Source organism: Erythrolamprus reginae, chromosome 8 (assembly GCF_031021105.1).
Source record: "Erythrolamprus reginae isolate rEryReg1 chromosome 8, rEryReg1.hap1, whole genome shotgun sequence".
In the NCBI taxonomy this organism is placed as follows: domain Eukaryota; kingdom Metazoa; phylum Chordata; class Lepidosauria; order Squamata; family Dipsadidae; genus Erythrolamprus; species Erythrolamprus reginae.
The window spans coordinates 26,363,633-26,434,578 of NC_091957.1; the positions used below are offsets into that span (position 1 = coordinate 26,363,633).

The 70,946-nt window shown below is 41.8% G+C and overlaps 4 protein-coding genes across 9 annotated transcripts in view; 2 read left to right on the forward strand and 2 right to left on the reverse strand.

The window, feature by feature from the left end:
- Positions 1-2,199: 2,199 nt before the first annotated feature.
- On the forward strand, positions 2,200-23,442 carry LOC139171298 (protein-arginine deiminase type-3-like). The gene is made up of 16 exons (XM_070759393.1): positions 2,200-2,349; positions 4,982-5,165; positions 6,013-6,085; positions 6,330-6,391; positions 6,784-6,901; positions 7,279-7,404; positions 8,736-8,908; positions 11,246-11,349; positions 11,481-11,592; positions 13,040-13,147; positions 13,409-13,569; positions 14,882-15,020; positions 18,543-18,636; positions 18,939-19,030; positions 21,217-21,378; positions 22,217-23,442. The coding sequence occupies exons 1-16, from the start codon at positions 2,201-2,203 to the stop codon at positions 22,448-22,450; spliced, it is 2,091 nt and encodes a 696-aa protein (XP_070615494.1). The 5' UTR covers position 2,200; the 3' UTR covers positions 22,451-23,442.
- A 1,476-nt stretch (positions 23,443-24,918) lies between these two features.
- RCC2 (regulator of chromosome condensation 2) lies at positions 24,919-51,706 on the reverse strand. 5 transcript variants are annotated; one of them, XM_070759396.1, is made up of 13 exons: positions 51,404-51,706; positions 46,821-47,160; positions 44,595-44,688; positions 40,264-40,407; positions 39,629-39,760; positions 38,595-38,683; positions 37,497-37,611; positions 37,244-37,410; positions 36,490-36,670; positions 32,902-33,007; positions 31,758-31,830; positions 29,748-29,825; positions 24,919-26,902 (listed from the first exon to the last, which is right to left on the reverse strand). In XM_070759396.1, exons 2-13 carry the CDS (start codon positions 47,139-47,141, stop codon positions 26,798-26,800), a joined length of 1,605 nt encoding a protein of 534 aa, XP_070615497.1. In that variant the 5' UTR covers positions 47,142-47,160; positions 51,404-51,706; the 3' UTR covers positions 24,919-26,797. The 5 variants fall into 5 exon arrangements, with proteins under 5 accessions (XP_070615497.1, XP_070615496.1, XP_070615495.1 ...); XM_070759395.1 differs by having other exon boundaries at positions 46,821-47,157; positions 51,152-51,625; XM_070759394.1 differs by having other exon boundaries at positions 51,152-51,596.
- A 13,426-nt stretch (positions 51,707-65,132) lies between these two features.
- Positions 65,133-70,946, forward strand: part of ARHGEF10L (Rho guanine nucleotide exchange factor 10 like) — a 109,357-nt gene continuing 103,543 nt past the window's right edge. Inside the window, exon 1 of one of the 2 annotated variants that reach the window (XM_070759455.1) lies at positions 65,133-65,315. The gene's annotated coding sequence lies outside the window, so the exon portion shown is untranslated. The remainder of the gene's footprint in view (positions 65,316-70,946) is intronic. The other variant, XM_070759456.1, reaches the window with a different exon arrangement.
- The window catches only part of LOC139171472 (uncharacterized), a 2,204-nt gene continuing 2,078 nt past the window's right edge, over positions 70,821-70,946 (reverse strand). The window contains exon 3 of the mRNA XM_070759720.1: positions 70,821-70,946. This exon is cut by the window's right edge and continues 219 nt beyond it. The gene's annotated coding sequence lies outside the window, so the exon portion shown is untranslated.

Sequence of the window (70,946 nt, forward strand, 5' to 3'; positions counted from 1 at the left end):
CAAAAGTTATGGTATTTATGTAGTTATTTAGCAAACACATCTAAATTATATTAAATTAAGCAAAATAGTTTTACAAATCCCAAGATATGTCACAACCTTTGAGCACCTCTAATGTTTGGAAATTCAAAGTTGCAAAATTCGACACAACCTCTAAACTTCTCCCATCGGTCCAACCTCAACAGGGTTCGCTTATCCACTTCTCTATTTCTTACGTAATAATAAATAAATATAAATCTAAAAACTTCAAAGCAAAGGCAGTCTCTTAAAATGGCCACTTCTGGAGATATTGGGAGATGATTTTTGTTTTATCTCACAGAAGGTGCTAATTGGCTTAACAGAAGCTGTCAAATTTCATCATCACTCATTAAAGCTATTGGAAAGGGATCTTGGGTGTACACTCAACACCTTCCAGCATTAGTGTCATTGTCACAAAAATGTGAGTGTTTGTGTACGTATTACAGGTAACCCTCAACTTACAATCACAGTTGAGCTATGCAGAAACCACACTTTCTGCTCCCAAGTGAGACATTTGCTCTTATGACCTTCCTTGCCAGAGTTGTTAAGTGAATCACTGCAGTTGTTAAATTAATCACAAAGTTGTTTGGTGAAATTGGCTCCACCACTCAGTTTGCTGGTTAGAAAATCGCAAAACTGGATCATGTGACTCCAGGACACTGCGACCGTCATTATTATTATTGTTGTTATTGTTGTTATTGTTATTATTATTGTTATATTAAATTTGTATGCTGCCCTTCTCCAAAGACTGAGCCATTTGCTAACAATATGAATCTTGATCATGTCACCAAAATAACTGTGCAAAATGATCCTAAGTGACTTTTTTCAGAGCTGGACTTTTTCCAAATATGGACTGAACCAGAGCTGGGTTCAGACTGGTTTTGACCAGTTCGCCCGAACTGATAGCAAATTGTTGGTGACATCACGGAGCTGGTTTGCCATTTTAGGGAAGGTGCATTATTTTGGGGGGGGAAATTTGAGAGGGAGAATTTTTTATTATTTTTTCTTCTTCTGAGAATGCGCAGGAGCAGAGTTTCTGGCACTGCACATGTGCCGTCATCTTGTTTTCAGATTTGTAAAATTATTTTTTGGGGGGATTTTCAGTACTGCACCTGCGCGAGAGGAAGCGAACTGGTGGCAAGGTAACTTAGAACTCATCCCTGGACTGAAGAGGCATACAAAGATACAGGTTACAGCAAGTCCTTATTTGCAGACCTCCTCAAACCTCTTTATTTATTGCAGAGTAGGGAGATGGTTGACTGTTTTCAAACACATCTTCTGTGGATCTCAAGTCCTCCAGATATACCACTGCCCTGAACGGTTTGGATCTACGCTAAGTTAGTGTCTTACTTGTTTCCAATTACAAAAGTCAAACATTAGATGCTTTAATGTTTGGGGAGTTTTTTTGTAGAGGTTCTTTTTGGCTTTTATTGTCTTTATTGTTTAAAATGTTTTAAAGATTTTATTTCTAATCTACTCTTCTAAATTGTGAGCCTTGAGTTGTTTGCCGGATTGGGCTGCTATAGCAATAGCACACATATTCAGTGGTACCTCTACCTATGAACGCTTCTACTTATGAACTTTTCTAGATAAGAACCGGGTGTTGAAGATTTTTTTGCCTCTTCTCAAGAATCATTTTCTACTTACAAACCCAAGCCTCCGAAACTGTAACCGGAAAAGGCAGGGAGAAGCCTCTGTGGGGCCTCTCTAGGAAAATCTTGGGAGGAAACAGGGCTGGAAAAGGTGGGGAAAATCGTCTGTGGGGCCTTTCTAGGAATCTCCTGGGAGGAAATAGGGCCAGAAAAGGTGGGGAGAAGCCTGGTGAGATTTGAACTGCCAAATTGCAGTCAGCAGAAGCAGCCTGCAGGTACTGCATTCTAACCACTGTGCCATCTCGGCTGGATAGAAATCAAATCTAAATAAAGAAATATATTATACTGTGTCAGTCACGAGTTGAGTTACTTTCTAGGAAGTCTCCACACCGTGCAGCTACTTCCTCCTCCTCCTCCCTGGCGTGGAAGCTGATAACACTGTTTGGCTGAGAACATCTCCTAAACCTGCCACCTGAACCCAGAAAAGGCGGGGTTAGAGTGTGCACTAGCCTATCAGCTGGCAAGATGGAGAGAGGCTGAGCAGGTACCCACCCCATCCTTTCCCCTTTTATATCTCTCCCTCCAGCTCAGGGATGTTTATTCCAGAGCCAGCAAACCCTCCTGGAAGACAGAAAAAAAAATACCCCAGCATGGCTAATCGGAAATGCGTCCAGCTTTCAACGGAGAAGGTTACCAGCACTTTCTACATTCTGGGCACTGAACTCTGCCTGGACATCCATGGGTAAGCATCTAGACATTCCTCTTATGTAACATTTTTATTTTTGATTTACAGAACAAAAGAAGAACTTAAAATATTATTTCAGTTTCACAGAAGGCAGCTGAAATTTAGCAGAGAAATAAATTACGGTGTGCATATGTATTTTCATTTCACATCTATTAACTGCCAGGGGACGTAAGGGGGAGAACCTGTTCACTAAAAAAGCCCGAATAGAAGTGAGTAAGGTATCTCAAAAAACGATGCCCAGATTTCTGTATAGCCCTCGGGGTTTGAAAGAAAGTCCTCGACCAGGTCATCTGCAAGGGTAATGGGCGATGCTATCATTTGTTTTGCTTTCTGAAGGAGCTGCCTGAACTTTTGACAAGCAGCAGGAAAAGTGCTTGGTTCTCAGAGAGAAGGGAAGGGCCCCTGTTGAATTTCCATTCAGAATTGACGGCAACACAATCCATCTTGTAGGACAGGATAAGATAGGGTAGAACACGATAGGAATTGGAGATGAAAGGGATCTTGGAGGTCTTCTAGTCCAACCCCCTGCGCAAGCAGAAGACCCTATACCAGTGATGGCAAACCTTTTTTGGTTCGCGTGCCAAGAGTAAGTACTCACACCCATGCCCTCCTCCCTCCATGCGCACAGACTTCACTGAAGCCAGGAACGGTGGAAAATATGGCCCAACCGAAGGCTTGTGAAAATGGACCTCCGGTTTGCCCATTATGCTGTTTTTCACACTCCGGAGGCTTCAGAGAAACTTCCTGAAGCCCCGTAGTTCAAAAAAATAGCCCAACAGGGAAACCTGAAGTCCATTTTTCCATACTTCTGGTTTGCACGTTCGGACGTTTTTCACACTACGGGGCTTCAGGAAGTTTTTGGAGTGCAAAAAACAGCACAATGGGCAAACTGGAAGTCTGATTCGCTGAACTTCTGGTTTGCCTGTTGGGCCATTTTTCACACTCTGGGGCTTCAGGGAAGCCTCCCAAGGGCAAAATGACCTTCCCTAAGGCCAAAAACCAGCTGGCCACTGCGGGCATGCACACTGGAACTGGCATAGGGCAATGCCTTGCATGCCTTCCAATATGGCTCCGTGTGCCACCTGTGGCATGCATGCCCTAGGTTCACCATCAGTTGCCATAGGACTGCTCTATACTATTTCAAACAAGAGGCTGGTCCAGTCTTTTGTTAAAAGCCTCCAGCAATGAAGCACCTACATCTTCCGAAGGCAAGATGTTGCATTGGTTAAATACTTCTCCTCACTGTTAGGAAAGTTCTCCTTAATCCCTGGTTATTTCTCGCCTTGATTAATTTCCATCCATCATTTCTTGCCTTACCTTTGGGTATTTTGGAAAATAAATTGGCCTCCTCTTCAAGGCAAACCTGCAAACCTGTCACCCCTAGTACTTCTTTTTTTTTCCAGGCTAGTTAAACAGTTTCTGCAACCATTCTTCACATTTTTAAAAAAGAAATCTAGCACACTTCTTTTGGTCTCTCTACACAGTCTTTTTCTGCCTTCAAAACACAAGGCAAAGAGCCATCCCTTCTGTTAAAACTTTTTTTAAAAAACAAAGCTTTATAGAAACTTAGCACCAACTTTTTCCAACCCAAAAAGGAGAAGAAATTAGATTTGCAGTGATGGCTTGGAGGTTATTTTACAAAGGTACTGATGGTTTCTGAATTTCTGAGAAGAATGGTAAAACCCACACACTTTGTCCTAAGATATCCCTAGGTCATTTGTTTACTTAACTTGGATATGAATCATGGCAAAAGTAATGAATATTTAAGTTCTTTCTATTTTGTGATTTTTAAAAAGGCTATCTATGGTTACTGTAATTGTCAGGATTTATTAAAATAACACCTGTCAGGCTTAGACTGGGCAGTTTAAGGGAGAGTTGTGATTGTCATATGTGTGTGTGTGTGTGTGTGTGTGTGTGTGTGTGCTGAATAAACATTAGCTCTGATCAGAAGACTCACTTATGCCGCCAAGCCTGGGGCCCTTAGATCTTGCCCCCTGGCCAATAAATGTGTTGAGAGAATGTGGAGTGAACGAATGATTGTTTTTATGTGTTTTTGGTGTGTGTGTGTTAGATTTTTAATTAGTTAATTCAATTCAAGATATTGTATACTGTGTATTTTATATGTTGTGAGATGCCCTAAGTCCTCAAAGAGGGGCAGAATCTAAATCCAATTAATAAATAAAGAGAGATAGACGGACAGACAGACAGACAAACCACAAAACTCTAGGACTGTGATAATCTTAAGATTTGAAGGGAGCAACAGGCTGAAAAAAGAGGGGAGCACCACATTCTGTCAGTCAAAAAGTAACTTGGACATTAGGAGTCAGATCTCACCCATATTTATGTGGAGATTTGGCAATGAACAAACAGAATTATTCCTGTGACAGGAGGCATTAAAGCAGTGTTTCCCAACCTTGGCAACTTGAAGATATCTGGACTTCAACTCTCAGAATTCCCCAGCCAGCATTTGCTGGCTGGAGATTTCTGGGAATTGAAGTCCAAATATCTTCAAGTTGCCAAGGTTGGGAAACACTGCATTAAAGGGAGGCAGGGAGGAAACTGTATATCTTAACTCCCTTTTATGACTTAAATGGGAACAGTTTTGCAATGAACAGCGTCTTTCCTTTAGGGCAGCCCCGAAGGGTGCGACTTCCTTCGAGATCTGGGCCACCCCTGGCCTGAACATCTACAAAATCGAAGGTGACGTGACAAAATCAAAGGTCTGCTGCCATGATTCAAAATGGCTGCTGGACCAGACCATCAAGTTCAGGGCCACCATGGATGCACCAAGCGACCATGTCAATGACGAAAAGGTGAGGAAAGAAACTTGCTTGCATAAGATGTTTTGGCAGTGGTAGCTTCAAATAGCTGTCTACTTGAAAAGTATGTTTGTATTTACTCAGCCATTTCAAGTTACACACCATACTAAGAATCGCTGTATCTATATACTTAATTCTTTGGGCACCTCTTTTTTTCTAATTGTTCTGTTACGCAAGGGACAAGAAGGCCACAGCTTTTTCCATTTGTTAGTTTGTTGATCCAGGAGATTTGTGATTATAATTTTATTTGCTCTAGTAGACATAAGTTGGGGAATGTCTCCGTCTCCATTTCATTGGCTTTGCACCAGTAGTTATATGCTCCAATAGTGCATGAATTGTATGAATTAGCTTGGTAGGTTCCCAAACTCCCCTCCTTTGGAGGACCCTTGTCAAGATGCAGCACAAGAATTGTTTTAAAAACTGAGTGTAATAAAAATGCAGAGCAAAGTTTAATGGCGCAGTGGTTAGAATGAAGTACTGCAGGCTAATCTGCTGACTGCCGATTGCGGGCAGTTTGATCCTCACTGGCTCAAGTTTGACTGAGACTTCCATTCTTCCGGGGTGGTAAAATGAAAACCCAGATTGTAGGGGGCAATAGGCTGACTCTGCAAACCGCTTAGAGAGGGCTGTGGAGCACTTTGAAACGGTTTATGTCTAAGCGCTAGTGCTATTTAAGGATCTTGAAGCAAATTGAAAATTTCCCAATACAATATTCCTTTGGGCATAGGCACCTTGATAGATTATAAAGTTGTAAACACACTGTATTACAAAGGGAGGATTTTAATGGGTGACAGCCCCAATATTCTTTGACTTAAGTTTACTGTTTGATGCTATATTGCAGATCAGAGTTTCCTACTATGACGATATCAGCAATATCCCCATCGCCAAAGCAGTTTTGCATATTACCTGCATAGGTAAGCTGGCAGAGATGCAGAGGTGTGGCACAGCCAAAAGTTGGATGGGGGAGGGCTGTATCTCAGCACATGTGGATCGGTGAACCCTGCCCTGATCAGACTGGGATCAAGCAGGGAAAAAGCAAAAGCAGACAACTAACCAACATGGCCTGAAATACATTTTTCAAGCAGAGGCTTTGGATGGGAATAAATGAAAAGTTTCTTTGTTTTAAACACAGACACCCTCTTTGTTTTCCTGCTGCAGAAATGTCCTTGGATGCTGATATAAACCGTTCGGGGACAGTGACCAAAGGAGGGAAGCAAAAGGTTAAAATTATTTCTTTGGTTGGAACAGAATAACGGGAATGAAAATATTTTTAACGTTAATGCGAACAGAGGTTGGGGAGCTGATGGCTTTGCTGGCAGGGGATTTGCTAACTGATCAGTGGCACACCTGGCTGGGGTGGTGCTGTAATGAACTCACTCGGCTAATTACAATCATCTAAACCTAATGAATAAATACATAATAAACAAAATTGTAGCTGGATCTCTTGGGAAGCAGACACTGCTTTTCACAAGAGCAGCTGAGACCAGAGTTTGGCCTTCTGGCAGCTTCTGGAGAGGAAGGTGGCTATTTTTCATGGCCCCCACAAAGAGGAGGAGGAACAGAACCCCCATTTTGCTGATGTCCATCCTGACACAGCTTCCTGTCCGTGCAGGGCCAGTGGAAGTGGGGTCCAGATGGAAAAGGGGCCATTCTCTTGGTGAACTGTGACCGAGACAAGCCTTCAGCCAAAGAAGAAGACAACAAGGACACCAAGCTGACGTCCATGCAAGGTAGGCATGAGGAGCACCCATTGTTAAGGGCAGTTTTTCTCATTCTCAAAAACCTTTAAGAGGTGTGGACTTCAACATCCACAATCTGTAAAGCAGTGTTGTTGTAATGGGAGGACACTGGGCTGAAGTACAGAGAGTCCTCAGATGATGACCGGTGGCAATTAATCACTGAATGGGTGCTTGATGGTCCATATAATACCCCAAGAGTATTATAAATGGTCATGCCATGCACCTGTGGTCATGCGACCAGACATGTTAAAAATTGTGAATAGTTGAGCTCATCACCTGAACTAAAGCCAGATTGTGGTTAATAAAAGAGTGAGGCCAGGAATCAATAATTTCTGTCTCTACTGGAATTGAATTGGTTCTCCTTTTAGACCTTGAGGACATGTCCCGTATGATCCTGACAACTAAGGGACCTAAGGAAGTTTTTGCAAAGTACCAACTGATTCTCCACCTCTCAAAAGCTGATAGTGACAAAGTGGGAGTCTTCTACGCTAAAAGTAAGTATTGAAGGCCAGCAGGCCTTTGGGCCTCAGGACTGAGACTGAAGGCGAATGAAGCAAAGATCATAAAGAGAATGCTTGTTCTAGATTCCCCAAGAAACCATGGTGTCCAATTTTCCTTTTATTGCTCTTCATCTAGAGAAAACAGAGAAGGAGTGGTGCGATGGCCTAGAGGTGGAGCTCTCGCCTCAAAATCAGGAGGCTATGAGTTCGAACCTAGGTAGAGATTTCTCTCTCTGGGCACAATGAGAATATATCTGCTGAAGAAAACTCCACATTGGCAACAGGAAGGGCGTCCGGCCATTAAAACACTCTACTAGCTCCTTTCAGTTTCCCAGACTCCACTTCACAAGGCATTATAGCTCATTAAATGAAGTTGATGATGATCTAGAGAACACAAAGGAGTATTTTTGAGAAGATCATGCAGATGCCTGCCCTCCTTGTCCTGCATCAAAGAGGGTGGCTGTGATGAACCAGGGCATTGGACAAAGGCAACACAGCCAGAGAATAAATACGAGTCCCTTTATTAGCTCCAACTTTGCCCCAAACATTCCTTTTACCTTCCTGTATTGAGAAAAAGTCTCCCACAAACATACAAACAGCCTTTGGTTAAAAATACTCCAGTCCAATTGTTATAAGCAGCAATCTTCCAATTATAAATTCAACAAGGCAAGATAAGGTAATTAATCTTGGCAGGGCAAGCAAAATAAGAGAGTTCCAAAAGTGAAGTAGCATGGCAGTAAATCAAACCAGTTGGGATGATGCCAGGAACTCAAATAAAGCAGTTAGGAAGAGATGAACTCAGCTTTTACAAATGCCCTTCCCAACTGCCCCTCCTTTAATCTCTATCCGCAGGTGTGCCTTGTAAAGGGAATCAGAGCCCTTTGCTTCCTCCTAAGCCACACAACCCCCATTGGTCTCATCTGCATTCTTCCCTTTGCCCTAGAATGAGAAGGGGATGGGCCTTGATCTTCATCTGAATCCTCTCTCCCTTGTTCTCCCTCTTCCCTGCTCTGCCCAGCCAGACTTTGCTCTTCCCCAGTTTCCTATACTGTACAACCAATGGAGACACTCTCCCGCTGTCAGCTGTTCACCTTCCATCTCCAATTCAGACTCCGACAGAGGAATGACAGCAGCCATAATTTTGTTATGACAGATCAAAAGTTTGACCAGCTCTCTGGCCACCAGTGATGACCAATTGAGCCCTTTGGATTTCAAAGGATTAATGTGCTTGGGTTTAATTATGCAGATTGCCTAAATGTATGTTTGTATGTTTGCTTTCAAGAGACAAAGAAATGAATAATACAGGATTGGGTTTTGATTCACAGACAAGAAGAGATATTACAAACATGTTCTAGGATCCGGAAAGATCTCTTACCATGTGAAATGGAATCCTGATCAAGTGGAGAGCGTTTTCTACGTGGAAGGGCTGAAATTTCCTGATGCTGACTTCTCAGGGCTTGTCCCTTTCCACGCTTCACTCCTGGAGCCCGCCAAGAAGGTATGGAGAACATCAAAGAGAACATGGGGAAGAGGGAGAAAGAAACACATTTGAAAAGAAATGGAGAAAGCATTTGGAAGGCTTTTTCAATCATCATCATAGGACCTCTCTCTAGGACAGTGGTTCTCAACCTTTCTAATGCCGCGACCCCTTAATATAGTTCCTCTTGTTGTGGTAATTCCCAACCATAAGTCTAGCGGCAATTCTCCCAACAGAGCCCATTGGCAGGAAGGTCAGAGGGACACCCTCAATGTAAACGCCTGATTGGTCGGATTGTAAAAATATGTTCCAAGGCGCCAGAATAGAAGCTTTAGTTCCTAACACCGTGGGAAATTTGTCTTTTCTCAGGGTCTTAGGCAACCCCTGTGAAATGGTCATTCGACCCCCAAAGGGGTCCCGACCCCTAGGTTAAGAACCACTGCTCTAGGACCTTCTTCACTTCTTCTTCATTTATCAGCTATTCAAGAGAATGCAGGTCAGGAAACAGAACCCCCCAAAATTGCAGGAATTATATTTTATTATTGCAGAAAGTATAATGAACAGAATCTTGAAACCTTAAATTTCCTTTAGTAAAGAGGATCAACATGATATTATCTTGAGCTTCTTTCTTACCCCTCTTCCTTTCCTGAACTAAAGAGAACGTTGGCCTTTCTGTTGTTGTTTTTACTTCAAGCTTAGCTCTGTACTCCTAAATCTTGGCCCCAATGTTATTTAACCTTTTTGTCAATGACATTCCAGGATTTCTCCATTCCACAGACCTTCACATGCCAAAGATCCTCAATAGACATATTAACATCCTTCTATATGCTGACGACATGGTCCTGATGGCACATTCTCAAGTAGGCTTGAGAAGACTGATGAGGAAATTTAGTGATTATTGTGCTCTTAACTACTTGAACATTAATAAGCACAAATCCAAAGTGGTGGTTTTTGGGAAAAGGCGAGTTAAATATAACTGGTATTTAGATGGGGAGCCTATAGAACAAATAGACAGATTCACCTACTTAGGGGTGGTTTTTACAGATACAGGGCCCTGGGCCAATCATTTTAAACAAAGTTCTATGAAGGCCACAGCAAGCTCTAAAAAGTTAATTATACTACTTATTTATAATCACCCAAGCTCCCTGCTCCCAATTCTAAAGGTCTATAAAGCAAAAACCACACCTGTGCTAACATATGGTGCGGAATTGTGGGGCCTGTTAAAGGCTGCACCACTAGAACAAAACCAAGCATGCTTTCTAAGAAGCATCTTGGGGACCGATAGAAATACATCCGCAGCAGCAGTAAGAGCTGAAACTGGCATCCACTCCATCTACAGTTTAAGTTATTAAAGTCTTCAACTATTGGTGGAGGATTCTCCCAATGGAACCTGACAGACTCCCAAAAATGTGCTTAGAAGAACAGATGGGCACACCCAAACCTACTACATGGGTCAACCAACTTTCTCAAACCACCCTATATTTCAGTTTTTCAATGCAACACCTGCTTTCAGCTGGACATCAGGCCAAGGCAATATTTAAACAGTTTTAGATGTTAATGCACAAACTGATATTGAGGCACTTTCTAAGTGCAGGTCACTGAAATGGTTAGCCAAGAACAAAACAGCATTTCAACTAGAAAAATACCTGACAATAGGTCTGACCCAATACCATAGAACAGCACTCACTAGAGCAAGATTTGAGCAGTTAGATTCTATGGTCAAATATGGACGATTCCACCAAGTACCATATTTTGGGAGACCATGCATTTGCGGTGCACCAGAAATAGAAGACATTGCACATGTGCTACTCAATTGTAAACTATACTCCTCAGTAAGACCTCAGTATTTACAGCCCCTACTTGACAAAATCATACACTGGGACTGTAATAAACAATTATCATATTTTCTTCAGGGTACAAATATATATGTAGTTTCTAGAACCGCTAAGTTTATAGTCAGGGCTGTTCAGATGAGAATACGTTTTATAGAACATATTGGGATGGCATGCAAAGGAGATGAACTCACTTAAGAATATTTTATATCAGTATCTTAGATTTGTTTAATATAATCCTTTGCACAAGTTATATTCTCATGTTTTACTACTCAATTTTAGCATATTATACTGCATTTTAACATATTATTTATTCAAATTCCCTCTATTTTAGGCAATTTTATTGTATTTTAACCAGTCACAGTTTTATGACGACCAATGTGGTCCTTTTCCTCGCTTTGATATGGTTGATTGACTAATCAAATAAAGTTGATATTGATTTATTGTAGCTTTTAAATGTTTACATGCATCTTTCTGGAATTCAACATATTTCTTGGTCCTTGTCTCCTGTATTTTCCTGCTTCAGGGGGTCCCAGAAACTTCTATTTTGACAGATAGCTTGATCTTCCGTGTTGCTCCATGGATTATGACCCCAAATATCTTGCAGCCAGTTTCCGTTTATGTCTGCAGGTAAGGAGTCATGGACCAACATACATGTATGAAGCTTTTTGTACACCCACCATCAAGTTTGATGAACACCTGAAACTTTCTCCTCTATTGTTTTTCTTTTAACATCTCCACCTTTTCTTCTGAATGTACAGTGTCCGTGATAATGATGATTTTGTGGAAAATATAAGGAAACTTGCCAAAAAAGCTGGATGCAATTTTATTATCTGTACAGAAGATGAAAATCGCTACGACAGATGGATCCAGGTAGGTCACAGACCAGAGGCCATTTGTGTCAGGTGAACTGTTAAATGAGATACTGGGGTAGTTCTTATCCTGTACATCATTGTCATCTTTTAACGACCCAATAATCCCTTGCGGGGTGAAGTCTGGGCAATTGAATGGAGGTAGCAAAGTGTTTAATGGCCAGATGCCTTTCCTGCTGTCAATACGGAGTTTTGTTTAGCAGATATATATATTCTCATTATGTAAAGAGAAAGAAAACTACAGTAGTACCTCTACTTATGAACTTAATTCATTCCGTGACCAGGTTCTTAAGTAAAAAAGTTTGTAAGAAGAAGCAATTTTTCCCATAGAAATCAATGTAAAAGCAAATAATGCGTTTGAATGGGGAAACCATAGGGAGGGTGGAGGCCCTGTTTCCTCCCAGAAGATTCCTAGAGAGGCCCCACAAAGGCTTCTCCCCCCCTTTTCTGGCCCTGTTTCCTCCCAGGAGATTCCTAGAGAGGCCCCATGGAGGCTTTTCCCTGCCTTTTCCAGTTACAGTTTTGTAGGGTCAGGTTTGTAAGTGGAAAATGGTTCTTGAGAAGAGGCAAAAAAATCTTGAACACCCGGTTCTTATCTAGAAAAGTTCATAAGTAGAGGCGTTTGTAGGTAGAGGTACCACTGTATCTGCCTCTACCTAGGATTGAACTCACAGCCTCCTGATTGTGTGGTGAGAGCTCCTCCTCTTAGCCACTGCAATCACTCCTGTAGTTCTTATCCTATGTATCTCCAGAAATAATTGGGAGGTGTTTTTAATCAATGTTATGTTGCATCTCTTCCTTGTAGTGCATCCACTGGTATGATAACATCAAAAGTTCATTGAAATTCTTATCCATATTTATGGTTCCCAATTATTTTCACTCCGTTGCAATCAATTCTATGCCTATAAAGAACATTTGTAGCTCAGGGTTGACATGAGGGGTCCTTGTTGCTCTCTGAGCTTCCTTGTTTTCTTACAAATGTTTCATGACCTTAAAGGTAACATAATCAATGCTAAGCAGTTTGGGATGGGCAGAGAGGAAGAGGAGGAGAGCTATAGGGCCCTTGGTGATATCTGAGCTTTCTTGTTTCTTGCAGATATTTCATATCTAACCAGGTAACTTCATCAGTGCTAGAAGGGAGTGGAGTATGCAGAGAGGATCCTTGGTTCTCTCTCAGCTTGCTAGTTTGGGTAATGCAAGAAAACAAGTCTTCGGAGAGGGGCGGCATACAAATCCAAATAATAAATAATAAATAAATAAGCTCAGAGATCAGGGACCACTCAAAACGATGCCTCAAACATTATTCTTTAAAAGCAATTTTAGTAGAGAAAACTGAATTGCTTTCCCTTGACTTTCAAGAGACTGAAAGTTTCTATAATCTGTTGCACAACATAAAGAGTTGACCGTGAAACCTTTTTAATTTTATTTCAACTCTTCTGTCAATTTAGGATGAGATGGAGATTGGATACATCCAGGCTCCCCACAAAACTTTTCCGGTTGTCTTTGACTCCCCAAGGAACAGAGGGCTGAAGGATTTCCCCTTTAAGAAAATTTTGGTAAGTTGTATCCCCCCCCCCCACTCCTTTGATCTTGGCTCAATCACAGCGCAGTATGTTCTCAACACTTAATTCATAAAAATGTCAAAATTCATGGTTGCCTTACTGATATTCCCTTTATTAAACATGAGACTGATAGGTCAGAGGCACTGGAAGGAAGTTTTAAATGCATTTGTGTAACTCAATCTCACAAATTGCAGCATGGATAAAAGGAAGATTGAATAAGATGTGTTTGACACAACCGTTTGCTTTCCCTTCAAGGGTCCAGATTTCGGGTATGTAAAACGGGAGTCATCCTCTGATGAACATCCTAGCGGTAGTAGCCTGGACTCATTTGGGAATCTTGAAGTCAGCCCTCCGGTGAACGTCAAAGGCAAGGAATATCCCCTTGGGCGCATCCTAATAGGGTCCCGCTTCCCTAGGTAAGTGATGACAGGAGATAAGAAGATTCCCACGTATCTGTGGTTTAAACTCATGAGAGTCTCTAGGGCAGGTGTGTCCAGCTCCATTTCATTGAGGGCTGTGTTTGACCTCTCGGTGGGCGGATGTGGCCAGGGGTATGGCAAGATGACATCACTTGTTTCAGGAGCTTCCGTGGTAGTCCGGGCGCTCTGCCAGCGAGAACAGGCTCCCAGGCTCTGTTTTCAGCCTTGGTGGCCTCCTGCTTCTCCCTGCCATGGAAAACAGAGCTTGTTTTGGGGTAGGGCATGTGTGGCTCCACAAGCTGTTTTCACTGGCAGATGGATTGTGGGCTGGTTCTTTGCTGTTTTTAGGGCGGCTCCATAGACCAGATCTAAACACCTCGTGGGATGGATCCTTGAGTTTGAGACCCCCTGCTCTAGGAGTGCATCATCCCATATGGAAGTTCTGGAGAAGTTTGCCCTAGCATCCACACAGAATTGTACATTTCTCCATGTTAATGACGTTCAACCTTCACCATGAATGCCAGTAGGATTGTGCATGGGAAATTTGATTGTTGTAGGCACGCTATCGCACATGCATGCGTACCCACATCCATAATTCAATGCCTGGGAAGAGTGAAAACAGCTCCCCCCCCCCCCGGAGGCCCTCTGGAGGGTGGAAATGGCGTTTCCCAATTTCTGGTGGGCCCAGTAGGCTTGTGTCTCCCCCTCCCCAGGCTCCAATGTCTTCCCTGGAGCCGGGGGAGGGTAAAAACACCCTCCCCCCCATTGTCCCCCCCCCCCAGGCTCTCTGGAAGCCAAAAACACTCTTCCAGAGCCTCTGTGCAAGCCAAAAATCAGCTGGCTGGCACACACACACATATTGGAACTGGGCTAGGGCAACAGCTCACCTGCCAGCAGATATGGCTCTGTGTGCCACCTGTGGCACCCGTGCCGTAGGTTCGCCATCACTGGTCTACTCCAGGAACGGACTCCAGATAAAGCTTCCAAAAAGCAAGCAATGAAAATATTTTAAACAAGGCTATGGAGATTTTTTTTAAATTGTGTTTTTCAATGGTTATAAATCGGATGAAGAGGGATTGAATAAAAGAGTTTCTTGGTTGGATGCCAACCTTAATCAAAAGCTACCCTGCTAAAACATCACCTGATTAAGTTTTGGGTCAATTCAATATAAGACACATTTATAATTGCAGCTTAACTTATAATGGGCATTGTATGACAGAGTGACGGGAAATCCATTGATTTTTATGCACTAACAAATCATGGTTTAGCACACCATGAAAATTCAGATCCTATCTTTTTTTTTTTGTAGGTTTATCCCAATGTCCAAACTGGTCAAGGATTTCCTCTATGCCCAAGTTGTACAATCTCCCATTGAGCTCTTCACAGATTGGCTCAATGTGGGACACGTAGATGAATTCCTCACCTTCGTGCCTGCCCCGGACCAGAAGGTATGGATCCATACTCTTCTTTAAAACCGGAAAAAACTTTAAGGGACTGATTTGCATAATTAGCAAACATGTCAAGGCAGCTTTGGAGGCTGGTCAATAGCTGCAGTGAGAATTGTTTGACATTCAGAATTTATACTCAGTGGGGCAGCTTCTAAGTCTTCTATAAAGTGTCCCATTAGACCCTTTGAGGAAATATGGTTGTATTTACAATATTCACCATCAAGGGAGGTTTTGTTTATGGCAAACCCTTGTCCAGGGGTCTCAAATCCTGGTTATTGAACTGGCTCCAGGCTGCTGCATGTCAGAAACTGGACTGGGCAAACAATGCGTTACATTGGTACCTCTACTTACTAACTTAATTCGTTCCGTGACCAGGTTCTTAAGTAGAAAAGTTTGTAAGAAGAAGCAATTTTCCCCATAGGAATCAATGTAAAAGCAAATAATGTGTGTGATTGGGGAAACCACAGGGAGGGTGGAGGCCGCTTCCTCCCAGGAGATTCCTAAAGAGGCCCCACAGAGGCTTCTCCCTGCCTTTTCCGGCCCTATTTCCTCCCAGGAGATTCGTAGAGAGGCCCCACGGAGGCTTCTTCCTGCCTTTTCCAGTTACAGTTTTGGAGGCTCGGGTTTGCAAGTGGAAAATGGTTCTTGAGAAGAAGCAAAAAAAATCTTGAACACACGGTTGTTATCTAGACAAGTTCTTAAGTAGAGGCGTTTGTAGGTAGAGGTACCACTGTACTTGGAATCTGACACAAAGCCCCATCCGTGAGATGCAGGCAGCACACGAAACCACACCCCCTCTGGTCCACGGAAATCCTTCTCTACACAGAAGGAGTCCCTGGTGTCCAAAAGCTTGGAAACCATTGCCCTAGTCCCTCTTATCCCCTCTAAGAAATTGTCCTAACCAAATATTTCAACTTGCCACTTTTAAGAGCCTGGAGGCCTATAAAGTCTATAAATCAACCCACACTGGTATATGGAGGATCTCAGTCATCCAAATCATGGTTGTCCCAAAGGTATTTAACTTATATACCACTTCATAGTGCCTTACAGCTCTAAGCGGTTTAGAGTCAGCCTCTTGCCCCCAACCAACTGGGTCCTCATTTGATTGACTTCGGAAGGATGGAAGGATGAGTCAACCTTGAGCCGGTCAGGATCAAACTGCTGGCAGTTGGCAGAATTAGCTTGCAATACTGCATTCTAACTACTGCGCCACCAGGGCTCTTAGAACCGAAGATAGAACAGAGAACGGCTGATAGAAAGGAAGGAGCTTCTCGGATGAGAAGCCAAACAATTTCAAGGAAAAGCAAAGTCCAGTTGCCTTTTGAAAAATCTCCTTTGGGACAACCAGTTGGCTAACAACAATATAAAAAGACAATGTAAACAAATCTAATATTAAAAACAATCTAAAAAACCCCAATTTAAAGAACCACTCATACATGCAAGCATACCATGTATAAATTCTATAAGCCTAGGGGGAAGGGAAATTTCAATTCCCCCATGCCTGACGATAGAGGTGGGTTTTAAGAAGCTTGCGAAAGGCAAGGAGGGTGGGGGCAACTCTTGCAATTGGGAGCCCTTTTAGGGTGTTTCACTGAGGTTCTATCTCAACGGAGAGCCTGTTTTGCTACCAAAGAAATAACAGAGTTGGAAGGGACCACGGAGGTCTTCTAGTCCAACCCAAAGGAGGGATATTCACAAAGATGAGTCCTAAGGCTTTAGCAGATTACTGTTTTCGAAGTGGATCTCTGATCCAGCTTTTAATCTCTAGGGTTAGGAGAGACCAAGAACTGGAACTGGAACTGATTAAACATCAGTACGCTTATAGAATACCTCTTCCCTAAAAACCTTGATATGAGAAAAGACTTACCATATTTTTCGGTGTGTAAGACTCACTGGTGTATAAAATGCACCTAGATTTTAGGGGAGGAAAACAATGAAAAAAGTATTCTGAACCAAATGGTGTAGTATTATATTGTTTAATAAAATACCAGTGTAGCAGAATATGTTTTACAACCATGTATACTTTTTAAAACCATGTATACTTTTTATTAGCCCCCGGGGTGGGGTGGTGGTGTTCAGCTCTCCCACATCCAAAGACCGAAAGAAAGCCCAGCTCCGGCTAAACGTTCCGGGCTGCTGCTTCTTCTTACCATGCGGAGTCGGAAGGAGTTTGGGAGGCGAGGAGAAAGCTTGATGCACGCTTTCTCGTTCGGGGTGCCCCTTCGGAGGATCCATTGCTAAGGTCACTAAGGGAAAGGGCGGTCCCCCAGGACCTGCCAGACTTTCACCCTCGGCCGAGGAGCCCTCCCGGCAGGCAGAAAACTCGCTCAGGTGAGCAGCTCCACCTTGCACCAGCAGCAAAGTGGCGGCGGCAGGAATGCTTTGGAGCCTGGGTGAGCCCGTCTCCCCGGACCTGCCATCGGCCACAGGGTTACTGGAGCTTCGTCCCTAGTATAGCCACCACTAGAAAGCCGAGAAGCTCGGCACCTGTCAAAACACACCATCAAGGGTCTTTGGGGGATGCGGGAATGGCAGACGCTGCCTATCCTTGTCTGCAGCCCTAACTAGCCCACGGCTCGCTGGGAGGAATCGCTGCTGAATACACTGGAATACGGGAAGCAGCTTTTCTCAGCGCTCAGAGATTGTCCCAAACGCCAGTCGCTCTTATCCCTTTCGCATGTCCAGGGTCTGGGCGGCTGCCAGTGAAATGGCTCTGCAGGCTCCCCCACCGTCTAGGCATCCAACGGACGGGCAAGACAGGGCCAGCCCACTGGCAGAGCCCCACGCAGAGCACCCAGCCTCAGCCCACCTATCTGGGAGCCACCTGCACGCTTAGCCTTCCCCATCGCCAGCCCGCCTTGACCTCGCGAGGCTGAGTTTCTTCAGCTACCGTGGGTAGGCCACTGCAGAAGGAGAAAGGGCCAAGGGAATCCCCTTGTTTGGACGCCGACTCAGTGGCAGGGAAGGAGGGGGCAGCCGCAGTCCCATCCCCAAGATTGCAAAAAGTTTCTCGCTCTACCCTGAGGCAGCTGGTAGGGTCGCAAAGTAACTTACACCAAACCCTGCCCGGGGAAGTAGCCTGCGGAGAGGAGCTGCCGCATCAGTAGTGGTGGCAGCAGCCTTCCTGTAGTCTGGCGGTAGCAGCTTCTCACGCAGTTTGGCAGTGGCGGCCGGTGTCAGCTGCCAAACTGTGTGAAAAGCCGCCACCGCAGGACTATGGGGAGGCCGACGACAATGACCACCACCACCCAACTCCGCCCCCCACGCAACCTTCCTTGTATAAGACGTACCCAGTTTTTGGCATATTTTTTGGAGGTAAAAATATGGTAAATAACTTACCAACCTTCTCCTCTCCAGCTCAGTGATGGATGAAAACTTGTTGTGGCGATCAAAGTGTCTTTCAGCAGTTTCTGGCTGTCTGCCCTGCATCAAGCTTCTCCTAAGATGCTAAATTCTTATTTTTAGGCAGCTAGTCCTCTCTGTCCCATCTGCCTCATTCCCTTTCTTTCTCCCTTATTCCAGGGTTTCCGCCTGTTGCTGGCCAGCCCAAGAGCCTGCTTCAAACTGCTGGAAGAGAAGGAAAAGGAAGGCCACGGGAAAGCCAAAATGCCTGAAGGTCGGGTGATTCATCCTCTTCTGTGCAGGGCTTTTAACTGAAACAAAAATTAACTGGGAAGCCCAATTTTTTCAAAGGACGCTTCGTTTTCTGAAAAGGATGAGGTTAACTGTTGGGCTGGGTTGCGTTACAAGGAGTTGTGTTTCTCCCTTCCAACACGGTTTCTCCATTGGGAACCAGCAAGGACTTTCTCTATTGTAGAATAGTTACAATAATCCTTCACACCAAGCACTGGGCTTCTAACTAGGGATGAAAAGAAACATGCACATCAGAAACCAAATCATTTTCTTTTTTCTGAATAGGAATTGATTTTCAGGAAGGTGGTCCACAGCCCCGTCCCATATCAGAAATCATTGCTGACAGATTCTTACGTGATTGGAATACACATTGCCAAGTAAGATCCCATGTATTGTTATTAAATCTGCAGACCAAGTGATCCAACAAAGGGCACTAAGGGATTATTCATTGTTCTGTTCAAATGGGGATTCTATCTGCCTGCCTGCCTGCCTGCTTACCTATCTATCTTCTATCTTTCTTCAGTCTATCTATCTATCTACCTACCTACCTACCTACAGTGGTACCTCTACTTACCAACTTAATTCATTCCGTGACCAGGTTCTTAAGTAGAAAAGTTTGTAAGAAGCAGCAATTTTCCCCATAGGAATCAATGTAAAAACAAATAAAGCGTGTGATTGGGGAAATCACAGGGAGGGTGGAGGCCCTGTTTCCTCCCAGGAGATTCCTAGAGAGGCCCCATGGAGGCTTCTCCCTGCCTTCTCCGGCCCTGTTTCCTCCCACAGGATTCCTAGAGAGGCCCCGGAGAGTCTTCTCCCTGCATTTTCTGGTTACAGTTTGGGTTTGTAAGTAGAAAATGGTTTTTGAGAAGAGGCAAAAAAATATTGAACACCCGGTTCTTATCTAGAAAGATTTGTAAGTAGAGGCATTCTTAGGTAGTGGTACCACTCTATCTATCTATCTATCTATCTATCTATCTATCTATCTATCTATCTATCTATCTATCTATCTATCTATCTATCTATCTATCTATTCTGTCTGGGTCCCTCCAGAAGCCAACACCAACCAAAAAGAGAATCCAGACACACTGGTAAAAAGCAAAGGCAGTTTATATAATTCAAAGCAAACACAGGTAACAGAAACTGTTCTTACAGACAGGAACACGCTGGAACTTCACATAGGTTTCACGAAGGCCATGAAATAAAACAGGATTCTTGCTGTCAAAAACAACGCTGGAGATAACAAACCCACGCCTCCCCCAAGTCTTCCAGACTTCTAGGCCACAAGCCAAGATCAGAGACGCCGAGAAGCGAAGCAGGGGCACAGAACTTCCAGTTGATAACGCTCCACAAGGCTGCAAGGGCAGGCCTGCCTTTTAAACCCTGCTGAGGAGAACCACACCCAAACCCAGCTGTTGCCAATTCAGTGATGCAAATACCTTTCTAATTGGTCCCGTCTCTGAGCTGCACGTCGCTGTCTCATGTCAATTATAGCCTGTGCTTCTTCATCCAATGAGTCCAGGCTACTAGCTGGGGAGAGGGCCCCCCCCCGGGGCTCTCAGGCTGCTCTCCCTCCTCCTCTTCCTGACTTTCCTCTCCCCCGTCTGCCTGGTCCTCCCCCTCCTATTCACTGTCCTCCTCCTCTGGGCATGGATCCAGCAGAGACGCAGCCGGTCCCTGAGGAGCCTCAGGCTGAATCACAACACTATCTATCTATCTATCTATCTATCTATCTATCTATCTATCTATCTATCTATCTATCTATCTATCTATCAAAACGTGTACAAGATAATAGGTATGGTATTAACATAAACAAAAGCAAGTAGATATAGGTGAATTTGGACAGGGACGGTAGGCATGCTGGTGTGCTTATGCATGCCCCTTACAGACTTCTTAGGAATGAGGTGAGGTCGACTGTAGACCGTCTAAGGTTCAAGTTTTTGAGGTTGTCCTCTCCAAGTTTGCATTTTGCGTTCTGATTCTTTTTGCCAATGCGTAAGACACAGGGCCTTACCTAGTCAGTAAATCATTAAAGCAAGGGGTTATATTTGAAAATAGACCCAGCTTTCCAATCAAATTCTAAAACTTCCAGGGATTACAGGTTGTCCTTGACTTAACAATAGTTTGCTTAACGACCGTTCAAGTTATGATGACACTAAACAAAGTGACTTAGGGATCATTTTTCACACTTAGGACTGTTGCACCATCCCCATGATCAAGTGACTTATATTTCAATGATTGACTCAGGGTCACATGGTCCCTTTTGATGACCTTCTGACAAGCAAAGGCAATGAGGAAGCCAGGTTGATATAATAACTGTGCTACTAGTTTAACAACTGCAGTGCCACTTAAGAAACACGGCAATAAAAATCTTAAAATAGAGCGAAGCGCACTTAACAAATTTCTTACTTACGTACATTTTGGCCTCGATTGTGGTCCCAACTCCACTATTCCCTGCATTGAGGTCATGGTTTCATTGAACTCACTTGGTGGTCACTGAAATATTAAGTGTGGCCTCTTTCTACTCCTTTCTTTTCAGTGAAGCTTCTCTTTCTTCCCTTTTCAGGAGTGCATTGATGATAACAGAAACACCCTTAAAGAGGAGCTGGGCCTGGCAGAAGAGGACATTATTGAGATACCTCAGCTTTTTCGTCCTAATCTCAACTATCGTATGTTTCCACATTTTAAAGTGATCAAGGCGTCCGCTGATGCTTACTTCCCAGACATGGTAAGACTCCCGATCCAAATGGGCTTTTAGAAGAACCTGCCAAGAAGTCACCCCGCAGGTCCTCCCAGTCAAAGGTTCAGCTTAATTCAACTTTGGTTGTCCTTTGGAGAAGAAGTGGGCATCTCACCTGCAGCCAGATTTGACTTTCTGGTTGCCCAACCCTTCTCAAGGCAAGGGATGACAGAAAACACAAAACACACTTTTGATGCGCTAGGTTGGATACACACATCACAACAAACTCTTAAGACAGTGATCCCAAATCTTTGGGACTTGCTGGTCCAGCTGTGGGGGACAGGGGAACTAAGCTGCGTGAGTGGCAGGCCAGGGCACAGGCAATTCTTGAGCAAGGGGTGGGCTGACACACACAGGTGCAGCTCGACTTACATATCAAGCTGGCACACATAAAAGTACCCACTGGCCCATCGCTTGTGCGAGTTGTGTGCATACACACACATGCTCCAGCCAACCACTTGTGTGGCGCAAATCAGGAGTAGGCCACAGCCCAGTAGGATGCTGCGGCCCCAGGGTTGGGGACCCCTTCCCTAAGGTTTATTTGGCTCAAAATATTGGGTGAATCCAGAGTGGTGTCTTGTGTTCACTTCTACAGCATCCTTCTGAACAGCTCTAACATGAAGCTACACAATCCCAGGGAAAGTGGAAAATAAATACTGTACTTAATTGTCTGTAGTAAAGAACTTAACCTCTTTGACTTTAAAAGTAGACAGAGAAGTAGACAATTACAACTTATTTGTCTCCTTTCTGCTGAATTTCAGTACAGTTCAAAATCATGTTGATTGCAATCTAACCTGTTAGGCCACCGGTTATCTCCCTTGTGCAGGTAAATATGATTGTTCTGGGGAAACACCTGGGCATCCCAAAGCCGTTCGGACCTGTCATCGACGGCCAATGCTGCTTGGAGAAAGAGGTCCGACGTCTCCTGGAGCCCTTAGGGTTGTCCTGCAATTTCATTGATGACTATGGAACTTACTTTATCGCCCACGGTGATGTTCATTGTGGTACAAATGTCCGCCGGAAGCCCTTTTCCTTCAAGTGGTGGAACATGAAGCCTTGAGGGCCTCATCATGCCTTCTAGTTTTCCACCCAATCAAGATGATGACCCAGACCTTCTAGGTCTTCTTCCGCATTGCCACAGGAAGTCCAGTAACTTTTCCAAGGATTCCTGGTGATTCCTCTTTCGGTTGTTATATGAAGGTGCTTGGAAGCTTCTCTTGAGATTTAGACTTTCTCCAGTGTCTAAGAAGGCCTTTCTCCTCTCTAGATGTATCAGGTCTGCCCAAATATTGCCGGTTGTGTTTCCCCAGTTCCCCAAAAGAACAGAGGGCAGCTAAATTCAGGCAGCATGATCTAATCCAGGGGTGTCAAACTCGCCTGCAAACTGCAGACCCACACCCTGGTGTAGCAAAGGATGAGAAAGCCACAATATGTCACATGACAAAAACATGACACCGTAGGTTTGACATCCTGCTCTAATCCTTTTAAAGATTTTAATACTCATCCTTTTCCTTATCCACACAGAATAATTCTAAAACTAGTTATAGAGGTCCAAGAAAACATTTCATAACCTTAGTTGGTTCATGGCCCTTCAAAGAATGCGATTTCTCTCACCTCACCAGCTCAGGTTTAATTAAGTAAATAAGCCAAGTCAAATTGTCACAAATCAAGAAATCTCCAAAACACACTCTAAAGGTAGACATCCAACAGATATAGAACATTTCTCCAAAAACAAGTTAGTCCACAATCTTGAATCTGGGAAGAAAAATAATTTTTGACCTAAAAGTGCTTACTGGCTGCCAATTGTGCAGATCAAAATAGTTATGAGTAATCAATCCATATTTCAGTTTTATGTTGATTTCTAGCACTTCAACCACTTGATTTGCAATGGAGCGTTATGAGAGCGTAATGATTGTGAAGTCCATATTTCTTTGGCTCTTTGTTTTTAAATGGAATGTGCACTGCTGAATTATTTTATATTTTTAAAAAACCTTGCAGAGACTTTTCTCATGGATCTACCAATTGTTTGAATAAATTGAGAAGAACAGTTAAGCATTGTGTTCCATTTTTAAAATCAATGCGTCCATTATAGTCATAAAGGCAGAATGATTTTGTGGCCACGAATACGGGTAGCCTTCGACTTACAAGCGTTCGCTTAGTGACTGTTGAAAGTTACGCACTGAAAAAAGTTAGTTTTTCAGAGTTACGACCTTTGCAACATCATGGGATCTAAATGCAAGTGATTGGCAACTGGTTCATATTTATGACCCTTTCTGAGCCACAAGGTCATGTGATGACCTTTTGCGACCTCATGACAAGCCAAGTCAATGGAGAAGCCAGATCCATTTAGCAACCAGGTTACTAATTTATCAACCGCAGCGATTCACTTAACAGCTGTGGCAAGAAAAGTCGTAAAATAGGGCAAAACTCATTTAAAAGATGTCTCACTTAGCCACAGAACATTTGGGGTCCATTGTCGTCATAACTTGAGGACTACAAAGCAAGGAGGGATTCAAAAACTATCAGAGCGAGGTGCTATTATTGTCTATACTCCTGCATCCTAAGAGAAATATGGGGACCCTGTAAAGAATTTTGGACTTCTGCTTCCTAAGGTACAGGAAGGCCTGTGGTGGCTCCTTCTCACTGGCCTTCCTCTGTTGACTTAAACCATCTCCAACATCTCTGTCCACCCTCCTTGGTGATCTTTCTCTCTCTTTCTATGCTTTGGAGAGATGACCAATGTGGCGACCACTAAAATATCAGCAGATGCTCATCAGAGCTTAAACCCACCTCAAGTATCTATGAGGCTGCCAAGCAAAGCAGTAGCGCATTCTCCAGAAAATGAGACCTCGTAATGGCAGGCTCCCTTCTGTCTTCTCCTTTGGGGTTTATAGTTTGACTCGGATCATGGCTTGTCTTTTCCAGCAGAAGAACAAGTAGCCGCCCCGAGTCCACGGAGAGGGGCGGCATTCAAATCCAATAATCAAATAAATAACAAGCAAGCTTCAAAACCTTACATTTCCACAACCTGCTCCTTGGCTATTTCTGTTCCAACAGAAGATTCTGCATCTTTTTTGGTAGGATTAAGCTTTTCTCAACCTTCATTTTCCTAAAACTCTAAATGCTTCCAGCAACATCTTTATAGCAAACCACTATCTTACTGTCTAGTCTCGCCTAATAACTTATGTAACTTTCGACTTATCATTTTGAAGAAAAGATGCCTTACATGCTTTTCCGGATAATTCCATGTCTTGCTTTCAATCAGCTATGGAATGAACAATTTTTTTAAAAAAATCATTGGATTTGTACTGTGTTTTGCTGTTGTGAGCAGCTCCAAGTCTCCGGAGAGGGGCAGCATAGAAATCTAATAAATCTAATCTAATCTAATCTAATAATTAACAATTCACGTGGAAAACAATGCAGATTTGTTCTAAAAATATTTGGCTAGGCAACAGGTCCTGATATAAATGCAGGATCACCTCTGCAGTTAGGTCAGTGCAGAAAGAAAGAGAATATCAGACTGCAAAGTCTAAACAAACCCATCATTTATTTAAACATTTGAGAAATATATATAAAAAAAAGTGAAGGGGAAAACAAAAGAGAGTGACAAGACTAGGTAGGCTAAAACCTTTTTCCCATCTCATTTAACTTTAATTTGTTCTCGTCCAGCTGATCTGTTCTTCTCGGTGAAGAAAAAACAGCCAGCAGTTTTTAAACACAAAACCTTTAGGTCCAAAGCAAAACTTTTTACTTAGCCGCTTCTTTGGTGAAAATGGAAGTACCGGTACCTCTTTTTCTTCTTTCTCTCCCATGGCAAATAAATTATCTCCCCGTTGCCTTACAATGATGGTGGAAGGGGAAAGGCTCCTCATAATAGGTTAGAATGAACTGGCCAATGAAGAAGAGGAACGCGAGGCAAAACGAATAAAACAAGAAAAGAGGGATCGAACGTGGCTGAGCATACCAAAACAGGAAAAGAAGAAATACAGCTGTGCAAAAGGAGTGGACATCCTGATTTTTCTCATCTGCAAATTTGGGGTCAAGTCAGCAGGTGCTGCTGCATCCCAGTTTTCCCCAGGTGCCATCCATCAGTGATGGGTTTCCAATAATTTCTCCCCCAACTCTAAGTTGATTGCTCAAAGGTAGCAGATTAAAAGGTGGCTAAAACCCACCAAGGGAGGCAAATGTGTGCTATTCCTCATAATCCATCCATCAATCAAAAAATAGACCAGTGTGTAGCTTTCAAGGCACATGATTTCCATCCCCACAAACAACCAAACTGTGGAATCAAGACAGATGCAAATTAAATTCTCACAAGACTGGAAAACACATCTCTTGTTTTTGTTTTTTTTCTGGGAAACTTTATGTAGCCTTCTCAATCAGGGATCAAAGGGTGGCTGCCTCTTAGGGGCTCAAGAGAAGGGGTCTGCAGGAATGCTGTTCCCCCCCCCCCCCCAGACTCAAAATATTCTAAGTTTTAGGAGGCCTGATGCATTGGTCTAAGAACCCACTTCTCAGCCGTCATAAGAAAATTCCTCTTTCAAAAGAGGAACTGAAAATTCCCACTTTCTAGCAAACCAATAAAGAGAAAAAGATAAACAAGAGAAAGGGGGTTCCCCCACTTAGCTTAAGTACCAGAATTTAGGGGGAGGAAGGGAGGGGGAGAAAGAGAGAGAGAAAAAAAGGAGAATAATTGTTCCAAACTCCTCCTGTGGTCAGCCACCCAACCTCAGGACAATTGCCACTTTCAAGAAAAATGACCTACAAATCTCTTCCCCCGATGCTCAACCACACCTGGTTGTGAGAAAGCAACACTGTGCAAAGGAACACAATGTCAATAGCGTCACAATTGCTCAATATTGAATCAATGGAAACTCTTTAACTCAGAGGACTGGTGCCCAATTATATCAATGAAAATTACAAAAACAAAAAGGCACAGGACTAATAATAATAATAAAAAAGAAAATAGCACCTTCTTCGGGAACAAAACACAAAGCATAGGCCACTCTTTGTGGTAGGGAAAAAAACACAAACTTTTCAATGCTGGCTTAATGGTCCCAAAAAGGATTAAGAGGGGAAGAACAAATGGGACAAATGCTCCTGAAGTTTCCATCGGATTTAGTGACCGAAAAGGGATGAATGGACTTCTTCTATTTATCCTCCACCACCATCACCACACATACAAAAAAAAAAGGGGGGGGGGAACAAGCCACCTTGGGAGAAAAGAATGGGGTGGAAGGAGCAGGGCACGGAAGAGTCCTAGCAACAGGTAGTTACAACTCCAAATGGCGTACAAAAACCGAAATCTCAGAAGTCTAACAAAACGCACAGAGGGGCCCCACGGTCTCTTCGCCAACGCAGCATATTCGGCAGCTTGCCTGGTTGAGGGAAGAGTCACGTGCCCGGGTCAGAGGGTGCGTGGGTTGTATTCTGGCAATTTCTTGATTTTCTCCTTTTCGGCTTCGCTCTCGTCACGGGCAATGGCCAGGGAGTGCGCATAGCCCATGGCTACCTGTAAAAGAAACGGGACAGCGGCTTGGATCGGCAAACCCCACTCTTCCTCTCGCGGGGCGAGTGATGCTGCGTAAAGGATCCGCATGACGGCTTCACACAACCATCACGTTTGCCCACTCAACGAAGGCACTGCCTGTGTTAGGAGGCAGCTCCCCAAATGTGTAGACCAAGAGTTTTGCACATTCTATAAAAGTGTCCGTTGTACACACACAATTGAGGGCAGTTAATATCCCTGCTCCTTAATTTGAATATGCTCAACTTGTGAGGAGGAGATTGAGGGATGCTTATTAAATATTACACTTATTAAATAAACCAGCACACAGGTTTAGGCACATGATTTCCATGTGCCTAAACTACATGATAGTTTATAAGAACTGTTCTCCTCTAGACAATGTTAACGTAAGGTTGCACCTCTCTCACTCTCCCCTCGCTACATATCAATCTCTTTATCTCTCTGTGTTTATCTACCTGTCCCATATATACTGCTAAAAAAATAAAGGGAACCCTCAAAGAACACATCCTAGATCTGAATGAATGAAATATTCTCATTGAATCCTTTGTTCTGTACAAAGCTGAATGTGCACAACAGCAGGTGAAATTGATTGTCAATCAGTGTTGCTTCCTAAGTGGACAGTTTGATTTCACAGAAGTTTGAATTACTTGGAGTTATACTGCGTTGTTTAAGTGTTCCCTTTATTTTTTTGAGCAGTATACATAATCTATCTCTACTTATCCCTGTCTCTCCATATCAACCTATCTACCTACCTACCCTCCCTCCTTCCCTCTAAAATAAATATAAATAGGACAATTGAATTGTCCTAAAAATATGAGTTCCAGGTATAGTTATAAACAAAGAGGCAGCAGCTGTCATGTTTAAAATGTATTTTAAAACTACTAAAAAGTTACTAAGCTTTCATCAATCCTTATTGACTTCGTCAAGAGTGTAAAATCTCCATGGAAGAGATGCAATGACTAAATTGAACAGCATCCCATAAAAGCAAGCATCTCTCCCATGGAGATTTTTTTACACTCTGATGTAGCCAATAGGGATTGGCGAAAGCTTAGTGACTTTTTAGTACTTTTAAAATAAATTTTAAACATTCCGGAGATCGTGATGGCTACTATCTCTTTATTTATAAATATAAATATAGAGAAAGAGAGAGAAAGAGAGGGGAAGGGCTGACCAGCTGTATGAATACCATCTCCCTCTAACATAAATATACACTGCTCAAAAAAATAAAGGGAACACTCAAATAACACATCCTAGGTCTGAATGAATGAGATATACTTTGTTTTGTACAAAGTTGAATGTGCACAACAGCATGTGAAATTAATTGTCAATCAGTGTCGCTTCCTAAGTGGACAGCTTGATTTCACAGAAGTCTGATTTACTTATATTGTGTTGTTTACGTGTTCCCTTTATTTTTTTGAGCAGTATATATCTATATCTATTTATATTATTTATTTATTTTAGTGGGAAGTTGTATTCATGTAACTTGTCAGCCCTTCTTCTTTCCTTTCTCTCTCTCTCTCTCCCTCCCTCTCTTGAATTGTTGGATTCTCCTTCCACCACCTCTGCCACCAGATGGCAGGCTTGCCCCACAGAATCCTGTCCTATTCTGCCTATTGTCTTCACTCCCTCTCCCTTTGCCCAGGCCTCCTACTCCGTTTCCCCTTTTTCCCTATCCGCTCAGGCCTCCTTTTCACCAGGCATCCCTTCATATCCAGATTACCCATGGGACCGTCTTCTGCCTCATGTATCCCAATGACCGGTCAGGCCCCACAGAATCAGCCTTCTCCAGGCAATGTTGTCTGGCAGGGCCTAGGGGAAGAGCCTTCTCTGTGGTGGCTCCAGCCCTTGGGAACCAACTCCCTCTGGAGATTCGTACCGCTCCCCCCCCCTCCTGGCCTTCCAGACGGACTTAAAAACTTACCTTTGCCGGCAGCCCTGGGGCTGATGAATTTTAACATATAGCCCTGGCCTCTAGTACGACTGTGGTGTGAATGAGTAGGGTTACATGATTTAAATTTGGAGTTCTTAGATTGTTTTCTAATATTGGACTTTCGAACTGGTTTTTTTGTATCTTTGTATTTTACATATGTTGTGAGCCGCCCCAAGTCCTCGGAGAAGGATGGTATGTAAGTCCAATTTATTATTATCATCATCATCATCATCATCATCATCACTAATATAATAATAAAAGCTGCAACGACTCTGGCATAAGCCAGTGAAAGTGGTCCCAGTGGTACTTGGCACGCTGGATGCAGTGACAAAGGATCTCAGCGGACATTGAAAAACCATCGGAATTGACAAATCTCCATCTGTCAATTGCAAAAGGCCACTTTACTGGGACTGGCAGGCATAATTTGCAGCTACATCACAGTCCTAGGTGCTTGGGAAGCACCTGACTGGTGATGAAATACGAAATCCAGCATAGTGATCTTGTTTCCTGTGTTGTATTGTTAATAATAATAATAATAATAATAATAATAATAATAATAATATCCTTCCCTTCTGCCTCCCCTTTCCAAAACCCTCCTTCTTACTCTTCCACTCTGTTTCCTTTTTCCTGCCAAAACCTCCTCCTATTCCCTGCTCTCCCTCCCACACACACCTATATATCTGTCTCTATCATACCATACATACATACATCCTCCCTGTCTATATCCATCTATTCATATATCCCTCTCTCTGTCTCCATTCATTCATTCATTCCTTTCTTTTTTTTCTTCCATCCGCCATTCCCCTCTCCTTCCTTCCTATTTTTCTTTCCTCCCTCTCTCCCCCCCTCCCACCCACCCACTCACAAACAGCCTAATCTATGTATAAGCTTCCGGTTTACCTGCTCTGTGTAAATCCCATCCAGCGTTTTCACCTCCTGAGCTGCAGTTGACGACTTCGGCTTGTGATCTCCGTAACCCTGAAAAAAACCAAGAGAAGGAGCCCCATCAGAAGGGGCTCAGCAGGCTCCGTATCCCTCTCTCCCCAGTTAGCTTCCCTTTGCAGTTAGCAAAGCCCCCCCCCCCCCCCCGCCGCATTAAAAGAATCTATGTTCCTTGGAATTTTCCAACTGTTCTTCCCATTTTCCAATCCGGTCTCCACATTTTCTAAGCTGGGAAAACGGATAACTTCACAGAGAAAATAAAAGAACAACCTTTTGCTGGGCTCTAAGTCAGTCCCATCTCCAGTAAAATTGCCAATCAACCATCTAAGCCCATAATGCCGAACCTATGGACACACATGCCACAAGTGGCACATGGAGCCATCAGTGGGTACACAAACTCAGCTCCGGCCACCTGATTTTCAGGCCTTTTTTGCCCACTAGAAATCTGGAAACAGCCTTCAGAGGAGATGGGGAAGGCCCGTTTTTTTGCTCTCTCCAAGCTCCAGAGCCTTTCTAGGAACCTGGGAAGGGAGAAATAGCCTTTCCCCACCACCACCCCTGGAGGTCTTCCAGAGGAAGGAAACATTCTGTTTGCCAACTTCCAGTTGAACCGGAGGTTCTGGGGGTTTTTTGCTCTCCCAGGCTTCAGAGCCTTTCTAGGAGCCTGGGAAGGCAAAAACATCCCCCCACACCGAAGGCTAGAAATGGTCCATTTCTCAACTAGGCCAGGGGTAGGCAAAGTTGGCTCTTCTATGACTTGTGTACTTCAACTCCCAGAATTCCTGAGCCAGTTATTCTAGCTCAGGAATTCTAGGAGTTGAAGTCCACATAACATAGAAGACCCAACTTTGCCTACCCCTGAATTAGGCAAACAGGCCGTTTCTGGCCTCCCCAGGCTTCTAGAAAGAGTCTGAAGCCTAAGGAAGAGCAAAAAAATGAGTGTGCCATTGCGTGCCGGGGGTGGGGTTTGTGTGTCAAGCACGCATGCGTGGTGAGCCCCCCACTTGGAATTATAGGTGTGGGTATGCAAGCACATGACCTCCCCCCCCTCGGTGCCCTCCCTTTTTAGCACGTGAACCAAAAAAGGTTCACCATTACTGATCTAAGCTGTGGCATCACAGTGGTTGCTTTGAGATGGGAGACAAATACATTTGCAAGCTGCACTGGCTACCAATTAGTCTCCGGTCACAATTCAAGGTGTTGGTTATCACCTATAAAGCTCTGCATGGCTCAGGGCCAGACTATCTACGGGACCGTCTCCTGCTGCATTCCTCCCAGAGGCCAATAAGAGCACACAGGTTGGCCTCCTCCAGGTTCCGTCAACTAAGGCAATGCAGGTTGGCTGGGCCGCAGGGGAGGGCCTTCTCTGTGGCTGCCCTGGGTCTATGGAACCAACTTCCCCCCAACGTCTGTACTGCTCCCATCCTGCTGGCCTTCCAAAAAGCTACAAAGACCTGGCTTTGCTGGTGGGCCTGGTAGCCATGAAATTGACATTTGCCATGGCCAAATTACACTTCTGAAAAAAATAAAGGGAACACTCAAATAACACATCCTAGATCTGAATGAATGAAATATTCTCACTGAATCCTTTGTTCTGTACAAAGCTGAATGTGCACAACAGCATGTGAAATTGATTGTCAATCAGTGTTGCTTCCTTAAGTGGACAGTTTTATTTCACAGAAGTTTGATTTACTTGGAGTTATATTGTGTTGTTTAAGTGTTCCCTTTTATTTTTTTAACAGTATATATTGAATGGTATGCACGTGTGTTGATTGAGTTGTGGGTTTTTTAAATGGGGTTTATAGTTTTAAATTTTCATATTTGACTTCTTTTTTTATTGTATTTGTATCTTTTATATTGTTGTAAGCCGCCCTGAGTCCTTCAGGATTGGGCCGCATAGAAGTTGAATAAAATAAATAAATAAAACAATACAAATAAAATAGAATCAGCCGCAACCACCCCCCTTACCAGCTCTCCAAAGGTAGGAGAAGGCCCCCAGCTGATGGTGCTCTCATCTGCTGCTACTATGATGCTGCTTTTCCTGAAAACGAGGCAGAAAAGTTACTGTAGAAGAACTGCAGATGTAGAAAGTGGAGACAAGGCAGCCTGCAGAGGTTCCAAACCAAAGCACCCAGAAAACCTGTTAGTAATGTGTGTATTAGTAATGTGTGTATCTGGGTTTTCCAATATATAAGCCAGCAATGTATGGTTAAAGGAATTAGCACACTACTGCTATTAGAGCTGGCATGGCAATTAGCTATAAGAGGGAGTCATCAGCAACTCTCTTGCTCGGACCCTAGAGCTTTGAGACTCTCTCTAACATCTCTCTGAGTCTGATGATGATTTGTCTATGTGACTATTCTACTGTAAGGACTACTATGTGCAGTTAAAACTACTGTATGTGTGTTCTAATGTTAGTCTGTATATGTATTGATTGAGGCTTGCACTGTATATGTATTGAGAATATAGACTGCTAGTAGTAAATGCCCAATAAAAAGGAATTGATATGGAGGAGATATGGAGAAATTTGAATTACTACAGCCTAATCAATTAGAGGTGATTAAATTAGGAACAGCATAAAAGGTGTATTAGTTAATAGCTTATTAGTATACAGTAATATAAGAAACGTGAGCAGCTATTTTTTGTCCAGATGTCAAAAGTAAAGAAGGTAGCATTGGATTTGTATACCATAATCTCAAAATTGATTTATTGTGATGCAATTTGATGTTGCTGGTATTTTATATTGTAACTGTGATTGGAGAGAAAAATTAAAAAATTCTTTGCTGAGAATATAGATTGCTGTATTTGTGAATGACTAGGGATGTTACCGACTACGATATTTGCCTAATGCAAATAATATTTGTACATTTCATGTATATGGTCTGGTTATTTGGAATACTGCTCATATCGCTGGAATATTAGCTGGATATCACCCACCTTCACATTTTCCCTTGTGCAGGGGTAATAACCTTGAGGTTATTCCTCAACTTCTAACAAACCCCCAGCCAGCATAGCTAACAGCTGGATCCCCTGCAGAACAAAAACTCTTCTTCCAGGATTTAAAGAGAAAAATGAAGGGAAGAGGAAGAGAAGAATAAAACAGCTTCCTTACCCACAAGACAAACTACGGATTTTCCAGCCGCACAGATCCTGCACAGTTTTGGGGTACATCGTTGACTCTCGGGAAGTGTTTGTCGCTCCCCAGAAAAACAGGCCTCCTGCAGCAGGTACAAAGTGGGGGGGGGGGGGGAGAAGAGAAATTGTATTGCTATTGTGCATTGTTCACAAGGACACCTATGTCAGGATCAGGGGGCCTACCTGACATAATATTACAAATTGCAGAGAGAAGAACTGTAATCAATGTAATGACTTTAACAATGTAAAACCTCTTAGTCATGGTGAATCTACAGATTGTAATGTAATCTGATTGGTTGACAAATTGATGCACCTTTGCACAGGTGTGTTTTGAAGATATTTTGACTTAGTGTGGCGTGTTATAGCAGAGATGGCGCAGTACTGCAGGCCACTAAAGCTGTCTGTAGATCTGCAGGTCATCAATTCAAATCTCATCACCGGCTCAAGGTTGACTCAGACTTCCATCCTTCCGAGGTGGGTAAAATGAGGACCCGTATGGTGGGGGCAATATGCTGGCTCTGTTTAAAAGTGCTATTGCTAACATGTTGTAAACCACCCTGAGTCTAAAGAGAAGGGCGGCATTAAAAAATTGAATGAATGAATGAATAAATATTGATGATAGTGTGGCTTAGAGATATTGTGGTTGGCTTGTGGTGGCTGATTATTGCTGAAGAATATACAGTAGTGGCTGAAGACATTGTAGCTGAATACTGTAACTGAGAATAGTAGACAGAATCGACTGGTGGGCGTATAACGTAATTAAATCAAAATATCAAGAAGGGAAAAAGAAGGAAATACAAATAAAAGAGATAGAATTAGATAAGATAATTTTAGGCCAAGAAAAAAAAATGATTTCCAAAATATATAAATATATGCTACACTATAAAATGGAGGAACACATCGTTAAAAATAGTATACATAGTTGGGGCAAAAATTTTGGTTATAGCATAAATTTAGATAAGTGGGAATCAATTTGGACCAAAAACTATAAATTAACAAAATCTACAGCTTATAAGGAAAACATATACAAAATGTATTATAGGTGGCACCTTCCACCGGCAACATTAGCCAAAATGTATAAAGGAACAAGCCCAAAATGTTGGAGGTGTAAAAAAATGGGGACATACTACCACATTTGGTGGACCTGCTCAAAAATGAAAAAATTCTGGAACAAAATGCAGAATTGGATAGAAGAGATTTTACAAATGAAGATAAATAAAAAACCTGAAGCCTTTCTCCTGGGAATTATAGATCAAAAAATTGAAAAAAACAAACACTACTTATTAATTCATATATTGACAGCAATTAGAATAACGATAGCCCAAAATTGGAAGCAACCCGAACCACCTGAAGACGATTTGATAATTAAAAAAATATTAGATTGTGCTGAATTTGACGCACTAACAATTAAATTAAAAAATAAAGAGGATTCCGAACACGATAAAACCTGGATACATCTTTATAACTGGTTTAAGAAAAGAAATAAAATTCAAAAGAAAAAATCAAATTAACAATACTTTATATCCTTTTCATTACATAGAAAAAAAAATACAAAAGACATATATACAAAAAACCTTTTTATAAAAAAAGATCTGTATGACATTAAAGAAATTGAATATGAATAAAAGAAGGCGGATAAGAAAGAATTAAATGATTTAAAGAACAGTGACAACCTACAAGAGAAAATGGTATACGCTGAGGACACAACATGCTTCACCAGAAAATAATTTAAAATCAAAAATCATTCAAAACTTACCTCCTGAAGGGAATACAAGTACAAATATTATAAAATATACTAAGTGAATAGTTATTGTTATTAATGTACTTAAATAAGCAATTAGATCTTTTTTTTAAAGAATATTTTCTTTTTGTTTGTTTGTTTGTTTGTCATGTTTGTTTGTTCGTTTATTTGTTATGAGTTGATTTAGCATTGTATTAATATAAAACATATTGTATGTAAATGTGTATATATTTGTAATAAAATTTTATTTAAAAAAAAAAAAAAAGAGAATAGTAGACAGAGTATGTGAGTATTATGCATAGTATCTTCTAAAGAAATAGCTACAGTGTAAATAGTGTAGTTTTGCTAGGAAAGAAGTAAATATTTTCTTAAGAAACTGCAGTACTGTACTTGTCTTCAATTATCTCCAATACTACAGTTCCAGATTTCCTGGTCTGAGGCAGACTGGCTAACTGCTTTGGCTATTTGAGTGGGCTGGCTTCTGCAAAATGCTACTCAAACAGCCCCCTCTCTGTGAGGCTATTAGCAGACAGTTGTTGTGCAAGTTTGAGCACATGTCAACATTCTGATTTTTCTCGTTAGCAGGTGAGCGAGCTGAACTGCATTGGAAACCATAATATTGGAAACCATAATACTGTATTATTAATTATTAAAACAGGCAGCTTGTCAGGCCGAAGCCATAGTTGACTTGGGAGATTTTGGCCTGCTATACTTTATGATTTAGAATGTATTCTTACTGTGGGAACTTTGGAGGGGCTGTTGCATGAGGAATGTGGAGATGCAACCATAACAAATTCCTAGTAGATTCTCAAGGTCATCCTTTGTTCAGTACCTGCCCGGAAGCTGAAGGGAGTAACGGATACATTGACAAAAGACAACGGGTCAACGTGATGAACTTGTGGGTGTGAGAGCAAGGGAATGATGCTCCTTCAATATATCAGGGTGATTCGACACAAAAAACATGTAACCCTTCCCTGGTACAGAGCTGAAGGGATTGGATACTGTAGCCTAGAGGTTAATTCTCTGCCTCAGAAGGCAAAGGTTGCAAATTCAAGTCCCAGTGAGGGTATGGCTAGCTGATGAGGCCAGAACAAGGCTGAAATAGATCTATCCTAGTCTTCCTTAATTTTCAAATTCAGCAAAAACATGTGACATACACACACACACACACACACACACACACACACACACACAAGTGATTTTTTTTTTGTCAAGTCACTCTGATATATTGAAGGAGCATAACAGGTTCCTTTTTGCCTCTCGGCTCTATCCAAGGCAGATAAGCTTTTTATAGCCGACAATTATAATCTATAAGCATAACATATTTTTGTTGATAATGAAAAGAAAGGGAGACTAGTATAGATCTATTTGGGGCTTATTTGCCTTCATCAGGTAGCCACATCCTTACTGGGATTTGAACCTGGGGCCTCTGCCTTAGCCTCTAGGCTACAGGCTCATCTCCTATACCAGCTTGTACCAGGGAAGAGTTATGTCCCAGTAAGGGTGTGGCTATCTGATGAAGGCAAATAAGCCCGAAATAGATCTATAGTAGCCTCCCTTCCTTTTCATTATCAGCAAAAATATGTTGTAAGTCGCCCTGAGTCGAAGGAGAAGGGCAGCATAAAAATAATAATATATATATATATATAAAAAGATAAATAAGCCCAAAATAGATCAGTAGTAATCTCCCTTACTTTTCATTATCAGTAAAAATGTTACACACACATATATGACAGATTGACAGCAGGAGCTTTCAAAAAGAATGTTTGTTTTTTTTTAGATCGAAGAGTTCCTTAGTTGATCTATTCCAAAGACTGAGCTTACCCGTTTCGCTGACTGCAAAAGAGCAGGTGTAGCCTGCGTAGATCTGTGCAGCCCCTCGGCCGGGGAAGTCGAACAGCTTCACTAACCGTGGCACCATCTCGTCCCGCTGCTCTGCATGTCCCAGTCGGCCGTAACCACCAAACCCCCAGGAGAAGACACGTTTCTGCGAGTCCAGGATGAGCTGGAGAATGGCAGGAGGTTGTGAATTAAAATCTAGATTGAAGAGAAGGAGGAGTAAAAAGAGAGGGAGGAGGAGGCGAAGAGGTGATAGAGGAGGAAAGGAGGATAGGAGGAAGAGAAAGAGGAGGAGGTGGGAGGAGGAGAAAAACAGGAGATTGAAGCTGAGATGAAATGTCCTTTAACTCTGAACTTTCTGAAAAGGTTCCAGACTGATTGATTTTTTTTTCAACTTTAAAACAGTTGAACAGAACTTCAAAACAGTTCCTTTTAGCCTCTATCCTTCATTTTGAAGGGTCCATTTGAGGCAAGAATCCAATTCAAGCTAGATCCTATTAGCGGGACACATTTAAACGAGGTGTTTTCCCGCTTTGGCATTCAAAACAGCGGAGAAAATGTTTTTAAAACTTTTCTTCCTCATCCACTCCAACCTGCTGTGACAATTAACAGCAAGAAATTGTTTAGAAGTTAAGCACACCGACCCACTTTCAATAACTTCTACTGGCTCCCGTTTTTTCTCTGCAGCCAAAGTTTGTCACTGAACACAAACCACGGAGAAAACTAAATCTCTTATTACCGTATGATTTGCCCCGCACGCCACATCCCTCACAACGATGTTCGGAACCGGTAGGATTTGGCCATCTTTGGTCTTCTCAAGAAAGATGGCCACGCGACGGGGAACAAGCTCGCAGTCGTATTCTATCCTCTGGGCTCGGGCGATGAATTTCCCATCGGAGTTGTGCCCTGTTGTGGGGCAGAAAGTTCACATCTAAGGGGAGCCCTTCAAACTTCCTCTCCCCAAAGACACCCAAGACTGTAGAGAATCCTACCTAGCTGTCCGTATTCAGGGCAACCAAACGAGTAAAGATTCCCTTTGCAATCCATAATCATGCTAAACTCTGCCCCACAAGCCACCTTGGTAATCGGCTGGCCGTTGTACATGATCTAAAAGGAAACAAACATACACACAAAAAGGTTTATGGAAACACTGAAAAACACAATTCTCTTTTTCTCCAAGCAGCACGAGATGAAGAACACCTCAGACTTAATACATATCTCTATATACAGTATATGTGTACAGTATATGTGGTACCTTGCTCAATAGTAGTGAGAGGGATCTTGGAGTCCTAGTGGACAACCATTTAAATATGAGCCAGACGTGTGCAATAGTTGCCAAAAAAGCCAACGCAATTCTAGGCTGCATTAACTGAGAGATAGAATCAAGATCACGCAAAGTGTCAATACCACTTTATAAGGCCTTGGTAAGGCCACACTTGGAATATTGCATTCAGTTTTGGTCACCATGATGTAAAAAAGGCTGTTGAGACTCTAGAAAGAGTGCAGAGAAGAGCAACAAAGGTGATTACGGGACTGGAGGCTAAAACATATGAAGAACAGAAGCAGGAACTCGGTATGTCTAGTTTAATGAAAAGAAGGACCAGGGGAGACATGATGGCAGCGTCCCAACATCTCAGGGGTTGCCACAAAGAAGAGGGAGTCAACGTATTCTCCAAAGCACCTGAGGGTAGAACAAGAAGCAACAGGTGGAAACTAATCTAGGAGAGAAGCAACTTAGAACTAAGGAGGAATTTCCTGACAGTTAGAACCATTAACCAGTGTACCAGCTTGCCTCCAGAAGTTGTGAGTTCTCCAACACTGGAAGTTTTAAAGAAATTGAATAACCATTTGCCTGAAGTGGTGCAGGGTTTCCTGCCTAAGCAGGGGTTTGGACTGGAAGACCTCCAAGGTCCCTTCCAACTCTGTTCTTTGGCAAATTGGATCTTAAAAGTCTTTGGAAGAGAACCTGGAACATTAATATTTCCAGTTGAGGGAGAAAGTAGTTCAAGCAGTGAGAAATGGGAAACAGGAGAAAAACTTGAATTAACAATATCTTAGCCAATGTTGCATTTTGAGCTTTGCTCTTGTACCTGCGTAGGACTAGGAATGGCATCAGTCTGGTTCCCCAATCCGAGCTGCCCCATCTTGTTCTCCCCAAAAGCGAAAACAGATCCGTTCTCTAGAAGGAAAAGATTAAAAACAGACCCTTACCTCACTCGATCAAAACCAGCCCCAACACAAAGCTCAAATGCGGCTTAATACAGGTAATTCTCAACTTACAATCACAATTGTAAGTCATGAAAGTCATTAAGCAAGTTTCCACCTAATCTTGCCCAATTTTTTTTTCAGGGGAGGGGGGATTTTTTTTTTTGGTCCACCTTACAATAAAAACATACAGATAAAAAATACAGCATCAGTACATAGCACTGTATATATCCAAAATCTTCTTATCTAATACATACTTAATGGAGCATCTTAGCTTTCTTCATTTAAACAATCCTCCCTCCAACATTTAAACTAATTAGCAATAAAAAATATTTAAATTGTAAAAATAAAAATTACCATGTCAATGCCTAACAAATTATACATACATTGCTCAAAAAAATAAAGGGAACACTCAAAAAACACATCCTAGATCTGAATGAATGAAATATTCTCATTGAATTCTGTACAAAGTTGAATGTGCTGACAACCTGTGAAATTAATTGCCAATCAGTGTTGCTTCCTAAGTGGACAGTTTGATTTGACGGAAGTTTGATTTACTTGGAGTTATATTGTGTTGTTTAAGTGTTCCCTTTATTTTTTTGAGCAGTGTATATAAAATTTTCTTCTCTCCTAAGAAAAAAAAGAACAAACAAAAAAATTCTCTTGCCCGATTTTATGACTGTTATGCAAACCCATACTTGCCATAAGGCTATTTTTGCTGGCAACTGGAAGTAAATTCTGATTTCCAGAAAAAAAAACCTCTAGACTTCAATTCCCAGAATTAATAGCTAGCTGGGAAATTCTGGGAGTTGAAGTCGACACATCTTAAAGTGACCAAGGTTGAAAAACACTATTCTAAAATATCCTCACAGAAAAAGGGAAAAAAGGCGCAGACACACAAACCCAAGGATTCCAATACCTGTGAGGGCCAGTGTGTGGTTGCGTCCACAAGCGGCCGATACAGTTGTCTCACTGTTAAGCACCTCTACAGGCTTGGGAGCGTCGACCCGCTTGGTATCTCCATGGCCCAGTTGTCCTTTGTCGTTGCGTCCTGGGGAGAGACACAGGGAAACACACCATTTGTGTGTGTTCAATGCCAGCATTGGGTTGCTACCCGGTATGGGCCACACTGCGTTCTGGTAGCAAAAATGGAGCTGTGTGCGCAGCTCTGGGTGAACGGCGGGTGGGCGTGTCCTAGTGAGATTTGGCTTCTGCACATGTGCATGAAATAAAATCTCGCGAGAGGACGGATGACATGTGAGATTTCGGTGATTTTTTGCTTTCATGTATGCGCGGAAGCAAAAAAAATTGTTAAAATCTTCTGCACCCACACATCTCACCAGATTTTGCTTCCTGCACATGCGCAAAAGTCAAATCTTGCTTGGACGTGTGTGGGCCTGCCGGACATGCACTCACGGCGGTCTCACAGAGCTGTGCACCAGTAGCGGCGGTACGTAGGAACCGCCGCCGGCTCAGTGCGTTTTCCCATTGAGATCTTGATAAACCCAAGCTCAACTAAGAGACAAAAAAACCCCCAAAGCAATAAAAACTCACCCCAGCTCCACAGCTTTCCTTCCACGGTGATGAAGAGGCTGTGAGCGGCACATGGACCTGAAATTACTGTCCGGACTTGGATTCCCGAGAGAGATCCATACCTGTGTGGCCCCCAGAGATTCTGGCCAAGGTTGCGATAAGCAGCTGCAAAGATTATTATTGTTGTTAATTCAAATTTGGTATAGCCACCTAATTCTAATGGACTCTGGGCAATACACAATCCCAAACAACCAATATACAAATAAAATATACCCTCAAAATGATGCTACAGAGCACTGCACACCAAGACAACTAGACGCAAGAACAGTTTTTTCCCGAACGCCATCACTCTGCTAAACCAATAATTCCCTCACCACTGTCAAACTATTCTCTAAGTCTGCCTTACTGTTACTATTAAAGTCCATACATCTTAAAAGTTGCCGAGTTTGAAAACGCAGGTGAAAACTCAGCTCTCTGGAAAAGTTTTTAATGCCAGGAAAGAGAAGAGAAGGGTGACCTAACCCAGTGTTTTTCAACCAGTGTGCCGCGGCACACTAGTGTGCCGTGGGACATGGTCAAGTGTGCCGCGAAGCTCAGAGAGAGAAAGAGAGAGAGAGAGAAAGCAAGAGAAAGAAAGAGAGAGAGAGAAAGAAAGCAAGAGAGAGAAAGAGAGAGAAAGAGAACAAGAGAGAGAGAAAGAAAGCAAGAGAGAAAGAAAGAGAACAAGAGAAAGAAAGCAAGAGAGAGAGAGAAAGAGAGGGAGGGAAGGAGAGAGAGAGAAAGACGTAGAGGGAGGTAGGGAGGGAGAGAGAAAGAGAGCAAAAAAGAGAGGAAGGAAGGAAGAGAAAGAAAGAGGGGTGGAGAGAGAGAAATAAAGAGGAAGGAAGGGAGAGAAAGAAAGAGGGAGAGAGAAATAGAGCAAAAGGGAGGAAGAGAGAGAATTTTTTTGTCCAAACTCCCCCCCCCCCCGCCCCACTCAATGTGCCCCAGGGTTTCGTAAATGTAAAAAATGTGCCGCGGCTCAAAAAAGGTTGAAAATCACTGACCTAACCCACCAATTATTTATTCATTCCAGTACTTGAGTTTTAATTGAAGAAAAACTTTTCTCCACTTTAGCTTTTCTTTTTGCACTGCACACCAAGACAACTAGACACAAGAACAGGTTTTTCCAAACACCATCACTCTGCTAAACAAATAATTCCCTCACCATTATCAAAGCATTCACTGGCTGCATTAGTTGTCTCATCATTTCTATCACTCATCTCCCTCCACTTATGACTGCACAACTGTAACTTGTTGCTTGTATCCTTAAGATTTATATTGACTTTCCTGATTGCTTATTTGTACCCTATGACAATAATTAAGTGTTGTACCTCATGATTCTTGAGAAATGTATATTTTCTTTTATGTACACTGAGAGCATTTGCATCAAAGCCAAATTTCTTGTGTGTCCAATCACACTTGGCCAATAAAGAATTCTAAAACTATAAAAACTACAGACAGCCTGAACTGAAAAAAACAGAAAAGCAAGATAAAACGTACCAGCTCCTGCCCCAATACAGTGGTACCTCTACTTAAGAACTTAATCCATTCCGTGACCAGATTCTTAAGTAGAAACGTTTGTAACTAGAAGCAATTTTTCCCATAGGAATCAATGTAAAAGCAAATAATGCATGCAAACCCATTAGGGAAAAAATAAAAGCTCGGAATTTGGGTGGGAGGAGGAAGAGGAAGAAGAAGAGGACAGTCGCTGCTGAAGGAAGAAGGTGAGGTGAGGGGAATTAAAAAAAACCAAAACTTTAAGGCTTAAAAAAAAAAGAGGGAGTCTGAGACAGCGAGGGGGAGCATGCGCCTCCCATACACCCACTGCGAGGCTGTCTCCCACACACTGCGCCAGAGAGAGAAACCCAGGCGGGTGAGAGGGGGGAACCTCCCGCTCCTTTGACTGAAAGGTGGCGGCTGCTGTTGCTACTTGCTTCCTTTTCCTTCCCATGCTGAAGGGCTTCCCTCTCCTCTTGCTCACTTGCTTTGTAGCCAGCGCCTTTCCTTCACTGTAGTGACTCCTCGGTTTGGCTGAAGCCAAGTTGATCCGGCCGGGGTGAAGCGCCCCCTTTTGGCCTTTCCGCGCCCAGACGCTCTGGGTGGCAACCTCGTGCTGGGTATAGGGGAGGCAGCGCGAGGGAGTCACCACAGCCAAGTGGTTTATTCCCTCTCCAAGCGCCCAGAGAAAGGAAAACGCTCCGTTCACTCTGGACTGCCAAAGCCTATTTAAGCACCACCAAAAGGCTCCTCTGGCAGCCCAGAAAAGCCCAAGGTGGCCTAGATTAAAGGGGGAACGGCAGGAAACTGGCTGGGCCTTCGTGCCGCTCTCAAATTTCCTGGGAAATTTTTCCAGGCTCGGGCTCTTAAGTAGAAAATGGTTCTTAAGAAGAGGCAAAAAAATCTTGAACACCCGGTTCTTATCTAGGAAAATTCTTAAATAGAGGTGTTCTTAGGTAGAGGTACCACTGTATATGAATACAATGAAACAGGGAAAAAAAGTTTAGAAAAAAATCCCCTTTGTTCAGCCTTTTAAATAGCCAGGAATGCTTTCATGCAACTTGTTAAGCTGGGACATTTTAACCACAATTTGTTTCTTGCATGGCTGAATGATCTGTATGATCCCCGAGAATTGCTGCCAAATACAGAAAATAAAGGATTTTTTTTTTTAAAGTAAAATAATGTAAGGAAACAGGTGCATGAACCCCACTTTCTGGCCTGCAGCAGACTGGGCAGCTGGGAAGTCTCCTTTGTTGCTGAAAGTGCTTCCTGGGGTGGAGTTCATAATTCAGACTTTCGTTCTCCTTTATATTTATATTTATTTTTAAGAAGACTCAAAAATGCCAGCCAATTAGATTCTCTTTTGTGGCTTGGAAAAATGAGCAGGGGAAAAAAATTAGAAACCAATCAATAAAAAGTGAACATCCAAAATTCGTAAACCAGAAAAATATCTGCCCGCTCTGGACTAAAACTTCCACTATCCACATTACGGATTTGTGTTTTTTTCCCCAGGAAGTCCCAGAAATGAACTTTCCTGGGTTCTCAGCAGGAAAGAACCAGATGCTGGGAGCCTTAAAGTTGGCTCATGCATTTTACATGCCCGTCTATTGTGCCTCTTCTTCTCCCTACGCCAGGCCGAAATCTGCCCCCTCCTCTGCTGGGCTCTCTCACTGAAGATTACAGGCTGAGCTCAGATGTCTTTGAAGCCAGACAGCAAAACAAAAGGGATGCCCAGCACTGGAAGAAAGAAACAACTCCGGACACTTTAAATTTCATCAATAAAGTATTAGAATATTGGCAGCTGACTCATATTTATGACGACTGCAGTGTCTCAGAATCGCATGGTCCTATTTTGCAGCCTCCTGACCAGCAAATTCAATGGGGGAAGACCGATTCACTTAACAACCAAGTTACTAACTTTAAGAACTGCAGTGACTCACTTAACAGGGATGGCAAGAAATGTTGTAAAATGGGGCAAAAATCATAAACATAAATTTTGGGCTTAATTGCAGCTGTAGCTCAAGGACTATCTCCTTGAGTCCTTCGGAAATGGGCAGCATACAAATTTAATAAATGAATGATTGAATAAATAAATGAATAAATAAATTACTAAGATGACAAGTTGTGCTTGGACTGACATAACTATGGAATAAGTAAGTTTAATATGTCCTCCCCAAAAAAATATTAAAACTTACAACTGCTTTCTTAGATGTAAGCAGAAGATGTGCATCAGTGAAGAATTCTGAAATTATTTATTTTAATTTCCTATTCCTAATCCTCCCACCTCCCTTCGATTCAGACACTAACCAAGAATTATAAACCCCACAATTCTACATCTCCTTTCTCCCAACCGGTGCAGAAAACTAACCCTTTATTTTGAATCAGGAACTGCTGTTTTTGGTTTCTCGAGCTCTCCACCATTTAAGCTGGCCAAAATGATTTCAAACTTACATTTTATTTTTAGTCTCTTTTCTGGGTGGCTCCCTGTGCATTCCTGCCATGTGTTTATTTAAGAAGGCAGTGCTCCAGGGGAAAAAGGCTTCATCGGGCTTACCCATAGCTTACCAAAAAGTGGTGCTTTATATTTGTTCTGGGATAAAAGTCTAATAGAACCCATTAAAGAAACCCAGCCTAAAATAACCACAACAGCTGCCTTTGTCTGAATCCAGTCACAGATGTTCTCTTAGAAATAAGAGCAATCAGCGGCAGCAGCCACAGCTGGATGGAACAGTAGCCTTCTTCAATTGTATTTCCACCCAGGAAAATCCCACCCTCAGCTCACTTAATCCAGAAATGATTAAAGCTTTACTTACCTTGCTGTTTGGGGACTTCTTTCCGGCCAATCAAGTCCCAGTTGGTGGCTCCAAATATCAAAAGCTGTCCTTTACATTTTGAGCCTTCCAGTTTCTGAAAAAGGGAAGAAAAACAAAGTTTTGATTTTAGATGTGAGCTGTTTTCCCAAGTCTTGAAAAGAAGAATTAAAGCGGACAGCTAAAACATGGGTCGAAATTCTTAGCAGAGAAAAACAGAGGGTTTTAATCATCCCTAAATAAAATACTCATTTTAACTTATGACAGAAAATAAGGAGAATCCTGCATTTATTTAACGAAACATGGATAGCTATTTTTTCCTTCAATGTATTTTTTCCTGTAATTTACAATACAACATACAAAAAGAATACAAAAGCACAAAATTAGGGAAATTAGGAAAGGAAAAGGAAGTGGATAATGGGAAAGGGGGGACAAAAAAAATAATGCCATTGACTTCAGACTTCTTTGGTGCAATAAAATAAGGCTTTAAAACCAACTTTTAACTTTTTCATAGTAATAGAAGCTAGCCATTTCTATAACAACAAATCTATCATTGGTAAAACTCAAAATCGAAGTTTCATTTTTTTCCCCTATCTCAAGCATAAAGTCCAGAAGTGGTTTCCAAGTAAAAATAATAGAAGAAACATGGGTAGATATAAGTTTTTAATTTGTGGAAAACTTGCTGAAACACAGGAATCGGGGTGGGGGTGTTTAAGATACTGATGCAAAATTTTTGTGTCCACACAACTTTTCAACCAAACGAAAAAAAAAACAGGGGATGAGATCAAGAAGAGGCAAGTTTCCCAAATATTATGAATGAAATATGGATGCAGTATGGATAAAAATTAAACAACTGCAGCATTCTTGCATTAAATAAAAAAGCTAGGACTTGCAAAAAACACACTTCGGGGTTCGGGGTGGTGTTGGGAAGCCCCCCAGGCCGGCTGCGACCTTTTAAAACAGGCGCGCCGCTTCCCAGCTGTCTCCGAACGCCAAACGCGGAAGTTCGGCTTTGGCGGTCGGCTTCGGGAGACAGCTGGGAAGCGGCGCGGCTGTTTTAAAAGGTCGCAGCCGGCCTGGGGGGCTTCCCAGCACCCCCCCGAACCCGGGTGCTGGGAAGCCCCCCAGGCCGGCTGTCACCTTTTAAAACAGCCGTGCGGCTTCCCAGCAGTCGCCGAAAGCCGTTTTTTTGCGGGGGGTTTTTTGGTTGCACGGATTAATTGACTTTACATTGTTTCCTATGGGAAACAATGTTTCGTCTTACGAACCTCCTCCTTCAACCAATTAAGTTCGTATCATGAGGTATTACTGTACTCTGAAATATACTGCTCAAAAAAGAAGGGGAACACTTAAACAACAAAATATAACTCCAAGTCAATCAAACTCTTGTGAAATCAAACTCTCCACTTAGGAAGCAACACTGATTGACAATCAAATTCACCTGCTGTTGTGCACATTCAGCTTTGTACAGAACGAAGGATTCAATGAGAATATTTCATTCATTCAGATCTAGGATGTGTTCTTTGAGGGTTCCCTTTATTTTTTTGAGCGGAGTAGAAACTGTCTTCCATGTGGAAGACCCGGGGCAGTCTAGCCCCATGATGGAGAACCTATGGCACATGTCCCCCAGGTGCCACACGGGGCCATATTGGAGGGTACATGAGACATTGCCCTATGTCAGCCGTTTCACCCTCTGGACGTTTCAGGGAAGCTTCCTTGAAGCCCCGGAGTGCAAAAAAACGCCCAATGGGCAAACCGGAAGTTCAAAAAATGCACTTCCGGTTTGCTTGTTGGGCTACTTTTCGTATTTTGGGGCTTCAGGAAGCTTCCCTGAACCCTCCAGAGTGCAAAAAACAGCCCCACGGGCAAACCAGAAGTCTGTTTTTCCCAACTTCCGGTTTGCCTGTTTTTTCACCGTCTTAGGCTTCAGTGAGGCCTGTGCGCATGCGCGGGGATGGGGGGGAATTGTGCACAGGGGCTGCATGGGGGGGTGTATGCAATAGGGGGAAGGGAAGAGGTGTGAGCATGTGCACACATGCTAACACACACACACACACACACACACACACACACACAGCCTTTTGGCACACGAACCAAAAAAGGTTCACCATCATTGGTCTGTAGACCATAAACGGAGTCTGTGTTCATTCCTATTAAAAGCAGCTGCGTCTTTAAAGACTCACAACCCTAGACCCATATCCCAGATAGGCAAGACTGGCGTCCCCTTACAATGCGCTCCTTGGTGTGTTCAGGCTCGTTGACCACCACGGCGGCTTGGGGTGACTGCAAACTAGCAGGGTTCTGATGCTCTCGCCCTCCGGGACGGGGCGCCTTCTTGCTTCCTCCGGGGGTTGAGAGTTGGGGCAACACCAGCCCGTCCTGCTCCTCTCCGCTGCTGCCCCCACCCCCGTTGCTGCTGCTGCTGCTGCCCCCACCACTCCGGTTCTTCCTCTTGGCGGTCAGCGGGGCCCCTCGGCCGGTGCTCGCCCGTTTGCGCGCTGCCCCTGTGCCGTTCCCTGAACTGGCTCCATCTGCCTTCCGCCGGGGCATCTTCGCAACCTCCTATCTTCTGCCAAAAAAAATTCAGAAAAATCAGATTAATAAGGAAAAAAGACAGAAAAACAGCTGCCTTGCAGAAAGGTGTGAAAAAAACTGAGAAATGCAGAGAAACAGCGAGAAAATTATAGCAAAAGCAATTATTATTATTATTATTAATTATTATTATTATTATAATAATCATAATAATAATAGTTAGATATGTATGCTGCCCTTCTCCAAAAAGTCGGGATGGCTCGCAGAATATAGAAACAAAGCATACAAAACAAATCTAATACATTAAAAAAACTACAGCTGAAAACCCTACATATTACTCCATCAGACAATCCAATCACACCATGCATCACATTTACTGGTCAGGGGGGGCAAGATCTAATTTAGGCTTATATAGCACTTTATAGTGCTTTTACAGCCCTCTCTAAGCAGTTTACCGCTGCTCCCAGTCTCCGGAGAGGGGCGGCATACAAATCTAATACATTAAATTAATTAAATTAAATTAAATTAAATTACAGAGTCAGCATATCACCCCCAACAATCTGGGTCCTCATTTGACCCACCTGAGTCAACCTTGAGCCAGTGGTGAGATTTGAACTGCTGAACAAACAGCTAGAAGTTAGCTGAAGTAGCCTGCAGTGCTGCACTCTAGCTACTGTGTCACCCAGTTTCTCAAAATAAGATAAATGACAATAATTGTGTCTTACCACAACCTTATTTTATTTATTTAATTAGACTTCTATGCTGCTCTTCTCAACCCACTCAGGTTGGGCTTTAGCATTTACACAGGGTGTGTATGTGAGAAAGAGAGAGGTATTTTATTATTCTACCCAGAGGAGTTTGCTTAAGTGCACAATCTTGCATTTTGTGGAAAATATCTGGATGCCTCTGCCTAAAATCACAAAAACCCATTAGATTCAGTGGAATTGGCTCATAAGGAGCAGAGCAGTGGTGGAGAAGTATTAATCTAATTAACTTGTGTTTTTCTAGCTTGGCCACTTTTTAACAGGTATGGACTTCAACTCCCAAGATTCCCTAGTCAGCCATCTTAGCTGAGGAACTCTGGGAGTTGAAGTCCTCACATCTTGAAGTGGCTCAAGTTTGAAAAAAGACCTGCATTAATGCAAATAACATGGAATTACTTTTACACAAAAAAATTAAAAGTAGAAACGAGAAGTATCCCATATCTCAGGTATGTTCCTCTTTTCCCGCAGCTAAAAAATGAATTTATAACTGACTAATGATTTCTCCTCTCTACCTGGGGGGAACCATCCCATAATTAAAAAAACAAGCAAACAATAAAAACTAATATAAAGGCAGAAGTGACAAAAGCTGTAAAGACCAAAGGGAAGAAAACAATATTTGAAATTTTTCCCCTCATAAATTGCTCATTTCCCCTTAAAAATAAGGAAGCTTGCAGAGCTGACAGGGGGGGGGGAAGTCCCTTGAGTCCTCATAAAACTATATATATATATATAAAAAACAATCTACATACATGTATATATATATATGTGTGTGTGTGATTAGATATAGATAGATAGATAGATAGATAGATAGATAGATAGATAGATAGATAGATAGATAGATAGATAGATAGTTCTGAGTTTGGGTTTTCCCCATGTAATATTTTGAATGTTACATGGGAAAACCTGAACTCAGGACAATCTACATACATATACCTGTGAAAATCTATGAAAACAAATACATATATACTGTATGTATGTGTTTGTGTGTGTGTGAGAGAGATTCTTCCCTCACAGGGATGGTGGAAGAAAGAAGCAAAAAAGAGGAAAAGGAAGGGAGGAAGATGTGAAGGGGAAAGAAAAAGAAATATGAGACAATGGATTTTTTTTTAAAAGAAAGAATATTCCCATGGTCTTCTGTGGTTCCCCACAAGTCTCTGAGGCCCAGGAAGCTCTCCCCAAATCCTTAAAGTTGGGGGGGGGGGCAAAGACAGGCTTGTCTTGTCTTCGGCCCCTCCTCAGACAAGGCCCAAAAGCCCCCCCCAACGATGGGCACCTTCAACCCCTCAACAAGCCAAGATGCAGCCCCAGAGTATAAGCGGCAACCAAGATTAGGGGGGTGGGGGACTGAGCATGTCTCACAAATCCAACATGCTCAATTGGGGGCTCCTGTGGGGATCCCTAACCCCCCATTTCCCTTCCTGCACCAAGGAAACCAAACTGGAACTAGCCAGGATTACAAAACCGTGGCTGGCTTGGCTGAAGAAACTTCCAACCAAAGTAGAACTCATGATGGTTTAATATCCTGGCTCTCTGCTGAACCAAGATACGAGTTACCCATTTCAGCCATGATCTGGGGAGGCTTGACCCTCCCCCCAAAATGGTGTGTGTGTGTGTCCCACCTCCGGAAAAAGGGCATTCCCCCCCAAAAAGAGGGGGGTCTGAGGGCTGTTGGGAGAGACAAAATAAACAGGGATAAGTCAATCAGGGTTAGTTCTTAAAGGGACCCTCATAAAGAGCTCCTTGGGGTTGCAAACCCGGTTTAGGGGGCCTCAACCCCGTGGATTTTTAAAAAGGGGGGGACAGGAATATCGACCAAAATGAGGAATTTTGGAAAATCTGAATTTTTATGGCAAAAAAATATTCCTTCATGCCCACCTGTAAGGAGTTGGGTGGCCTATAAATCTCAATAATAGATAAAATAAATACCACCCCCCAGAGAAACAATCTTCAGGGGAAAGAAATCTTAAAATAAAATAATACAAACTGAGATTTGCCCCCTCCGCCTGGTCTATTTTCCCTCCAAGCCAGGTTTAGGCTAAGGTGTGTGTGTCTGGTGGGCCACAAAGCCCATCTTCACCCCAGAGGAAAGGTGGCCACCAGGTGAGGCCGCTCATCTCCCCCCCCCTCCAGTGTATCTCTGGCTTTTTTTTTTTAAGTGAGATTTCTATCCTCCCTCCAGGTATTCAGAGAAGGGCGGCATACAAATCTAATAAATAATAATAATAATAATAATTTTGGATGGGTGGGTGTGTGAAAAACAGGAGCTCCCCACTTTAAAAGAAAACCCTTAAAAAGTTCATTCATCCCTACCAAACTTTGTGAGCCACTTTCCCACTTGGAAATGGGGTGCAGGCTGCAGATATTGTGGGAGGGGGACCCCCCATTCTTCAGACCCTAATAGATCCCTCTTCCTCCCCCCAAAATACCCCCTCCTCTCCTTTCCAAGGGAATCCCCCCCCCCCATTTTCACATTGGAAGGATTTGGAAGCAGCCCTGCTTTATCAAGAGGGGGGCTCTGCTCCTTTCTCTCTTGATAAAGCAGTCTATCCTGACGCCTCTTCCCCTCCAAAATCCTTTCTCTGCTGACCCTTTCCCTTAAGTTTTCTCTCTAACCCCCACCCCAGAAACACGGGGGGGGGGGGGAATTGGGGGACAAACTTTTAAAAAAAACAGAATTGCAAAACTTTCGCCCAAGGAAGGAAGGAAGCAGCAGCAGCTACGCCGAGTTTTGGGTGGATTTTTTTTAGTTTAAAAAGAAAAATAAAAAGGCGGATTTGGGCACCCCCCTCCTCCCCTCCCCCAAGGCAGCCGCCGAACAAAGACGAGGGGAACCGAATCGCCATCCACCCCCCCCCCCCCAGCTCGGACACGCGTCTTTTGGTTTGAACGAAACTCGCTTCGCCCCCCCCCACCGAAAAAAGATCTCCGAACAATGCGGAGCTAAAAAAAAAAATCCCCCTCCCCGCTTTTTCTTTTTTTGCAAAGGAAGCCCCCGCGTGCAAGACCCCCCCCCAACCCGCCTCCGTCGCTTCCCCATTTTTTTTTTCTTTTGCAAAAAGCAGGAATTGCAGATAATTTTGCACACAAAACACGACCACCCACCTTTTTTTCTTCCCCTCCCGGTGGACTTTTTCTCCACCAATGCAAAACAATTCTCCACGACACGCAACCGTCCAAACCAGACGCCCCTGCCCCTTCTGATCTCCCCCCCCTCTTTCCTTCCTCTTTTTCATTCTTCCCCCCCCCCTTTTTTTTCAAACCCACCTCCTCTTTTCTTCTTGACTTTCTTTTTGTTTTCTTTTGGGCCTTTTGCCCCGAGACTCTCCAATTATAACCTCCTCCTCTTCTTCCTCCTCCGTCTGTTTCCCTTCTTCCTCCCCCCCCCCGAAGACGCCTTTTTTTAAAAAAAAAAAAAAAAAAGAGGAAAAAAAATCCGCCTTGCACCTGCCTTCTTTTTTTTACTGCTTTTTGCAAAAAAAAAAATTTTTTTAAAGAAGAAAAAAAATGGAAACAAACTTTGCAAGGTCTGGAGACGTCTTCTTGTGGAAAGGGGGTGGGCTGCTTTTATTTGGGCCACCCCTCTCTGGAAGGACCCAAAGAAGAAAAAAAGAAAGAGAGGCTTCTTTGCAAAAAATTACAGTCCTCGATGTAAGTTGAGAATTAGGAAAGACACCCCCCACTGCAGCGTCCCTTCATCCCCCCCTCCCGTTTCCTCTGTCTGCCTTTTTTTATATATACAGTACTATTGATTTTGAACAATGGGACCTCTGTCTGTCTCCGATTAAACCACGTGGATCCGCCTTCCTTCCCCCTTTTTCTAAAAAAAAAAAAAAATCACCCCCCTTCTTAGTCTTTCCTCTGTCTCTGCCCCCCCTCGTTCTGTCAATCTTGCAAAAATAAGAAAGAAAAAAAACACGTCGCCCAACTTTCACCTTCCTTGCCAAATATTTGCAGCGTGGATCAAATTGCAAAAAAAAAAAAAAGCTGGGTTGTAATCAGTTGCAAAAGTCAGCCCCCCAAAAAAGATGCATTTTTGGGGAGAAAAGGGATGAAAAGCAAAAAAAAGCTTTGAAATTATTTTTTTTAATGTTTTGCACTACTTCCTGTGTAGGGGAGGGAGGTGAAGAAGAAAGGTGGGGGGAGAACGAGGGCTTTGGCAGAGCCCACCCACCAGATAGACTTAAAATATAAATAGGCGCCGCCAGTACAAAACAGAAAACACATGTATGGGCAGGAAAGGAGAGAGAAATCCGGGATTTGGAGGTTTGTCTTGAAAAGGGCCCACTCGCCTCGGCGCAGCACCCCCTGCAGGACAGGAGGACTCGGGGAGGAAAAAATATCCTTCGATTTATTATTATTTTTAAATGATATACAGTACAGTACAGTAGTTGTTTTTATGGCACTGCAGATTTTATTGATGTATTTATTTTTTGCTTTTACTTGTACAGTATTTATGACTGTTGTTAGCCGCTCAGAGTCCATTTTGTCATCAGCGGCATATAAATGCAATTAACAACAGCAGCAACAACAACAATACAGTATAATAATGATGATGATGATAATGACAATAACAACAACAATGACAACAACGACAATAATAATAATAATAATAATAATAATAATAATAATAATAATAATAATAATAATAATAATAATAAATTAAAATGATTGCATTCATCTGCATAAGCTGGCTATTTATTGCTGCCAACCTGCCTTCCATTGAGGACCTGAGTCAAAAAGTGGGCTGTGAAAATATTTATGGACTCCTTGCATCCTGGACATAAACTGTTTCAACTCCTACCCTCAAAACGTCGCTGTAGAGCACCGCACACCAAGACAGCTAGAAACAAGAACTGTTTTTTCCCAAATGCCATCACTCTGCTAGACAAATAATTCCCTCAATACTGTCAAATTATTTACTAAGTCTGCACTACCATTACTATTAGTTTTTTCTTATCGTTCCTATCACCCATCTCCTCCCACTTATGGCTGTATGACTAACATGTGGCTTGTATCCTTAAGATTGTTTCCTGATTGTTTATTTTATTAATATTGTTTCCTGATTGTTTCCTGATTACTTTGACAATCATTTCGTGTTATAACTCATGATTCTGGACAAATGTATCTTTTCTTTTATGTACACTGAGAGCATCTGCACCAAAGCCAAACTCCTTGTGTGTCCATTCACACTTGGCCATTAAAGAATTCTATAAAGAATTCTATTTGCAATCAGTGAAACAGGCTTTTTTTTAAAAAAAAGAAAGAAAAACAAGTGGGGTTTTTTTGTTTCCTTTTTAAAAAAAAGGAAAAATAAGTGTTTTTTTGCATAGCAGCAAAAAATAGCTGAAATCTTGCATGCCTATGTATCTTCTTGTGAGATTTGCTTCCTGCGCATGTGCAGAGAGCAATGAAGCCAGCTTCTGGATCACACAGAATTCATGGGGAGAAGGGAACGGGATCCAAGGGTTAAAAGAAAAAGTGCACACTTTTTTGGCAAAGGGGGAAAGGAAGGAGGCAGAACATCCCCAGGGTGAAAGAAAAATTTGCAACCCTGTTGAATGGAGTAAATAATAATAATAATAATAATAATATATATTTAATATATATAATATATATATATGTATCACATGTTTTTGTTGTTTAAAGGGCATGTTGTTAAGAAGTTTCTCTTTCAATCCTACCCCTCTTCTATCACAGGAACTGCATCGCTGGCCACATCTCCAAACCGGCTGGACAAATGACCATCCTCTTCCCAGTCCCGAGAGAGTTCGAGGTTTTGTCGGGCTCGCTGACAGATGCTAAGTGAGTATTCCCACAGAACCAGTTAAAAACCAGTTGCTGGGAAAAGGAGCTAAAAATGTGCAAATTCAGCCGCCATCGTATAAATCCCTCGGGTGCTTCTTCACCTGGGTTCAAAAATAATGATGCGTTCCATGTTGCACCAAAGTTGCCTCGACTTGTCTTAATTGTTTAAGACGCCTCTTGGGTGTGTCTGGAGTCTGTTTTTGCTCCAGGCGTGAAGTGGAGTTGGTCTTTCCATGGGGGAAACTTGCATTTAATAATTGCTAGATCAGGTCTGGTCTGATTTTACAGACTTCTCCACCCTGTCCTAACTTGGCCTTATATACGGCCTATATATATATAGCCGCCCCGAGTCTTCGGAGAAGGGCGGCATGCAAGTCTAATAAATGATGATGATGATGATGATGATGATGATAATAATAATAATAATAATAATAATAATAATAATAATTAGGCTGTCTTCAATTTATGGTCACATTGAGCCCCAAATTTCTTTTTTTTTTTCATTTTTTAATTTAAAATAAAGTTTTATTTATTTATAGATATATATACAGTAATCTACTTCGTGATTCATCTTTCATGGATTCACTATTTCACCGTTTTTTTCAAAGGGGAAAGAACGCCGGGGCAGGGACGGTTTTTTTGGGGGGGGACTGCAGCGGCAGCCTCCTTCAGCCCGCGCAGTAGCTGAGTTCGGAAGCTGGTCTCTCAGTGGTCAGCAGTGGTGGGTTGTTAACAATACAGGGAGGGTTTAAAAGTCTAAATACTCATTAAATACATGAAAAAATAACTTTCCTCTACTTCGCGGAAATTCATTTGTCACGGGTGGTCTTGTAACGCATCCCCTGCGAAAAACGAGGGATCACTGTACATATAACATACAAAACAAAAACAAAGACATTTAAATCTGTATAACAATTCTTACTGTGCTCATATTCTATTACACACCAATTTTTACATACTTGTTATTGTTCTGTCTGGGTCCCCCCAGACGCCAACACCAACCAAAAAGAGTATCCAGACACACTGGTAAAAAGCAAAGGCAGTTTATACACTGGAAAGCAAACACAGGTAACAAAAACTGTTCTTACAGACAGGAACACGATGCAGTTTCACAGAGGTTTCACGAAGCCAGGCAATAAAACAGGATTCTTGCTGGCAAAAACAACTCTGGAGATAATAAAACCCACGCCTCCCCCAAGTCTTCCAGGCTTCTAGGCCACAAGCCAAGATCAGAGACGCCAAGAATCAAAGCAAGGTCACAGGACTCCCAGTTGATAACTCTCCACAAGACTGTAAGGGCGGGCCTGCCTTTTCAACCCTGCTGAGGAGAACCACACCCAAACCCAGCTGTTGCCAATTCAGGGATGGAAATATCTTTCTAATTGGCCCCTTCTTTGAGCTGCCCGTCTCTGCCGCATGTCTATTATAGCCTGTGCATCTTCATCCAATGAATCCAGGCTACTAGCTGGGGAGAGCCCCCCCCCCGGGGGTCTCAGGCTGCTCTCCCTCCTCCTCCTCCTGACGTTCCTCTCCCCCGTCTGCCTGGTCCTCCCCCTCCTGGTCACTGTCCTCCTCCTCTGGGCATGGATCCGGCAGAGCTCCAGCCGGTCCCTGAGGAGCCTCAGGCTGAATCACAACAGTTATAAAACGGTTTTTAAAGCAGTAATGATAGTTTATATAATTAATCTTATATCTATTTTCCCATTAACCCATTTATCACCAAGAAATAGCTCTTTTTATTATTGATTGAATGTACATTACTTACTTTATCCTTCTTTCCAGCCAGCAACAGCTCATACCCCAACATTTATAAAATTCCGACTCTTCCTTATTTTTTATTTCCAGTGTTAATTTGTCCATCTCCGCACGTTGCTGTTATTTTCTCTATTATATCATCCACCAACGGCACCTTTTCATTTTTCCAGTGTTGTGCAAATATTAGTCTTGCCGCCGTTGTTATGTGCAGGATCAGATATACCTGACTTTTTTCAAAAATTTTATTTATTTCCTAATAAAATTTTATTTATTTCCTAATAAAAATCATTCTGGAGTTTTTTTCTATTTTAAATCCTAAAATTTCTTAAAATTTCTGTGGCTAAAGTGAAAGATTGGTTAAGTGAGTTTTTCCTCCATTTTACGACCTCGCTTGCCACACAGTCGCTAAGTGAGTCACTGCAATTGTTAGTTATTGAGCGAATCTGGCTTCCCCCATTGAGTTTGCTCTTCAGAATGTCATAAAACAAGATCACGTGACCCCGGGACATTGCGACCGCCATAAATATGAACCAGTTGCCAAGCGTTTGAACTTTGATCATGTGACCAGCGGAGGGCAGGCTGCAATGGACGTAAGTACAGTGATACCTCATCTTACGAACGCCTCTTCTAACGAACTTTTCAAGATATGAACCCGGTGTTTAAGATTTTTTTGCCTCTTTTTCCGAACTATTTTCACCTTACTAACCCAAGCAGCTGCTGCTGGGATGAAGGGGTTTCTTTTTTTCCCCTTTTTTGAAGAAAGAAAAGGGAGGGACTGCTTGGAGTAGGAAACATTTTGCAGAGAACAACCTGCTTGCAAAGGAACTGAAAGGGTGTCTTTTGAAGAAAGAAAAGGGAGGAGGGAGGGGCAGCTTGGGGGAGGAAAAAATTTGCAGAGAACAACGTGCTTGCAAAGGAACTGAAACGGTGTCTTTTGAAGAAAGAAAAGGGAGGGGCGCCCCCCTTGCCTTTCTTCCTTCCCACTCACCCTTTAGCCTAGCCTTGCTTCTTCCACCCGCCCCCTTTAGCTGCTCCTCCCTGCCCTCTGTTTGCCTCCCTTCTAAAGTTTGGGATTTTCCTGAAGGATTTGCACGCATTATTTGCTTTTACATTGATTCCTATGGGAAACATTGTTTCATCTTACGAATTTTTCACCTTACGAACCTCCTCCTGAAACCAATTAAGTTCGTATGATGAGGTACCACTGTATGAAAAACGGTCATAAGTCACTTTTCTCTCTTTTAAAAAAAATTATTGATAAAATGCACATAACAAACAAACAACAAAAAAGAAACAATTAACAAATATATTATTTTTTAATTTATTTTATTCGACTTCTATGCCGCTCAATCCCGAAGGACTCAGAGCGGCTTACAAAATAATATAATAAATACAAAAAGCTACAGAGCAATAAGAAGAAGTCGAATATAATATTTAAAACTAAAACCCAGTAATAATACCCATTGGTATAAAAACCAGTCATAATCGCACGCATATACACCATTCATACAGTTTGCCCATGAAAGATGTACAATTTGCGGCCCACAGGCCTGCCAGCAGAGCCAGGTCTTCGTGGCCTTATGGAAGGCCAGTAGGATGGGAACAGTATGGACATCTGGGGGTAGTTGGTTCCATAGAGCCGGGGCAGCCACAGAGAAGGCCCTTCCCCATGGTCCCGCCAACCTGTATTGCTTAGTGTCTGGGAGGTATGTGGCAGGAGGCGGTCCCGTAGATAGATGAATCTTCTAGTATATACACTTAAATACCCTAAATTATTACATCAATATTCACCTTAAAACTCTACTGTTTATGAAATACAGTGTTCCCTCGCCTTTCGCAGGGGATGTGTTCCGAGACCGCCCGCGAAAGTCGAATTTCCGCGAAGTAGAGATGCGGAAGTAAATACACTATTTTTGGCTATGAACAGTATCACAAACCTTCCCTTAACACTTTAAAACCCTAAATTGCAATTTTCCATTCCCTTAGCAACCATTTAGATTGTTACACACCATGTTTATTTATTAAAGTTTATTAAAAAAATATTTATTAAAAGCAGATGAAAGTTTGGCGATGACATATGACGTCATCAGGTGGGGAAAAATGTGGTATAGGGAAAAAGTATTTTTTAATTAATATTTTTGAAAATCGAGGAAACACTGTATACATATATGCAGAATTAGATAGGCGGCATTTTTCTCATACATGTCCCTTGTTATCCCTAGTAGGTTTTGGCTTTAAGTCTAATTGCATATTCAAAATTTCTTCCAACCAATGTTTTTTCATTTTCCCATTTTTTTGCGATTTATGATATTCCCACCACATGTGATCAGCTCAAGCTCTGTTGGGAGAATTGGTGCTAGACTTATGGTTGGGGGTCACCACAGCATGAGGAACTGTATTAAGGGGTTGCAGCATTAGAAAGGTTGAGAATCTAAGAGAACCTTTCTGCACCACTCCCAAACCATCAGCAGGGGGCATCCAGGGCCCTTTGTCTTCCTGTAAGTGAAACCAGATTTGACTCCTTCGCACTCCAAATATATAGCATGACATATTTTTATGAAAGATCCTGAAACGTTACTGGAAGACTTTCGTCATCTTGGGCTAGCAGGAGATGAGACATGTGCTGAGATGATTTAACTTTTTGGTTTTTTTTATTTTCTGCCGAAATCTCTTTTTCAGGCCAGAAATGATAAGTATTTTGGGAAAGCAGATGTTTTTCTTAAAGACCTCTTTGCTTTTTTGCAGCCCTAAAATTCGTTGGGGGGGGGGGGGGTTCCAGACTGCAAACCAGTCTTTGTGATTGTTGTTGGGGTTTTGTTCTCGTTTGTTTGAATTCACTCTTGAAAATGTCCAGAGATACTTTACTAGAAGAGCCCTCCACTCCTCCAATTGCAACAGAATACCCTACACAACTTACAATCTTACAATGCTTGGTTTAGAAAGCTTAGAACTATGTCGCCTTAAACACTACCTAAGCATAGCTCATAAAATCATCTGCTACCATCCTTCCTGTCAATGACTACTTCAGCTTCAACCACAACAATACACGAGCCCACAACAGATATAAACTTAAAGTAAACTTAAAGTAAACTTAAAGTAAACCACTCTAAACTTGACTGCAGGAAATACGACTTTAGTAACCGAGTAGTTGATGCCTGGAACTCACTACCTGACTCTGTAGTATCATCACCTAATTCCCAAAACTTTACCCTTAGACTATCCACTGTTGACCTCTCCCAATTCCTAAGAGGCCAGTAAGGGGCGTGCATAATTGCACCAGTGTGCCTTCCGTCCCCCGTCCTAATGTTTCTCTATTACTAGTATTATGTATATAAACATTGTTATATCTTTGTACACTACCAATATGTACTTGACAAAATAAATAACTAAATAACTGAATAACTAAATTCCACCCAAGTGACTGAATTTGATTCTGGGGCTCTCCAGAGTCTGTCTATCCCACCCTTAATAATCCCAAAATTGGTTGGACTGCAACTCCCATCATACACCAACTAGAAAGAAGGAGGTCAGGTTGACCAAATTTCCAACCCAGTGTCCTTGGTTGCAAGGCCATTGTAAGAAAAAAAAGTGAACAAATCCTTGAAAACTTTTTACAACTTATTTTTTGGGGGGGTACGGGCAAGAGATACAACTTCTTCCTCGTATTTCTTCAGAGCTTGAATGGCAGGATTGCTGCTGTATTTCGAATTGAGGAAGTCTGGAGAAGCTCTTGATTCAGAAGAAAATCCATTACATCATCAGTTCAACTTCCACTTTCTGCTTTGTAGAATTCTCCTTAATTTAACTACCATATTTTTCAGAGTATAAGACGCACCTTAATTTTCCAGGAGGAGAATTGGGGGGGGGGGGGGAATCTACTTACCAGTTATTCATCTGGCTAGCATCCCTTGTCTGGTCAGCATCTTCAGCACATCATTTTATCCCCTGGTTAGGACTGAAAAAAACTTTTTCAGAGAGAATGGCAATGAAAACAAGAGAAGCGCGACAAAGATTATTATGGGACTGGAGGCTAAAACAAATGAAGAACGGTTGCAGGAATTGGGTAGGTCTAATTTAATGAAAAGAAGGACCAGGGGAGACATGATAGCAGTGTTCTAATATCTCAGGGGTTGCCATAAAGAAGGGGAAATCAAGCTATTCGCCAGAGCACCTGAGGGTAGAACAAGAAGCAGTGGGTGGAAACTAAACAAGGAGAGAAGTAACTTAGAACTAAGGAGAAATTTCCTGACAGTCAGAAGAGTTGATCAGTGGAACAGCTTGCCTCTAGAAGTTGTGAATGCTCCATCACTGGAAGTTTTTAAGCAGATGTTGCATAATTATCTGTCTGAAGTAGTATAGAGTTTCCTGCCTAAGCAGGGGGTTGGACTAGAAGACCTCTAAGGTACCTTCCAACTCTGTATTATTATTATTATTATTATTATTATTATTATTATTATTATTATCATCATCATCATCATCATCATCATCATTATATTATTATTATTATTATTATTGTTATTGTTATTATTATTATTATTTCTGCAAAGACTTAAGGCTGGGAAAAATCCTGCAAGCTGGGGAGATCATTAACCCCTCATTGGGGTTGGGGGGGGGGAAGCTTAGAAAAAGATACTTTTGAAGTATAAAACACACCCAAATTTTCAGTCTCTTTAGGGGGAAAAGGGTGCGTCTTATACTTTGAAAAATACGGTAATTAAGTGTTGGGGGAGAGCAGGAGTTATTTTTGGTAACTTCTACTATTTCTGTCTTCCCCTGTCTGGTTTTCACCCAGATCCTAAACATCCCCATCTCTTAAGTCGAGAACATACAGATTGCCTCCAGCTTACAACGATTTGTTTAGTGACCATTTGAATTTAAATGGCACTGAAAAAATGACTTATGACCAGCGATGGGTTTCACATATTCTTACCCACCGGTTCACCACATGCTCACATTGTGTGTGTGCCTTCCACGCATGCTTTCACTCACTTACTCATCTTCCACGCATGTGTCCGCCCTTGAAAATTTAACTAAATAGAGCAGCATTACGGGCAGGCAGGGCCGCCGGCAGTCGTCGTTACCAGTTTGCCCAAACCCTCTGAACCGGCTGAATATCACCTCTGCTTATGACCATTTTTCACTCTTATGACCTGTGGGGTGGCACAATGGTTAGAGTGCAGCACTGCAGGCTACTTGAGCTAACTGCTAGCTGTAGTTCGGCAGTTCAAATCTCACCAGGCTCAAGGTCGACTCAGCCTCCTCCCATCCTTCTGAGGTGGGTCAAATGAGGACCCAGATTGTTGGGGGCAAGAGGCTGATTGTGTGAACCTGCTTAGAGAGGACTATAAAAGCACTATGAAGTGGTATGTAAGTCTAAAATGCTATTGCAATTGCAGCATAACCCAGAGTTATGTGATTTAAACTTGGATGCTTGATGATTGGTTCATAGTTATGATGGTAGCAGCGTGACCTTCTGAGAAGCAAAGTCAAGGGGAAAGCCAGATTCACGTTATACTAATTTAACAACTGCAGCGATTCACCTATATTAGACGGCAGATTTCTGTTCTTTTGCTTTTGATCAGTGTTTGTCAACCTTTGTAATTTTAAGACATTTTGGACTTTGATGAGCCATGGTAGCGCAGTGGTTAGAGTGAGGTACTGCAAGCTACATCTGCTGACTGCAATTTGGCAGTTCAAATCTCATCAGGTTCAAGGTTGACTCAGCCTTCCATCCTTCTGAGGTCGGTAAAATGAAGACCCAGATTGTTGGGGGCAATAGGCTGGCTCTGTAAATTGCTTTGAGATGGCTGTGAAGTACTGTGAAGCGGTCTATAAGTCTAAGAGTCCCATGGAATTGGGAGGCATAGAATTTAATTTAATTTAATTTAATTTAATTTAATTTAATTTAATTTAATTTAATTTAATTTAATTTAATTTAATTTAATTTAATTTAATTTAATTTAATTTAATTTAATTTAATTTAATTTAATTTAATTTAATTTAATTTAATTTAATTTAATTTAATTTAATTTAATTTAATTTAATTTAATTTAATTTAATTTAATTTAATTTAATTTAATTTAATTTAATTTAATTTAATTTAATTTAATTTAATTTAATTTAATTTAATTTAATTTAATTTAATTTAATTTAATTTAATTTAATTTAATTTAATTTAATTTAATTTAATTCATTTATTAATTTAGAGCTATGCTGTCTTTCTTCCTTCCTTCCTTTCTCCCCTGCTTCCCTGTGGTTAGAGTGCAGTACTGCAGACTACTTCTGCTGACTGCTAGCTGCCCACAACTTGGCAATTCAAATCCCACCACGCCTTCCATCCTTCCAAGGTGGGTCAAATGAGGAGTCAGGTTGTCAGAGGGAAAGTAGGCTGACTCTGTAAACCATTTCGAAAGGGCTGTAAAGCATTGTGAAGCGGTCTATAAGTCTAAGAGTCCCATGGAATTGGGAGGCATAGAATTTAATTTAATTTAATTTAATTTAATTTAATTTAATTTAATTTAATTTAATTTAATTTAATTTAATTTAATTTAATTTAATTTAATTTAATTTAATTTAATTTAATTTAATTTAATTTAATTTAATTTAATTTAATTTAATTTAATTTAATTTAATTTAATTTAATTTAATTTAATTTAATTTAATTTAATTTAATTTAATTTAATTTAATTTAATTTAATTTAATTTAATTTAATTCATTTATTAATTTAGAGCTATGCTGTCTTTCTTCCTTCCTTCCTTTCTCCCCTGCTTCCCTGTGGTTAGAGTGCAGTACTGCAGACTACTTCTGCTGACTGCTAGCTGCCCACAACTTGGCAATTCAAATCCCACCACGCCTTCCATCCTTCCAAGGTGGGTCAAATGAGGAGTCAGGTTGTCAGAGGGAAAGTAGGCTGACTCTGTAAACCATTTCGAAAGGGCTGTAAAGCACTGTGAAGCAGTCTATAAGTCTAAGTGTTGTGCTATCTTCCTCCCTCCATCCCTGTCTCCCTCCCTCTTTTAGGGTTAGAATGTGGCCCACTACCAACAGTTTGATCCCAACTGGCTCCAGGTTGACTCAGCTTTCCATCCTTCCTAGGTGGGTAAAATGAGGACTCAGATTGTTGGGGGCAAGAAGCTGACTATGTAAACCACTTAAAGAGGGCTGTGAAGTGGTATATAAGTCAAAGGACTATTCCTTTCTTCCTATCTTCCTTCCTTCCTTCCTTCCTTCCTTCCTCCTTTTCCTCTCCTGGTTAATCACTGGGTGTGTGGAGGTTACACAGTTTCTGAACAGGTGCGACCTTGTGGAGACTATCCTCCTCTTGTAAGGGAGGGGAAGGGTTAATAATCCTGGCAAGGTCTGTGTAATTGGTGCTCCAGATGATAACAGAAGTAGGAGAGCTGTTTGCTTCTTGTTTTATGGATCCCGCACCTGGAGTTAATTGTGCTAAAATCCTCCCTTCCTCCCTCTCTCTCTCTCTTTCTTTTTTTCTCTTCCTTTCTTCCTTTCTTTCCTACTTTCTTTCTTTTTCTTTTTTCCTTTCTTTCTTTCCTTCTTCCATTCTTTCCTTCCTCATTTCTTTCCCCCTTTCTTTCTTTCCTCCTTTTTTTCCTTCTTTCCTTCCTCCTTTCTTTCTTTCCTTCCTCATTTCTTTCCCCCTTTCTTTCTTTCCTCCTTTTTTTCCTTCTTTCCTTCCTCCTTTCTTTCTTTCTTTCTTCCTTTACTCTTTTCTTTCCCCCTTTGCTCCTCTTTTCCTCCTTTCCTTCCTCCCTCCCTCCCTTCCTTCCCTCCCTCCCTGTGGTTAGAATGAGGTATTCCAGGCTAACTCTACCCACTACCAACAGTTCGATTCTGACCGGTTCAAGGTTAACTCATCCTTCCATCCTTCCAAGTTGGGTAAAATGAGCCCATAGAAGTCAATTAAATTAAGTAAGATTGTAAGATTGCTGGGGGGGGGGGGTAAGCTGACTGTGTAAACCATTTAGAGAGGGCTGTGAAGTCTAAGGGCTATTGCTAATGCTTAAGAGGTGTGGGCTTCAACTCAAGACCCCCGCAACTCTTGAACTTGAGACCATATTCCAAAAAATGCCGTGTACAGGCAGACTTACAACCGTTCATTTGCTGAGTGGTCAAAGCCATAACAACACCGAAAAAAACTTACGACCACTCCAGTAACTTCATGGTGATGTGATCCAAATTCAGACGTTTGGCAACTGAATGGTATTTATGACGGTTGCAGTGTTCCGAGGTCACGTGATCCCCTTTTGTGACTTCCTGAGAAAAGCAAAGCCGGGGGGGGAGCTAGATCCACTTAACAACCTTGTGACTTAACTGCAGTGATTCACTTAACAACTGTTGCCAGAAAAGGTCGTAAAATGAGGCCAAACTCATTTAGCAAACCGTCTCAGCAGCAGAAATTTGGGGCTCATTTGCAGTCGTAAAGTCGGGGACTGCTTGGAGTTGGAAGCATTTAAAAACCACGAAAGAATGTCCGATGAAAAATAATTGCAATACGAATAAAACGTTTGGATGGCAGGACTTCAAATGAGCACTAGATGGCACTCGCTAGCCACTTTTTCTTGAAAGCATTTATTCATTTATTATTTATTTATTTATTTATTTGTTTATTTATTTATTTATTTATTATTTATTAATTCAACTTCTATGCCGCCCACTCCCAATGGGACTCAGGGTGCCTTACAACAATTTCAAAAAAACAGAACAATGCAGTGGTACCTCTACCTAAGAGTGCCTCTACTTATGAACTTTTCTAGATAAGAACTGGCTGTTCAAGATTTTTTTGCTTCTTCTCAAGAACCATTTTCCACTTATAAACCTGAGCCTCTGAAACTGTAACCAGAAAAGGCAGGGAAAAGCCTCTGTGGGGCCTCTCTAGGAATCTCCTGGGAGGAAACAGGGCCAGAAAAGGTGGGGAGAAGCCTACGTGGGGCCTCCCTAGGAATCTCCTAGGAAGAACAGGGCCAGAAAAGGTGGGGAGAAACTCACGAGCTCACAACAGATACAAACTTAAAGTAAACTGCTCTAAACTCGACTGCAGGAAATACAACTTTAGTAACTGAGTAGTTGATGCATGGAACTCACTACCAGATTCTGTAGTGTCATCACCTAACCCCGAAAACTTTACCCTTAGACCAGGGGTAGGCAAAGTTGGCTCTTCTATGGCTTGTGGACTTCAACTCCCAGAATTCCTGAGCCAATCATGCTAGCTCAGGAATTCTGGGAGCTGAAGTCCATGTGTCATAGAAGAGCCAACTTTGCCTACCCCTGCCTTATACTATCCACTGTTGACCTCACCTGATTCCTTAGAGATCAGTAAGGGGCGTGCATAGGTGCACCAGAGTGCCTTCCGTCCACTGTCCTAATGTTTCTCTTTTACTAGTATCATGTATATAAATATTATATCTTTGTATACCACCAATACGTACGTGACAAAACAAATAAAATAAAAACATCAGATGAAAAATAATTGCCATATGAATAAAACGTCTGGGCAGCAGGACTCCAAATGACCACTAGATGGCACTCACGAGCCACTTTTTCTTCACAAAGGGGGTCACATTGACCTGCAGAGCCAAAAACTCTATACAGTATATGAAACTTGAGTTCTTCCTTTGCAAAGGGTGGATCTTGGCTCCAAGGCAGCTGAGTCAAGTTCCTCCCAACAGGTGAAGGTAGGGTTTAGGGGAAGTCACCTGTGTTGTTTCTTCCACAGGTCTGTGCAGTTTTGCCTGCCTCGCCTCGATTTTGGTCTCAGATGTGGAGAAGGGCAGCCGACAAACCCAGGACTCTGCAGCTACTACTCAAAGTCAACCAGAACATTTGAGGACGTACAAAGTCAACAACCAGGTTTATTAATTCTTTTATTTTTTACATGTTTGATTTGAAGTCATGGGTCAAAAGCAAACTCTAGAAAGAGTGTGATTTAATTTAGCTTCCTTTCTCTAGATTTCTTTCTTGTCCGTCTTAAAACTTAAGTTTTACTTATAAACTATTCTCTGATTTATGTCCCCTCCCTTCTGAATACCCAGGCAGCAAAAAAAATCTGAGCATAGACAGAGTGTTTTTTCCTCCAGTTCAAAGAGCAGCATTTAAAACTCTGCTTTTTGAATTGGAGGAAAAAACACTATCTATACTATTCAAAAAGCAGAGTTTTAAATGCTGCTCTTTGGTGTCTTCTTTCTGTCATTGTTAACCTGAATATCAGATATGTTGCCTTGCACTAAATTTGAACTAACAATATTATATTTGGCCTGGTTATGCCTGCTCCGAGTACATCAGTTCCCCAAGGATTTAATCAGAAAAACAAATGATCCAAAGGCAGTTTTTGACCTTCTGTCTACAAAGTCTGCAATGCTTGTGAGCTGCACCTCTTTATAAAAAGGAAGTAATTGTAATATTTTAATATCATTGTTGTCGATATTAAAATAGCTCAATGACTTCCTTTTTATAAAGAGGTGCAGCTCAGAAGCATTGCAGACTTTGTAGACAGAAGGTCAAAAACTGCCTTTGGATTTAAGATTTGGGAGAAAAACATTTGTTGACAATGACAATGAAAGAAAAAGGAGATTGAGAATACTATAACACATTAGGGGAAAAATTATGATTGGATGGAAAATGAATATGTGTAGAAGATAGATAACACCACATAAGGTTGAGGAAAATGAAAAGTTAAAGTTGTTTGACCCAGGTGAAAGTTTAAGGAGGCAATATTAAGATAGCAATAAAAATATATCTGGAGAAAATAATATATACACAAATAAGGCTATAGAAAAAATATATAAGCTTAAGCGATATATCATAAATTAAGTGAGTTGGGGGAAGAGTTATTTGTCTGTTAATTATAGGATGGATTGCAAATGAATTCACTCAGGAATGGAAGAAGAGGGAGGAAGAGGAAGTAGAGAAGAAAAGGGGAGAAGGAAAAGTGTAGAAGAGGATGAGGATGGAAGGAGAGATGGGGAGGACGGAGAAGAGGGCAGTAGGAAGGAGGGAGAGAAAGAAAAAGAAGGTAGGGGAAAGAGAAGGAAGTATAAAGAGGGGAGTGATAGGAAGCATTATGCAAAAACAGACAAGTAAGATTATAAAAGGTGCAAGATTAGGATTGTAATTGTTTATTGGATAGTAATGTAAAGTAGTGTAAAGGTGATTCAAGGTACATGTGTTGATGTGTATGTGAAGAGAGTGTTAAAAATCTTTTTCAAAAAAGAAATATTTTAATATCACATCACGTCTGCAGCATTGGTTAAAGAAGTAGGGATTGCAACAGGTAAGCTATGACCTCACCTTATAAGGTGGACCCGCGTTTGTGGATGTGGCATCAGCAGATGAGACAATGCATTTGCACAACGAGGTCCTCAGCCACGTTTTATCATTTGCCTCTACCACCACTGTTCCCGCCATGTTAATATGAATAAATAGCTTGCGGAAAATGCAGGCTTTCCTCAACTCATAATTGAGCCCCAATTTTTGTTGCTAAGTGAGATCATGGTTAATTTTTTTTTTCCCCAAATAGAAATTTTATTTTTTCTCCAACATAGAATAAAAAAACCAATACATAAGAACAAACACTGAAACCATGCTTAGAGTAAAACATATATTAACAAATTCTTTTTCTATTAATCATTAAATGGAGGCTTATTTTCTTTGATTAAAAAAACATTCTATAGAACTTATATAATATTATCAAATAGAGAAAACCTCAAAAATACAACAGTCTTTTCCCCACCTTACATTAAAGAATTACATTACATCAGTCTAAACCATATCAAACTCTATAATTATGCCCATCATATTTCAAACATTTACTTTTCGATCCAGTCATAAAACCTCCCCCAAATTTTATAATAATCAGAGTCCTGTTTGTCTTTCATTTTCATTTTCAAAGTCAGTCTATTCATTTCTGCACAGTCCGGAGACCGTGGTTAATTTTGATCACGTGCCTGGCAACAGTCAGGTTAAAAAAAAACTAAGTCACTTTTTTCAAGTGCTGTTGTAACTTTGAATGGTCACTAAACAAACCACTGTAAGTTGAAGACTATCTGTACAGCTGCTTTCAAAACCAAAGAAGAAATGCTTTACAGAATTAAGCCCAGATGGTTTCCTACCTGGGGTTAGAGAATGCACAGTTGGGCTGATTCAGAAAGATGAATCAGAAACACAATAGGAAATCACAATCGTTGATCATTTTCGTGTCACTGTAACCTTTACTTACACAATAGCTGGGACCAGGCTACCTCCGCCAGCAATTTTTAATAGATTTTCCAGGTCTAATTCACCCATTCTTCCCATTCCTAGAATTCACCTAGACTTAAATTGCTTTAAAAGCATGTTTCTTGTTTATTTTTTTTTAAGGGTGTCCTATTGAAAAAGAAACAAGTTGAAAAGTTGAAATATTAGACTGTCCAAGTCAGCAAAAGCCACTGAGTTAAAACAAACAGGTCCCTATTTTGTCTTTAAAAACAACCTAAATATTAAAAATTCTACTAGTGTAACTTACACCTCAATGAAGCTTTTTGGTTAAGTAGGCTAGGTCATCCCTGAACTGTACCAGGGTTGGGTACAAACCTGAAATGATGGTTTGTACAATCCACAGTGGCTTTAAAAAGGCCACTGTATATATACAGTGGTACCTCTGCCTAAGAACGCCTCTACTTATGAACTTTTCTAAATAAGAACCAGTGTTCAAGATTTTTTTGCCTCTTCTCAAGAATAATTTTCTACTTACAAACCCGAGCCTCCGAAACTGTAACCAGAAAAGGCAGGGAGAAGCCTCCATGGGGCCTCTCTAGGAATCTCCTGGGAGGAAACATGGCCGGAAAAGGCGGGGAGAAGCCTCCGTGGGACCTCTCTAGGAATCTCCTTTGGAGGAAGCAGGGCCTCCACCCTCCCTGTGGTTTCCCCAATCGCACGCATTATTTGCTTTTACATTGATTCCTATGGGGAAAATGCTTCTTACAAACTTTTCTACTTAAAAACCTGCTCACAGAACAAATTAAGTTTGTAAGTAGAGGCACCACGGTATCTCTGTTTGAGTTTTTGATAGAAACTGGGATGTAAACACTGAAGGGCTACCAAAATTTTTACTACCACACTGTGGGCGTGGCTTATGCAGGACGCCCTGCATTTTCTTTCAACATCTTTCAGTGCAATTTGGGTGTTCTGGGGTGGAGCTCCATTTTCGCTACCCCACTGCATTCCCCCCCCCGGTCCGGGCAGTAACCCACCCCTGGATGTAAATATCCCAAATGTGTGTTTTTTCATCTGTGTCTTCTATGTCTGTTTTTTTTTAATTTTAAACTTAAGAAATGAAAGACCACATGGGCCTGCAGGGAATAGGAAGAGGAGCCATATGGAAAGGATCCATTCCCAAAAGGAACATCAAATTAATTCTCCAGTTGATGTAGCAAATTTGATAGTTTGCCGAAGCTTTAGAAAGTTCTAGGAGTCTATTTTCAAGCTTGTCATCCCTCCTTTTTCCACCCAAAACCTTCAGGAATTGGTAGCAGTTAAATCAGCAAAAGGACCGAAACCGATCTGGTTTAAATCCTTAAGCCCATTAAGAGATTAGGGTGTTCAAAGATGGAAGCTCAGATTTTTTTTATTCCCGCCGACACATCAGATTAGTCGCCGCGTTCAAGAAGGTGCGCCAATCCTTGTGTGATCGCTCCCTCTCGTTTGATCTTATAAAACCCTTCAGAGCCCCCCTTCCATCTTAATGTTCACACACAACTTTAGGGACACATAATCCATAACACGCCAACCAAGTGCTAAACGGGGTAGCAGAGGCCCCCACCTAATCCACTCCTTGATTAGGATTAACCAACCGGTCTCTCAGAAAATTTCCTGAAATCCCTGCTGATCTCTTCACTTAACAGATAACGATGAACTGGAGTTGGGTTTTTTTTAAGTTACACGTCCTTTTCTGAAGTTGGTAGTTCATTCTGTACTGCGGTGATATTTGTAGATAATCTTATCACACCAGCTGATAATACTCCTATATGGATGGAAAGGGTGGTGGAAATAGTTTTGAAGCATCAGAAAAGCTTAGAAGTTTTATTTGGAACTATTGTGAGTTAAACATAGAAGACTGACCGCAGAAAATGACCTCATGGTCCATCTAGTCTGCCCTTCTACTATTTCCTGTATTTTATCTTAGGATATATGTATGTTTATCCCAGGCATGTTTAAATTCAGTGACTGTGGATTGACCAACCACGTCTGCTGGAAGTTTGTTCCAGGCATCTACTACTCTTTCAGTAAAATAATATTTTCTCACGTTGCTTCTGATCTTTCCCCCAACTAACCTCGGATTGTGCCCCCTTGTTCTTGTGTTCAATTTCCTGTTAAAAACACTTCCCTCCTGAACCTTATTTAACCCTTTAACATATTTAAATGCTTTGATCATGTCCTCCAGACTATACAGATTGGGTTCATTAAGTCTTTCCTGGTAAGTCGTTGCAGGAGTATACTTACTCCTGTATGTTGTTTGATAGATTGGATTAGGGGTTTTATAATGGGGGTTTATAGTTTTAGCATATGGGTTTTATAATTGGGGTTTTTATAGTTTATTATTGATATTTGACTTCTTTTTTATATTTGTACTGTTGTTAGCTGCCCTGAGTCCTACAGGATTGGGGGCATAAAAGTCAAATAAATTAAATTACATTAAATTAAATTACTTAGGTTATAGCAGTTTAGAACTTAATGGCTGTGTGTTGAGTTATTTTGAGGGGACAGTACATTTACGCTGTTATACAAGCTGTATACTCACTACTTTACATTGTAGCCAAGTGTCATTTCCTCAGTATTGTCACCTGAAAAGAGGCTTAAAGGCTTAAATATTTACAAAATGTAAGGGAGTGTACGCACTTCTGTGACATATTGCATATCTGTGCTTTTAAAGTTAGTCCTTACGACTGTTTATTTAGTGAACATTTGAAGTCTCAATGGTGCCGGAAAAAGGGACTTATGGTAATTTTCCCCCCTTAATGACCATTGCCCCATAAGTCATGTGATCAAAATTCGGTTTCTTGGCAACTGACTCATATTTATGACAGTTTTCGTGTCATATTTTGTGACCTTCTCACAAGCAAAGCCAATGGAGAAGCAAGATTCACTTAACAACCTTGTGACTGACTTTAACAACTGTGACGGGAAAGGTCGTAGAAACGAGGCAAAACTCAACAAATGTACCTCGCTTAGCAACATAAAATTCTGGGCTTGTGTTTGTAAGTTGAAGCCTCTCTGTATTCAGGTGTTTCTATTGTTTGTGCTGTTGTAAAACCACCCAGAGTCTCTTAGGTGAGATGGGCCAATGAGAAATTTTGTAAATAAATGAATAAAATTGCAAGATGAGAGAAATCTCCACGAGATTTAAAAATCTTCCCAAACTCCTAAGAAGTCAAGGAATTAATAATCTTGCGTAAAGCAGCAGCTGTTTTGCACTTCTTCAGAAGAATACAGTATATGGAAAGTCAT

Bases quoted from the DNA above. Each gene is read 5' to 3' on its own strand.
- LOC139171298 (XM_070759393.1), top strand. From the start codon at position 2,201: ATGTTTATTCCAGAGCCAGCAAACCCTCCTGGAAGACAGAAAAAAAAA. The intron at 7,405-8,735 runs GTAAGTATTGAA...TTTGATTCACAG, and splicing joins GGGAGTCTTCTACGCTAAAA to ACAAGAAGAGATATTACAAA. The intron at 18,637-18,938 runs GTCGGGTGATTC...TTTTCTGAATAG, and splicing joins GAAAGCCAAAATGCCTGAAG to GAATTGATTTTCAGGAAGGT.
- RCC2 (XM_070759396.1), bottom strand. From the start codon at position 47,141: ATGCCCCGGCGGAAGGCAGATGGAGCCAGTTCAGGGAACGGCACAGGG. The intron at 38,684-39,628 runs GTATTGGAATCC...TTTTCCTTCTAG, and splicing joins CCACACACTGGCCCTCACAG to AGAACGGATCTGTTTTCGCT. The intron at 37,411-37,496 runs GTAGGATTCTCT...GCCCCACAACAG, and splicing joins CCCTGAATACGGACAGCTAG to GGCACAACTCCGATGGGAAA.